Genomic DNA, 72,089 nt, shown 5'->3' on the forward strand with positions numbered 1-72,089 from the left:
CATGTTTTATATGGACAGAGCACACTTTTCTTCCACATACTACAAAGAAGGGTTGTTGATTCCCATTGCAAACACTTTTGGATGGTTTTGGTCAGATGTGTGTGGATAGAGATTTCAGTCTTCAATTTGCGGCCGTACTTCACCTAGTCAACACAAACCTGGATTTCCATTTGGATGAATCATTGTAGAATCTCACTCGTTCCCGGGGCAATAATTCCTAGCTATCGGTTTGAGTCACATACCATGTATCTGTTTAAACACCATTAGCAACATTTTGTTTACGATATGAACATATATGTTGTTGAAGTTTACCTATCACATTTAAAATCTTAGATCAATTATTCCCATATTCTTAGGATATAGCCAAGTGTACGTCCTTACTAGATCTTTAGATGATGTGAAGCTATTTTCAATTATTTCCCAAGGTTCTGGGACAACTTGCCTCTGGTCATTTATCCCTGGTGAAATACCATTGGTTAATTACCCACCCACCCCAGTCAACTACCCCCAAGTCATTTACCCCCTGGACAACTAACATATACTATGGTTATTCTCCTGAATAAATAAAACCAAAATTAAAAACGGCGCATGGATCTAATTAATGTCTATCTTTCATATTATTATTTGAACATGCTCTTTAACTGCGCATGTCTGTTCAATAAGTATGTCGCCAAGTAAGTGTCTTTGGATATCTTTGTAATATCTATAAGTATTTTTTCCCCTGTGTTGTCATACTAAAACAGAGAGAAGAATTGTTTTATTTTTCTATCACTGATCTGAGTTCACGCTTTTATCACATATCTAATCTTACACGCCTGATCAAGAGTTCGATACAGCCATTCAATCATTATTTCCATGTCACACACCCAGATTCGAACCACTTAGGTGTACTTCATTCATGTCCGCGCGTAGATAATTTTAGACGCAGTAAATTGAGCTTTTATAAACCAAAATTTGCAAATAAATATAAAACGCAATTCGTGTTTTTTGTTGCTGAGTCTAGGGAAAGAACTAGTTTTATATGGCTTATGAATAAGTGTCGGCATGAAGACCTGGCGAATTCCTACGCCAAAACAAACTCGTTCTTTCCGCCGACACCGGACGTAACACATGCACAATTTTGTGCATGTATTAAAGCATTAATCAAAATAATATAGTTTAAAGGCTTTTTTGATAATATAAAGTTCTGATTTGTATTTCTATTCTATATTTCAGCTCCCTTCATTAAGTAAAACCTGGACAGCAGTGGCATGAAAGTATCAGAAAAAAGGGCAAAATATTATTTTCTCTTCTTATTAATTTTTTTGTCAGTACATTTTCTTTGTATACGATGGAGAGTGTAACAGTTATTTAGAGCGAGGTAGATAATTCAATATAAATTAATTTAACAAATAGCAATTAAAATTTCAATATGTTTTAGAAGAAAATGTCGCCATTGTATAAAATCTATTGAGAACAACACTAGTTCTTTATAAAATGAAAGCATAGAAATTTAGAAAACCATATTTTATTATAGCAGAATATAAACAAAGTAGTTTGACATGGAGACCAAGGAACCAAACATATATTTGTTGTCGAATATGATATTGGGGACAGGACGAATCTATTTAGAGTTTTACTAATTGGGAAATGTTTAGAATGCTTTGGACACGAATGCTTTATTTTCATGACACGCTTTAGAATATTTTTCAATGTGATTTTATTTTCTTGTCCCCACATCTTTCTCTCAGACAAATTTGTATTTGTCATTTACCTTGGACGGCCAATTACCGTATTTCTTTCTTTCTATCTTTTAAGTTGCATAAGTGAGAGAATGTGGTAATAAATCACATTCAATGAGAAACCGATCGATTTAAGTGGATTAACTTTTATTTCTTTGTTACTGATTTCCGCTCGTTCGATATGTATATCAGGTAGTATGCAAAATCTATATTTTAATTAATTTTGATGCTTCTGCTGAAAATATTAATCTACAGAAAGTTCATTGCGATGATTTCTGTACACACTATTTATCGTAGTTATTCTAACTGACGCGCAGTTTCCAATGCGAGTGGGCGTTGACTATCGTACTTCACTATTTGGCTGATAAAGTTCGTAAAATAAGTTCTTTTGAGTTTTCTAACAGTAATTAGATTTCTCGTGTACTGTTTTAATTATCTGGACTTACCATAATGTTTATATACCGATCTACAACAATCAATATGGTATAAAAAAATTGGTGGACAAAAAAAGGGAGTGTTTATAAGATGTTTCTTCTTTAAGAGAGAGAGAGAGAGAGAGAGAGAGAGAGAGAGAGAGAGAAATAGAGAGAGAGAGAGAGAGAGAGAGAGAGAGAGAGAGAGAGAGAATCTGAAGATGGACGTTATTCAACGAGCTTCACAAATTCATTATTAAATAAGTACTCATTTGATATTATGTTTATCGCATACAGTTTAGACGTATAATGTATTATAAATAACAATTCGAAAGAACAAACGTCTTTAATCAAAAGAGCATTTGTCACGAACATGATCGTTTTTAAAATTGGACTGCCACTGGAAATTTTTTTATGCTACATAGTTCATTGGCGTAGGGCTGATACAAGGAGAAGCTCAAGTGCCATATAGACGAATACATACGTGGCTGTTTAGAACGTTTCCACCTGAAAAGTTTCACCATGGATATTCCTCTTAGATGAAGTATTGGAATTTGCAGAAGAAGTAGCACGCCAGTTGTTGGATATGTCTCTGATGGGATTATTACTGGATGCAGAAACTGTGCCAGATATACAAGTCCTGTTGGGAATTGAAGAGATTCGCCGGTGCTGATTCTGCTTTCATTTGCCTGTGGTTTGGAATCTTTCCGTCAGCTGGGAGACCGGCATTGGTCGACATTCTTTTCAAAACAGGGGTGAGCTTATTTACTAATATAATTGACATTTAAAGCACGCTTCTTACGTACGAGTGTCCACCAACTCTATACCTATTGACATATACGATTAATTAGTTTGTAGCGAGTCCCTGTTGGATCAATTGCCATAACCCGACAGACAGACATAAACTTTCGTTTCTAATGCCTCTTTGGCAGTCTATTAGAAAGATCGATGGCAAGTTATTGCTAGTAATACGAAAATAAAAAAGTTTCCCGATGGTGGGGCAAATAATTGCCACATGGTTGCAGCCAATTAAGAATTAGAATACTGGCAAGAAGTTCATAGGCTTTTCTAGTCTAACTGGACACACATAAAGTGATAAAGTGACAGATTAACATATTGATTATATATATATATATATATATATATATATATATATATATATATATATATATATATATATATATATACAACTTGAATTTGTTGTTAATAAGTGTTGATCTATTTTCTAATCTTGAAATTGTTACAAGGAGAATGTCACCCCATAACTTCATGCAAGTTTATCACACCTTGACATCAGAAAGTTACAGTCGTAATATTAGAAGCGGCTTTATCAAACTGCAGATTTAAAGATCATGCTTGTATTTCATTGTTTTCATTTTTTTAAAAATTAACTTCAAAGCGTTTGTTTTAAGTCAAAAGAAAAAACAATATAAATTGGCACCTAAATAATTAGTTCCACAATGACCTCATGGCGCGTGATAAATATATACAATTAGTAACAGTATCGTGCTACACTGTTATTTCATAAGCCGTATTTTCCGAAATCAAACCTAGGTTTTCCGACATTTTCACATAATTGAATGGAAACCATTGAAAAGTAAATAAACACCATGTTTCTTGCATTGCATGCACGACATAATGGGGCACTTTCTTCGCACGAGTATATAGCGTTTTATTTGTCGTTTGTGGTTTTGTGGGTATCAAGCTATGTTTCAACACATGATAGGCATTACATGGCAGCTAGTATATCTGGCGGAGGAAATACTCTAGAAAGTCCCGGGAAGAACCATCACCCACGGGAAGTTAATGCCAAGCTTACTCACATACCCACATTGGCCGAGCTTGAGACTAGAACACAAAAGTGGATGGAAGTGAAATTAAGGGATCTGTAAAAGTGAGCGCCTTAGTTCATACGGCCACCCGGACCATTGAACCACTCAGCCACCCGGTGCAACTTCCAATTTGTTCACAGACTAATCCTCTCACAAACAGGATATGTATTAAAAAGTTAACTGCTCAAGACTCATGTTAAAATAGTAAATTAAACAAATGTACGATGGTGTCCAGTTGATGTCAAGGCTGTTTATCTTCCAATGGATTAAAACTAAGGAGAGTTAAATCCTGCATTTCCATATACCGCTTTCCATTTTTCATGGCACTACCATCTTCTACATTCCATAACAGATAATTGTGTGGAATATCCATAAAAAAAGATATGAGCACTTTTTATCTAGAGCGAGATGACTTGAATTTGTTGAGTTAGACAAGGCTATGTTTGCAAAATGTATCGCAGTTCATGTCAACGTACTATTTAACGTAATTGTAATTAGCGTCCATCATTGAGGATATTAATAACTTATTCCACCCTTTCACGATTTATTATAAACGTGTGCTTTGGTTATGTGATAAATAGAATCGAATGTTTGTATTCAGTTTATAAGAAATTTCTGAAAAGTGTATATAATTTTTCTCTTTTGGTTACCAATTTTTACAAAAATATAACTTATAAAAAACGTTTAAAACTTTCATCTGCGTTTATTTTCAATTTAGCGATCAGAAACTATACAGTTTTTAAAGCAAAAGTAATAACCCAATGCTTATTTTGAAAAATCTAAAAAATCTATTAATTAGAAGTTTACATAAACTATTAACTAGAAATCTGCATAAATTACTAGCTATATGTTTCTATAAACGTGTTCTACATATACGTGAAGTATTGAACTTACCTATAAATTATTCTAATTTGTTCAAAATTACATTCGAGAAAATATTTTACATGACAAACACAAGGAATAACATATAAACTTGATCTGCTGCTCCCCAATGTTTGTAAGTGAACTGGCATTACGTCACACTTTCATTGTTTTACAAAGGAAATACAAGTCCAACTAAGATAATAATGTATTATTAGTTTGCCCAGTTTTTGTTTCTTAGATGCAAGTATTTTCAACAAAATTCAGATTGTTTTGGGATACTTTGTATTTATTCAGGGAGTGATTAATTCATAATAAAAGTAAACTAAAACTTTATTCTCGATCCTACGAAACATTTCATATTTGTACAGTAATTCCATGAAATCTTGAAGTCCTCCTTTCATGCTCATAAATGTATCTATATTAAGGCTGTTAACCTCGCATTGCTTCAGCATGGCTAATATTTTTTCAAACAATATTTCGGTGCACAACATACTTTTATACTACGAAACATCCAAAATGTATATTGGTGAAATATCCATAGGATTCTTTTGTAACTCTTTGTCGTCATCGTTGAATCCTTTTTGCTGAAATCACTTTATCAGCAATTTAATTTACTGTGTCAGAATACGTCATCGGTATATTCGAACAAGATTTCTTTGTCTGAATAAACGTTATCCTTCCTTCGCTGAAGAAGGCCCTTTATACTGAGTGCTTGCAGTTGCAGTGACATCGTTTTTCATTTCCTCGATATCTCTCTTGAATTTGGCTCTGCGGTTTTGAAACCACGTGATGACTTGCGCACTTGTTAACCCAAGCGCCAAAGATATCTCATCCCTATCCAATGGGGTTATATATTTCTGGTTGTGGAACCGTTTCTCAAGTTCATAAATTTGCTGATTAGAAAAGGCTGTTCGAGTCTTTCGCTTCTTCTTCGATGTTTGTCTTCTGCCGCCTAAGATGGAAGAACTGTCGTCGTTTCCGTTTCCTGGAATGCAGAGTAAGAGAATTTGAAATAGATATGAGTCGTATTTAGTATGACGAAAATTGAGGAAAACATGAAGAAATATCCTAGCGGGTCATGCCAATGATATATTGCTATGATCATTATTTTAATATATTTAAAACAATGGTTGATGCTGTTTAAACCTGGCTATTCCTTTCTTTTAAAAACAAGTACGCTTGCGTAAGGCTCGTCTTGTTATAGCATTCGTTGTTGTTACTTTCTACGCACTTCAATCTTTCAAAAGCAAAATCAAGTCCAGTTTTACTAAAATATGACCCTAAATTATAATAACAGCTGCTGGAACATGTTATCGAAGCGAAATGCAGTAATGTCCGAAGATTGACGTGTAAAACCTGACATATACCTTCTTCCGCAAAAGTGGTGAGTATTGGAGTACACGAAGGTCTGTGTAATTACATTGTTTTAACTTCTTATGGTATATTTTATCTGGGGTTTATAAATTTTGATCGGTAATCACATGGGGTTGGGGGGCTTGTGGGTATTATTATTAGGGTGTAAGCCATTGATATAGATAAAGCTACACATCAAATGACCTGGAAACAGGGAACCAAACGCTTTCCGCAGTATTTATCGATGTTTAAAAGATTCCAGAAAGATATCACGTAAACGTTTACATCCACTCAAATTTTAGAAAACGTGGTCAATTCGTACAAATTGGAATTATTCATAATTCATAAAAAGAAGAAAAAGAAAGAATTTCTCATTTAATTTAATATTTCTGTAAGTGTATAAAGTCTTTTTGCAATTTACGCTGATGTTTCCAAACACTGGAAACGACTACGAGTACGGTGATGTTGATGACCATGTACAATTAAATAAACAAGAAAGTGTAAATTTGTAACCGTTAAGTGTTAAAGAACTTGACATTGTATGTTCCAGTGCGTCGTGTATTACCTATGAAGAAAATGATAACTTCAAATGATGATGCGACAGACAACACGTCAAATGCATGGAAAGGAGTAAGGTTCTCTAACTTGAACGTACGATATATCTTACTGTGTTCTCTATTTTTCACAAGTCTGAACAGAATGTATAGTGCATCATTCTGGGGAGCTCACTAAAATAATGTAGGTCGGTAGGTAGCTTGATTAGAGAGATGCACATCGTCCATTGGTAAATTGCTTAATGGTTATTAAAAAACAAAACCCACACAATAACAACAACATTGAAACAGGATCTGGAATTAAGCTATAGCGAAAAAGCATAGAGACATACTGTTACACCACCACCCTTTTTAGACTAGCTGCCCTTATTTTTCAGAGAGACTCACTCGACCTTGATAATCAATTGCGGGTGTCCAAGATTATGAATGCCAAGCGTGGAACGTTAGCTTGGGCCTCATTGTTTTGGTACATTGTGTCACGTCTTGGTGTCATTTTACGTCAGGAGGGGATTTTATGTCAGCGTTGTTTTGCCGCGGTCACAAAGACATATCATGGTACCATTTTAGTAGGCTGTTAATATAAGCCCTTTAGCCCTGACCAAGGCATTGCTGTGGCCACTTTCCTTCCGCAAAGTAGGGTTGAGAGGAATGTTCTTGTTAAATAAACATGTCTGAAGAGGAAATTTTGTGCTTAATCTTCAAAATAAGCGCAGCTTTCACAGATATATATATATATATATATATATATATATATATATATATATATATATATATATATATATATATATATATATATATATATCCGCCTTTATAAATGTGTAACAAATGACAATGTAAATCCTTAAATATGCTAATAAGACCATATTTACATCCTTAAACTCCTATTCACCCACCCTGATTAACTATTACATTGTACATGTCCTATTGCTGAGTTTGTTTGTTTCAGACCCAGAATATCAACACATCAAATCTAAAATATTGAAGCCGTGACATCTTGAGGTGCCACCTAAAGAGGATAGTTAAACATGGACGTTGATTACAGTAGCAATAGTTCAGTCATGCATTACCTCAGCCATAGTTATCATGCGTCGAATAACTGTTGTGCTAATTTTTGATAAATGTACCACAAATTTACATTATGCTGCATGCCTGCAGCATGATGCCCCAAAATGCTAGACATGACTATAAAGTGCTATACTGAGACGTAGCGATATGACTGATACACTATTAAAGACACACACACACACACACACACACACACACACACACACACCGCATATGTATAAACATACAGTTAGGAAATTAGAAAACAAAATCTCTAAAAACACGAGCCTTTTAAACTTAACATGCATTATTATACTGTCTGAAGTTGACAAAAAAATCTTCGTGTTTATTCTTATCATAGCTCACATGAGATGCCTTTGGTAGTAACTATATTTAGGAAATTAAAGAACATTTTTAAAAAAATTATAATGCGAAAGCAAAGGAAAAAGCAAAAGTTAACTCATTTATACTTATTACTAGGAATAACATGTTGAAAACCTGAACTTCGTATCTTCCTTTTGCGCGAAATATCCGAAAGAGGAAAAGAAATTGTAACTATTTGCTTAGAACCATGCTGAAGGCAGGAAGCCAACCATTTTCTGTCAGAGCGATAATATGTATAGGTTACTGCATTTGTGTGAGAAAATATGAATGAGTCTTTCTGCAAAATACTGCGCGACCTTATGGAGTGCATCTTTTTGCAGACAAAAACGAGTTCATGCATTTCCATACAAATGCAGTAACGCTTTTATTATATGCTCATTTTGTTTAACTACCTAAGTCTTAATAATTAATGTCATTACAATAACAACGTAATTGAATTTATGCTTTATTCCAAAATAAATTCACAACCGTAGATTCATCAACACACAATAACAGTATTCATGCGCACATAGTTCCGCCCATCGACCTTTTAACTTACTCGCGCGCTCCACATCGGTTTAAAAAAGAATCGTAATTTTGGTCTACTTAAAATTGAAATTTATAGTCATATTGGGAATGAATGCGCATGGAGTTTATTTCTATGTTGAACCAAATCAATTCTGCTTTTCTGATTATGAAGGGCTGGATTATTGGGTCAATTCAGTGAAATAAGGTGAATGGATTTCAGCTGGAAATGTTGTCTCCCTAAATTTAGGTACAGCTTCTGTGTGTATCAGGTTTTGTAGGATAAGTCGGTCGGATTTGAAGAACTAAGAAAGTACAATTTGAGGAAGTTCAAGATGCATAAAAGTAAGTATAATTATTACCATTCTTAACAGCTAACACAAACGTGATTATGACCTGTCACTTGCATCTCGCTCTTGGAGGACCCCAGCTATGACCTATCTCATACAGTGTGTCATCTATCGCTAGCCTAAAATTGTATCAAAATAGTTACACAAGGAAAATTGAAAAGCAGCTTTTGTGTGACTCTAAATTTACCCAGCGGAAATAATGCTTTATGTTGTCTTAGATTATTGTTTCAGAGTATCTTAGTTTCCTACCTAAACCTTCTCGAATGTAGTATTTTGACCGACTTGTAAAATTGTACTTCTCTGATAGATATGTTATAGCCCTTTGCCTCAATATGCTTTTCTATTTTATACTTTTTAGACCTAGAGAGCACTCGTCATAGTCTTAACCATTTTGTTTGCGAAAAGATATGAATATTTTCCTACATTACTGCGTCTATCACGTTTGTTGTTCACCTTGCGAATATCACTTTCATTCGTTTGCTTCTTTGAAAGTTTCGTTTTTGACTCAGTGAACTTGTCCACATAGTTAACTTTATCATATATACTTTCAAACGGATGAAACAGTTGCCTTTTTAGTTCATTCACAAACAAATTTAATCAAACTGTTAAAGCTGCATTAAAAAATATAAATCACACACACACACACACACACACACACATTTAATCAACCAAACCCTAAAGTGACTACTACACGAGTGTACACGCTTTGTTTACAGAGTAGTTCCTAATGCACTATACTATCTTAGGCACGTGCTATGCACGTGTGTGGAATATAAAGGTGATCAGTGTCCTAACATACTGCACATTTCTGACAATATAAAGTTAACGGATACAAAAATGCATATAATAAAATTTATTTATTTGTGTGCATTGGTTTGGCTTGGCTGAACCCACTTAAAGTCTTTTGCCTAAAGGAGGACTGTAAAGACCAATGGCATCATTTATACAGTGTGTTGAGCGGATTGCTAATAATACTTCTCTAATGAATGCTGTGTGAATAGTTGAATTTACATAAATACCCACTTTTTAATTGCACCATAAGTGTTAATAATTTGGTAACCTTGGTCATGATTGTTAAACCGAAAAGCAAGCTGTAAGAATGATTAATATTTAACAACAAATTTATGTTAACATCTATTGTCTGAGACAAAGTGTGACAGTCTACAGGCAGTTATATTCGTGACATGTAAACTATTTTACTGCATTTGATTACGTTATCGTAAGTTACCAAACAGCATGACATTCAGCTACCACATCAAAGGAGGCGTGAAGTTACCAAACTCGATGACAGTCAACAACCAAACTAAAGGAGGCCTGAAGTTACCAAACTGGATGACAGTCGACAACCAAATCAAAGGAGGCCTGAAGTTACCAAACTGGATGACAGTCGACAACCAAATCAAAGGAGGCCTGATGATACCAAAATGTAACAATCTACACGCAGTTATATTCGTTACATGTAAACTATTTACTGCATTTGGTTACGTTATCGTAACTTACCAAACTGGATGATAGTCAACAACCAAATTAAAGGAGGCCTGATGTTACCAAACCAGATGACAGTCAACAACAAAATCAAAGGAGGCCTGATTTAGCTTTGGAAGCAGACCCTACCCATACGTATCAGTCCGAAACCGATGTATGAAACTCGTTAAAACCCTTTCTCATTTCTTTTTTTTCTCTTTTATTTTTAATTGTAAGCAAAAAGTAAGACAATCAGCTAAATTGATATTCTCATGTTAAGTCCTGTCAAGACAAAGCGACGGCAATCGGAGTTAGAGTGTCACTTAGAGCGGTGCAAGGCGACACACTTTTCTAACATGTTCTTTAGTTCATCCCCTGCGTTTTGTTACGTTATCTGTGTTAGCTTTATGTCTTTCTTGTTTGCTGACAATATTGTAGTCTATTTATAATATACTGCTCTTCATTTATTTTCGTACGTTTCGTATGTTCTCTGTCGATAGTCAGCCATTCATGCTTCTTTTGGAAATACATCAAATAACATTGTATGATGTGTTATAACCGATGGTGTGAATCTTTCTTTCTCTTTCCATCTTTTTATGTCTTCGTGATTTAGACTATGTTTCTTAAACTATTATGCTGTTCAGCTGCAAAACACTTTGATAAATAAGGGAGCCATTCTAATAATTGTACTCAACAGCATTACGTTTATTTCATTGTATAATGATCATCAAGGAAATGATATCAGATGCTCTACCAGAAATATTTAGAGATGAAAAATACTATGAAGGTGTACAGAACTCGTTGTCCGTGTTTAGCGTAATGGGCTACGTGCCAAAACTGTAAGATACGCAATATTATTTGAGCAGCCAATACCCTCACATCAGTTGCTTCGTTCACACCACTGGCTGTTTATAGTCATTTGTCTTCATGATGACTGTATTTCCTTCTAAATATCTAAATATAATAATGTTTTTTTAACTCTTTATAAAAAAAACCAGTAGCCTTCTAATTTTGTTTAGTTACCATCAATTTCTGACGTTGATCAAATCAAATTTGTACAGGAGTTCACACTTTCATGGTTGTGTGCTTTACGGCATTGCATGTCACTCAGATTGTTCACTGCTGAGGCCACAGGAGGCAAGTGCTTTGACCAAGGACATAGCATGGTAACCAAGACGTCCTGATCCAATGTTAGGAATCGAATCCTTACATTTTCAGTCGTTAGGCCAACACCCTAACAAATGAGCCATCGCTGTCCCTACTCCTAATACCTTGAAATTTGATCATGTGCGATATTTTAGAGCATAGTTACTATATATATATATATATATATATATATATATATATATATATATATATATATATATATATATATATATATATAGTAGATTAAGTTTACATATAATAAAAAGCCGTCAAGACACAAACCATGACAGGATAACTAGCGTACTGTTTTTATGTGTTCCTTGAATACGAAACCGTCATACAGAAGACTGCTCTAGTTAGCAGTATTTAACTATTGTAATGCATATATCTTGTAAAAATGTGTAATAAAAACTGTATCGGACAATTAGGTCCATCATCACGACTCTTTAAAATGCTGTTTTCTTCTTTTTAGTGCCCTGACCACATTACAGGATAGTCCTGTTTTGGGACTTTCGTCGTCTTGTTCTCATAAGAACTCTTATAGTAAATATTTATCACTTTTCCTCTGATAATATTTTATGGGGCTGTTTTGTATCAGAAATTTCTTCCTTTACGGTTAAAAGTATGATATCAAGTCTGGAAATATTGTTAGGCTGTTTTATATTCTTTTTAGTGCTCCCCCCCCCCCATGCCCCGTGACATACTTTGACTTTACATCTGGATACTGTTTAATTAACATAATGAGATCGTTTATGTCACAAACAATCAACACGAATTCTTTTAAGTTTTGTCCAACCATATAGTAAATCCCCATTGGCTTTCAACGATACTTAGGGTGATTTTGTATGGAATATAGCCTTAGTGTAACTACTATAAATTACACGCAAGCATAATTTTTATTACTATTCAAAATTCTTCAAAAAATAAAAAGATGAAAGTGTCCACGTAATCCAAATATGATTATATTGTAATATTGTTTCCTTGACATTGTAGAGAAATGCTTCCTTTTATCCTGTCGTAAAATGATACGAATATGTATAGGCTATTGGTATAAATCTCTCAAGAAACTTCAGAAAGAGTATTTTTCTAGGAAACAGTTATATTGTGTGCGACATTTCAAAATCTCAAATCAATGAAACTTCCATCGTTCATTATATATATGCTGATCAACGAATGCAAATTATTGTTTGGATTGTTCAAAGTAATAATTAATTTTCTTTGCAACGATATAATTGTCTAAGTGAAAACGTCACATGTATAGACCTAGAGGATAACGGATATATTTCATTTCATCTGTAGAAAGGTCGGCAAGCGGCGATGCCACGACTGCAAATACTTCAGTTTTTCACCCATGAGTTGGCTGGTATCAGTTATTTATTCGGAAAAAGCAAAGTTGCTTTCTATTTTATGCTTAAGCGTATCGGCTAGCTACATGTAAAACAGCTCGAAGTTGCTGATTTCTTACGGTAAAACCTGTGTACAATTATGTTCTGCTATATTTTGTGTATATTCGCACGGAAAATATCAGTACTTACACAATTACCTTTCCTAATTCAAGGACAAAATAAACCCCACATCAACAAATTTCAAAAACCCCAATGTAAGCATATTGTTGGTTTCAAACCTGGTACTGTTGCGGGAGAGGTTGCCATGCTTTCTTCTCGATCAAGCAATTAAGAAAATGTAGGTTCAAATTTGTCTATTGTTAACATTGGAAATAATCATATGAACTTCAGTGCCTATAAATGTTTCTCTTGTATTTATATACATCAAAAAAACCGTGTGCGTGTCTGTTGCATACCAATCAACTGCTCTGTGCACGCCTTATTTTTTCCGATGAACGAGGCCAACATCTATAAGATCTAAGAACCTATGAAGGCTTTTTATCATCTGCAATAAACACATGTCAACCGGAGTACTTAAATGCGTGTTTATTCAATAGAGAAATTAGTAACTCAGTCATATGCAAGCGAAATTTGTATATATATATATATATATATATATATATATATATATATATATATATATATAATGACCAAGTTAACGTGAACATTAAATATAGTTAACGTTTGTTACACTCAGTCTGTGTGTAATCAGTATATGTGGAATTACACTCGTTATATGTGCAACTACACTCAGCTTATGTGTCAGTTCTCCAAATATATGTGTAATTAACGATACCTCGCCGCTTTCAGAGACACATTTATTTCTAAGGAAGATGTATGTTTCTTGTAAATATTTTTTTTATCGAAATTGACGTTTGAATGATGTCTGAAATAAATCTGGAACAATGATTTCCTTATGGCTTATTTTATTCTATAATTAGAACCCCTTTTTGGTACCGAAGATCGCAAAGAGTAAGAGGAAAAGCGTTCAAAATGAATTATAATAATCTCTGAAAAAGTATGATGTATTTAAAAATTAAACAGCTTTTATGTTTACCATCTAGAAGGTGTTGCCTTATTGATTCGTTTAATATCAAAACACTGAGATATCGATATCTTACCGCCTCCAGTTTAGTCCTGAAGAAAAACAAATTTTATGAGATTTATTCGTCAGCGAAGAATGTTACATGCATTCAGTGGAAAGCAGCATTGGTGCCTCAAAATAAAATCAAATATTCATTGACTTCAGAATGTCGAACATTGCATAGGAAAACAAAGCATATCGATGTGATTTGGCAGGTTAAGGAAAGGTCACATGCACTCAAATTATCAGGCATTTCATTCATGTGTAACTAAGTCCATAATGTGAAAATAAAAACTGTCCTGAATTTGTATATGCTTTGTTCTAGTTAGTCCTGTATTTGTATTTGTTGTGTTCTAGTGAGTCCTGAATTTGTGTAGATTGTGTTCTAGTGAGTCCTGATTTTTTTATGTTGTGTTCTAGTGAGTCCAGAATTTATATTGTGTTCTAGTGAGCCCTTAATTTGTACATGTTGTGTTCTAGTGAGTACTTAATTTGCATGTAATTTGTTCTGGTGAGTCCTGAATTTGTATATGTTGTGTCCAAGTGAGTCCTGAATTTGTATATGTTGTGTCCTAGTGAGTCCTGAATTTGTATATGTTTTGTTCCAGTGAGTACTTAATTTGCAAATGTTCGGTTCTAGTGAATCCTGAATTTGTATATGTTGTGTTCTAGTGAGTCCTGAATTTGTATATGTTGTGTTCTACTGAGTCCTGAATTTGTATATGTTGTGTTCTAGTGAGTCCTGAATTTGTATATGTTGTGTCCTAGTGAGTCCTAAATTTGTATATGTTTTGTTCCACTGAGTACCTAATTTGCAAATGTTCAGTTCTAGTGAATCCTGAATCTGAATATACCAACAATGTTGCAAACGTTTCCCAAATCTAACGGTGGGAAAAGAAACAGCAGCACCAAAACGCGTCTTGTTCTATCGACAATCTAAACTGAGAGAATAAAAGACGAACATTATTACATTTGTTTTTTGAAAGCATGTTTTGGCTTTAGAATTCAGAGTTAGCCATAGGCAGGGTTATACAGTGAAATGCCACTTGCGTCTTTCTTGAAAAATCCGTGTGATTGTTTCTTTTCTGAAAAACGTTAAATCTAATGTTAGGAATAAAATTCCGTGACATATTGCAGTGCCAAAAGAGGATAAAGTTAAGATGCCTGAATTGTACAAGCTCAAACTTTTATTTCATCCAAAGATTTACTGATGGAAGAAAATACTCGTTCTACAATTTTTTAGAGTGTACTTTGTACATGACAAACGGAACAGTTCGCGTAATTATTGTGACTACTGATCACAATTTTGGAAGGTATCTTCAAACGGGAACATATTCCATTAGGATGTCAATCAAAACTACAATAACGGAGAGAGAGAGAGAGAGAAAGAGAGAGAGAGAGAGTAGGGGGAACATGGATAAATCATTTCTGAATCAGCAATCGAGATGAAACGATCGCACGATTTTTCAGTGAGAGGGAAGAAGAAGGTAAGAGGCAGCATACCACACGAAAAGAAAGGTTCGCTCAAATTGAAGACATAAGGGAACGTCAACCAACACCTTCCACGTCCGCGACCTCTTATTTTACGTGTTTAGACTCGAATAAACAGTAACACAAGAAAGAGTGAAAACAACAAGCTTTCAAAAATAAAATAATTTACTTCTCTGGAAAAATTTTGTAAAAATGAAAAAATATGAAATTACTGGTTTTAAGAATCAAATCCAAAAACAATCCAAGAAATAATCCACGAATAAAATTTCAATAGTCCTAATGATAAAATGATCTAATGATTTCAAGTTAGAGTCACGACGAAGAATCCAAAATGGAAGACGATGACGTATGCTGTAATATATTGTGTTGAAGTCTACAGTTCCTTGTAGAAACAAGAAATCACTCCCGTTTTGGAAATCTGGATAAATTTGTTATAAAAGCTATCTTTGTTCAAGAACATCACAATGAGCACACGTATTTTCCAGGAAAAATAGGATGAATCCTTTTGAATCCAAGCAATTTGAAATAACTCCAAACGATACAATACCTTCCAGTGTAAAGATAAAGCCCAACTGACATTATATATCCAAAACAAAGGTTATATCGTATTTTAAAACGCAAAAGCGGGTCACGTGATCATGTTCCAGAACCTAGTCGAAATGATTTACTTGTTTAAAATTACGTACATTCACTGTGGCCCTGACGAAAACCAATCATTTTACTATAAGAAATAAAATTAAAAAATTGTTTACATCTTAAACCACGTTGTTTCATCATGACCTCGACAACAAACAATCATTTTAAAATAAACATAGAACTTATTTACGTGGTTGCCACTAATTTTGAATCAAGGGCAGGATCTGGGTCAACACCTGGTGTTTACTAATACGAACAGTCAAGGTCAAACTATTTTCTAAAATAAATATTAAGTTCCTAACAAATAGAACTACATTATTTTGACATATAATGAAATTTTAAAAAATTAAAAACTTACAAAAAAAATTGAGATATAATTAAATCAAATATACATAACAGACCAGACCGAGAGAGCATATTCCAAACCAAAGTATACAATAAGTAAACCATGAAAAGTACTACCACAGTCGAGAGAACAGTTCGAAGCCATTACCAGTATCGCCGGATTCCTCGGATACGTTTATTACTGTGAGAAATGTGACTATGGCCATAACAATCGAGAGCATCACAAGCATGGATCGGAATACTCAGCATCTTTGGCCTCTAAACCATGTCTTGACAAAGGACAAGAACGAGTGCACTTTCCAACTTGTCAGCGAACTTCGTTAGCCCTACCTGTTTTCAACAATATCTAAAGATGCAAGGTTCACAGAAGAAAAGTACTTGTCAACTGCTGGGATTGTGCCCTATGTTATGTTACGTGTTTAGGCTCGAATAATCAGTAACACAAGAAAGAGGGAAAACAACAAGCTTTTAAAATAATTAATTCCCTGGAAAAGTTCTGTAAAAATGAAAAAAATATGAACTTACGGTTTTAATAATCAATTTTAGAAATCCTAATAATTAAATGTTCTAATGATTTCAAGTTAGATCCCGACGAAGAATCCAAGATGGAAGACGATGACGTATGCTGTAACCTGTAGTGTTTTGAAGTCTACAGTTCCTTGTAGAAACAAGAAATATCACTCCGATTTTGGAAATCCAAATACATTTTTATAAGACTGTCATTGTTCAAGATTTCATATAAGCACATGTATTTTCCAGGAAAAAAGAATTAATCCTTTTAAATCCAAGTAATTTGAATTACCTCTAAACGTCAGAGCAGACATTTTCCAGTGTAAGAAAGCCCAACTGAGATTTTTTTCTCTGAAAACAAAGGTTATATCGTATTCTAAAACGCAGTTTTGAAAATCCCCAAGTTGCGAAATCAAAAAAAAAAAAGGGGGGGGGGTCTTGTGATCGTGTACGCCTAACATGACCCTGACAAAAACCAATCACTTTACTCTAAGAAATAAAATAAAAGAATTGTTTACTTCTTAATCACGTAGTCCCATCATGATCTCGACAACAACCAATCATTTTAAAATAAAAATAGAACTTATTTACGTGGCTGATACTAATTTTGAATCAGGGTCAGGATATAGGTCAACATTTGTTGTTTACGAAAGAATGATTCAGGTCAAATGATTTTCTGGAAAAATATCATCTAAAGTGAATAAATTTACATTACAATAGCATGTAATGACAAAAATAAAGCTGACAAACAAACGGTTAATTTATAATAAATATATATTAAATCAGATTTAATTAAATAAAATATACATAACACCTATTTGTGGACAAGGCATACGTATCAGCAGTGTCAAGGCACAGGTATGTTCAGCAAAGAAACGATGTCAAATCGTGGACTTGGAACACGAATGCTTCATTTAAAAATACTATTCCAAACATCAAAAGGAAGACGATGATCACCAGAAGAAAGGCAATTTCATCTTTTTCGATTTCGAATGCACGCAAGAGACTGACATTCACATTCCTAATTTCTGCGTGGCTCATCGAGCGTGCGAGAAGTATATCCAAGTGCCTATCTTTAGTCATTGACCTCACTGAAACAAGATTCCCTGAGGTCGTGAAGAAACTTTCAGGGACCTAACACGATGGCTGATTTCACCCAATGGATCTTAGACCCCATCGACGAGACTTGGAGCCAAGAGGACTTCGAACGTTACGGAGATTGTCATCACCATGCCACGGTGATGGCTCACAATTTCTCTGGATACGATGGACAGTTTCTTTTGAGATACTGTATGGAACAAAGTACCGAACGTTCTAAGGTGACTTTGAACGGAGCCAAACTCATCTACGTGCAAATGGAACAAGTACGATTTATAGATTCAATGAGTTACTTGGCCATGCTTTTGAGCACGAATGCCTAAAACGTTTGGAATGACAGATATAGCCAAAGGCTATTTTCCGCACTTTTTCAATACAGAAGCCAATCAACACGCCGTTCTACCCCATTTGCCTGCTACTCACTACCACGACCTCGACAACATGCGCACCATACAACCAGAAGCGTTCTACGCTTAGTACCACACTTATGCCTCGGACCCCTTCGACTTTCAGGAAGAAATGTTAAGGTATTGTCGTTTCGACGTGGACATTTTACGGCGTTTTTGTGGAGGATTTTGAGAACTGTTCGTGGAACACGGGGTGGGTGGGTCGTTCCTTTGAAAGAATGCCTGCACCATTAATAAAGTGTGTTCTTTAGTGTACCGCCAACGATTCATGCCCAAAAACACCCTGGCTGGCATCAGCTCTCAAACGACGAACTTTGTCAAACATCAATACTCGGTCAAAGCACTACGCTGGCTACATTACTTGTGTGATAATGAAGACAAATGCATCCAATTTGCGCGAAACGGAGGAGGCAAAAAGACCATCGGAAGGTACTCTGTGGATTGCTGGGACTTAATAAACCCCAAGATCGTGTACGAGTTTAACGGATGCTTATTTCACGGATGTCCCCTCTGTTACCCTCAACGTGACACTCAAAATAAGATTTTACAAAGTACCATGGAAGACCTGTACAAGGCCACTTGTCAGCGACGCTAGAAGTTAGAACAGCAAGGATACCAAGTGGTGGAATTGTGGGAACATAAGTACAATGACCGTTTCAAAACCGATCACGAGTTAAAACGTATCGTGGAATGTTACAAGTTGGTGGACCCTCTGAACCACGTGGAGAAAATCGAACGAAGAACTGAACTTTGTAGAAGCCGACGAACTTGGCGATGTTATCTCTGCGGCTTACGTGACAGCCCAAGCTAGCTTAAAATTGTACTAAGCTTTATAACTTTTAGGAGAGGATGAGCACCCCGACGACAAGAGTCTAAGTTTTGCTAGTGGCGGTCCTAAAAAAGTACGGTTACAAATACCGTAGCAAGCGAGTAGAAGTGCACAAAGAGTGTAAAGTGAAACGACTGACTCTCAATTATCGCACCAGTTGAGCGGTGAACTTTGGCGTGCCGAAAGAAGCTTTGCAGTCTGGACAGGATTGAAGTTTGAAAGTGACCATATACGAAACGCACAAGATTGTACGTTTACCCACACACCAAATCGTCAGTTGACCTTTCGAAAAAGTGCATCAACTCGTGTACCAGAAGCGAGTGCGGCTTCCGAACCACTTCACTTTGCCGTACGGACACATCGATATTGGTCAGCATGTAAAAAGGGACAGCTGGTATAAATAGGGACGACTTCCAAGAACGACACTTCTTTGCAAGGACAAACTTCGAGAAAGATGAATCACTCTACTCAGATAAAAAAGAGAAATAACAAATATAATTGACCTCTTTCACCACCATACCGTCACAGCAAAGTGATGAATCACTCTACGCAGATAAAAAAAGAGAAGGAACAAATATCATTGACCTCTTTCACCACCATACCGTCACAGCAAAGTGCGCCCAAAAAGAAAAGGTTTCAGTAGACCTAAAGCAGTATTTTAGCATCCAAATGGCTCAGACAGCGACTTCGAGAACATTTAGGACAATTTACACCTACATGGTGAAATTGAAAGACTTTGCACCTGACGTTCCAGCCGAGGAACGAGCAGGTTTCTCATCACGGACTTATTTGACTCACTGTTAAAGGAACCAAAACGTTAGTGTCAAGTCAAAGATTGAGGTCGTTTAAGTCTATCTATATATCAAGACAGTTTGAACTATCCTGTATATCACGGTTTTAGTACACCTGCAGAATTAACTTCTTCCAAACGATTGGGGGCTGTTGAAGACGTGCAGATGACAGAAAATTTGACATCACCGATGGAAAAGTAACAATTCATATTGCATACGTTGTACTTCCATGTGAAGAAGACAATAACCGCCATTGATCTGCTTATCGGTAAGTGCACTTAGCATGATGGATATACCAACATATCTACAGATGAAAGGGAGTACGTGATGGAAAAGGTCTACGTGGGGACACAGATGGTAGCTGACCAGAGTTAAACAACGTGTGTGACTGATAAAAAGAAAAGCACGAACTTTGTCCTGTTTGGTCGTTTGCTTTCTTGTTATCGCTTTTTCTCAAAAAGGACATTAATTGTAGTATGAAAATGTTATTCTTTTATGAAATGCATATACGTTGTATATGGTTTATTTTAAAGGCATGAACTTTAATTTTAAAAGTAGTTTTCCAGAACCATGAATTATATTACTTGTGAATAGGTTTGTTCCATGACCAAATTAGTATGTATTAAATGGATAGTGCTTAGACCAAAGCACAGGACACAGAGCCCATGTATATATTTGAGTAAATGTTTTGTACCCATACAATAGACTTTTCATTCTGGAGCCTCTGTCTGTGAGTCTTTCTTTGGGCGGAGCGCGACATATAACTCTATATAACTCCTGGCGGACATCGTCGCCAATGTCCAGAACTGCGACATCATCATTCATATTGTTCCTATGCAAACCCAAATTTTGTTGTCCATATACAGGCCCAATATTCCCATGTTTAAGTCGCATTATCCCCAAAGTGCCGGTCCTGTATTCCACATGTTAAATTCCGATTGTCGTTAAACAGTCCCAATTCATTGTCTCTTTACACCCCTATGTTCAATTCCACTTGACGTCTAAGTGGTCCATTCAATTTCTTCATGTTCGATTCCCCTTGGCGCTGTAGTGGCCCATGACCTTTCAATAAACCTTGACGCTATAGTGGCTCATGACCTTTTTGACTGGGTTGTCCATTGATGCTTTGTTTGTTTCTGTATGTCTATGTTTGTCCCTATCAATCCTTTGTCCCTACAAGTACATTTCACCCTATACAAAGTTTTGACCCAGTAAACCCCATGATGCCACCCAATGTTCAATTCCAAATGTCACTGTAAATCCCAATGTTCGATTCCCCTTGTCCCTATACAAACTCAATCCATTCCCTTGTCCGTATACAGGCCCAATATTCTCCATGTTAAATTCCCATTCACCTATCAACCTATCAGAAACCCTTGAGGCTAGAATTGCCTACGACCTTTCAGAAACCCGTGAGGCTCGAATTGCTTACGACCTTTCAAAACCCCTTGAGGCTAGAGTTGTCCACGACCTTTTCGACTGGGATTTTCATTGAGGCTAAGGTGCCTCCATATTCTAATTGCGTCATTTGTTTCACATCTGAACTGATCGATAGATTAGGACTTAGAATTATTACGACAAATTGGACATTTTAAAAGATATTTGAATTTTACAGAATGTTCCCTCAATTTTTTTTAAATATATGGAGGTGCGCATACCCCTTTAATTTGCAATCATTAGACCCTTTTCACTTTTTGGCTTTACCCTTCCTCCTTTAAGTCGGTAACTGGTTTCCTGTCATATCCAACTAAACTCGTTCGTGTATCTTCCTATTTTAGTCGTTCCAGGACTATATTATTCATTTCGTTCCTGGAATATCCTGCTCAACTCTTCAGTCTTTGTACCTTTGATAAATGTTTTCTGCAAAACCTAAACGTATCAAGTATTAAACATTTGTTAACACTATAAATTAAAACTATACCATCCAGATAAACTCAAAACCATCAATTCTTTGCAAAAATTAATATCAGATGAACTAACAAGGGCGTGCTCATTCTGTTCAGAAATTAATCTAACATCTAAAGTGTGCCTTGATAATTAGCTGACTAATTCCTACAACATTTACCTCACCAGAGAAAGCTATTGTCGAAATCAAGTCGCCTAATGTTTTTATATAACATCCATGAATGTGGATGGGAAGGTGAGAGATGGGGAGAAATTGATGTCTTCAAAGGAAAAACACGACTACATCTCACTGTGTGTAAAAATATAATCACAAAATCTAGTATCAATCAGGCACAACTAAAATATGCTTCACTAGTTAAAATTAAAATATGATTTAAAGCAATCATTTAACATTACTGCAATGGACATAAATACTCCTAGGTACACAGACACAATACTACCATCCATCAATCTTAATCTCTCGAAACATGGTCATATTCAGAAATAAACCGAAACAGTATCAGCAGGTAATATAGAACGACATTTCTTTTACCGAAATTTAATGTAACAAAGATTTTTACGATAAAAAAATTCAGTCTATCTTTCTTACGATAAGAACCTACGGTTCAAGCAAAGTAAATGTCAAAGTGTCATCTTCGCATTGGACTGTTTATTAAAATACGCCATTCTCGCCACAATTCCTGATTCTATGAATTTAGTATTATTATTATTATCATTATTATTATTATTATTATTATTATTAGTAGTAGTAGTAGTAGTAGTAGTATTGGTAGTAGTAGTAGTAGTTGTTGTTGTAGTAGTAATAGTAATTGTTGTTGTTGTTATAGAAGTAGTAATGATAGTAGTAGTAGTAGTAATGGTGGTGGTGGTGGTGGTGGTTATGGTGGTAATAAAATAAAGAAATCGTGCAGAAACTATAGTTTTGGTACCAGCTACATTATCTTTCTTTTCAACTGTGTAAAGTATGATTTACAGAGTACAAGCCAGTTTTCGGATTATGTCTTAAACTTTACAACTTTTCTTTCCTGACTTCTTCAAATAAAAATATAAGCATATATTTGATCGTATCGAATCATCGAAAACGATTTTTCCATCAATTCAGACATAGATCAGAAATAGGGCTTATAAACTTAATATGTAAAATTATGAAACGGAATGAAACGAGAGGGAAAGGGATGAAGAAATTTGTAAGCTAGTCCATTTTTCGCTGAATACCTAAAGATAATTCCTGCTTCATTTTTCTTTCCGGGCCAATAATGTCGAATACGTGAATAATAAACACAAACATAAGTAGGGAGAAGTTTTAAATGTCAGTGAAGTGTATTTCCTGATTCTTAAGTACTCGATTTGATCAAAAGTGCATTGTAACAATCTTTCATATTCTGTTAACCGTAACTTTAATGTACTTTTAATTTGACACATGAAACACATGCAGTAATTAATTTCTTCTATTCGTCGTATATTATGATACAGTTTCTATCAAACAAATGCCAACTTTCATATTCTAAAAATTAATTCCCTTATCAAAGAATTATAAGTTTTGTTTTGTCCGGGTTTCCAGATGATGCAATATTCTTATTTCATTTAGAATTCTTTGAAGTTGAGTAGCAGTTTCGGCAAAGGTAACTAAGTCAACTTCAGAAAACAATGCAAATAACTTAGCAAATTCTAATATTAGGCATTTATTTTGCTCCGAAGTGTGTGTGCCTTTAAATCATTTGCAAATAATGAAAGTAAAATATGTGATAAAACATAACCTTCCCACCATTTTATCAAAGAACGCAACCACCAAAATAATTACATACGCTGACCGATAGTTGCCAGAAGCATGCCAAAACTTTTTACAAGCACGCTTATTTGATTCAATGGTCAGTAGTTACATGGATCAGATCTGACGATTTTGTGATGGAAATATATTAACGTGGAATCTGTTGATTTGTGATAAAGAATATATAACATCGATAATTTAAAAAAGTTAAACACTAAGCTTATTCAGTTTCATAATGTATTTATTTTGTATTCTGATACAAAGAGCTAATTCAGGTGACACTCTTTATCAGTAGGACCACCGGAAAAGCGCACAGAAAAAATTAATTTTATCAACAGTCAGAATATCGACGTCTTTTTCCTGGCAGAAACATCAGGCGATGAAACCAAGTGAGCGAATCCAACACCCACCGGTTACTCCATCAAGTCGTTCCCCCGTAACTCTCGCGGAGGTGGAATAGCTGTCATCACAAAGAAATCGATGATCAAACGTCTTAACCACACCACAACTTTCAATTTCTACCACACATCGTTTGAACTCGTCTAAAACTACACTTACATTGGAACAAAGGTCAGTCCATTTTTTCTGCCAATAGCAGAAAAAACAAGTTAACAGATTCTTGCTTTTTGGAGCAGATTCCGAATCTCCTGGAGTGTGGAAGTTCGATAGGTGGCAACCTGATTATTCTTGGAGATTTCAACTTTCACTGTCCAGGAAACCCAAACACATAAAAACACCTAGATTCCATTAATTTTTTTTAACCTCAAACAGTCAGTTAACGAACCCATCTATAAACATGGTCATATTTTAGACTGGATTCGGCATTGACCTAATGATAATATTATACGTTCCTCCCTGGTATCCCACAAACCTGCATCAAATCACCTCTGCATTATATGCCATCTTGACGTACCAGTCCCTAACCCTACAACTTTATTTGCTACTAAGAGAAACCTCCGCATGATAAATAGAACAAAACTAATACATGCCATCCAAGCAAACCTAACAACTTGCTTACTTCCTACAGCAGAACAACTCGATAACTGCCTGCGTTCATTGCTCGTCAAACATGCCCCAGTCACCAAGTGCAGAGTATGAATTCAAAAGTGTTCTCCATGGTATAGCAGTGTTAGGGACCAGTTTCGCACTGCTAAAAGAGACCGTCGTAAAGCTGAGAGGCTTTGGCTTTCCACCAGACTCACTATTCATAAGCAAATCTATGATGCCGCTAAGAAGAATGTCACAAACATAGTCCATGCAGCGAAAATCAGCCCACGACAGTATTAAGATCATAGAAATTTCCAGCTGCAAAGGGTTCTTTGAGATTACTAACAAGCTAAAATCAAGGAACAAATCTACACCACTTCCAACTACCTTCTCTCCAGTCGACCTTCAGGACATGTTTGCAAATTTCTTTCGTGACAAAGTACAAACCGTTTGAGATAAGCTTGACAACACATTTAAATTGACTCGTCGTCACCATACAGTTGGGATACAGAATTTTACCGGCAACCATTAACAGCATCTGAATATGTCTCTATGGATTTAGTACGTACAATCGTGATGAAGAGTACACCAAAGTCATATGAAATTGATCCGATTCTGACATGACTGCTGCTTGAGTGCTTAGATCCAGTATGTCATTCACTAACTGATGTTATTAATACCTCTCTCTCATCCGGAGAATTCCCATCAGTTTTCAAAACTGCCATTGTAAAGCATCTGCTGAAGAAACCAACACTCGATCATAACGATTTAAAGAACTACCGCCCAGTTTCTAATCTCCTTTCATATAACAAAATCTTAGAAATGGTTGTTCTATCCCAGCTTGTATCTCATCTGAATTCACGCAGTCTGTTTTTTAGCACTGTACAATCTGCATAACGCCCTTGCCACAGTACTGAAACTACTCTTCTAAAAGTAGTTAATGAAAATTTTCTCTGCTTTGGATAGCGGAAAGATTACAGTTCTCACCCTCCTTGATTTGTCTGCAGCATTTGACACAATAAACTATGATATATTACTTCACCGTCTCCAGCATGCATTTAGCATTCATGATACAGCCTTATTGTGGTTCAAGTCCTACTTGGTCAATATGACACAAATTGTGTCTGCAAATGGAATAAACTGCAGCCCAGTTAATCTATGTTGTGATGTTTCACAAGGGTCTGATATTGGACCTGTTCTCTTCATTATATACACACAGCCGCTCTCAAGTTTCATATACCATCATCCAGTGTCTCACCAGTTGTACGCCGACGACACCCAAATATACAAATCGAGCCACCCAACTGAAGTTGATGCTACCATCCAGGTATTGAGAGGTGCATTTCTGATCTGAAATCATTTATGACATGAAACAAGCTACAGATGAATGATGATAAAACTGAGGCCATTCTGATCACAACACAAAGACCTTCTCAGTCACATCCTTTACCTCAAACAATAAATATCAGTAAACCAACATTAAATTCGCACAGTCAGTACGAAACCTAGGTGTTACTCTGGACAGTACTCTCACATTGCAACAACATGAGATGAACATATGCAAGGCTGCATAACTTGAGCCGAGACAAACGAGCTCCATTCGCAAATATCTTCAGTTGATGCAACTAAAACACTTGTGTGTTCATTAATACTTTCAAGACTGGACTATTGTAACTCAATTATGTCTGGTTCATCTCAAAGTCTACTTCAGAAACTTCAAAATGTTCAAAACACAGCTGATCGGATCATACTTTGAGTACCAAGATCATAGCACACCTCCCAGCTGCTCTGTACCCTACACTGGATATCCATTCGATCCAGAATCAGACACAAATTTTGTTCTCTGTGCTACGTTTCACTGACGGACTCCAGTCCAACATACCTATCCGACCTTACCCATGTGTACACACCAGCAAGATACTTGCGCTCCTCTTCTGACAATCGTATAATCATTATTCCCACTATGAAAACGAAGTCATATGGACAACGTTCTTTTGCATACCAGGGCTCAGCAACTTGGAATGAATTGCCTACTGAACTTAGACACAAAGACACTGTGATCCCATTCAAGAGTGCTCTTAAAGCTCACTTATTTCGACTGCAAGAACAAACTTAAAGACCTAATAATGTTAACTTCCTTAAATATTTTCAGCATGTTTTTTATGTTTTCCAATTTATAGGTGTTTGTTTTTGTAATAATATCATTATATATGTTTTTATGTTATAGGTGTTGTTTAATGTTGTAAAACGATTAGAGCTCATAAAGATTAGACGATATACAAAGTCATTATTATTATTATTATTATTATTATCTATATTTACCACTTTCCACATGGCAAAGAAAATGGCATTTGAAAATTATTTTAAATATACATTATACTAATTGTGTGCATCATTGTAATATTGGAAATTTCCAATATCATTACACAGACTTTTTTTAAAAAAAAAACATTTTGTATACAATGCATGATTGTGATGATGGAGAGAAAAAGATGTGTGTGTGTGTGTGTGTGTGTGTGTTACGTCCCACGAGTCAATTTATCCTGACCTAGCCTGACCGGTCCTGACACTAAACTATTAATGCTGAGCGCCAAGCAAGGCAGCTGCTAGTACCATTTTTATAACATTTTTGGTATGCCTTGGCCGAGGTTCGACCCCGCTACTCCTGCATCCGAGACGGACACTGAAAACGGTCGAAAAGCAAGATGACAAGAAGAAGAATATATAGCGAGAATATAAGGATTATATATTGTCAAGCTAAATAGAACTTCATTATACTAAATAGAACGTTTACTTCATCAGGCTAAATATAACGTTTACTTCATCAGGCTTAATATTACGTTTACTTCATCAGGCTTAATAGAACGTTAACTTCATCAGGCTTAATAGAACGTTAACTTCATCAGGCTTAATATAACGTTTACTTCATCAGGCTAAATAGAACGTTTACTTCATCAGGCTTAATAGAACGTTAACTTCATCGGACTTAATATAACGTTTACTTCATCAGGCTAAATAGAACGTTTACTTCATCAGACTTAATATAACGTTTACTTCATCAGGCTAAATAGAACGTTTACTTCATCAGGCTAAATAGAACGTTTACTTCATCAGGCTAAATAGAACGTTAACTTCATCAGGCTTAATATAACGTTTACTTCATCAGGCTAAATAGAACGTTTACTTCATCAGGCTAAATAGAACGTTTACTTCATCAGGCTTAATAGAACGTTAACTTCATCAGACTTAATATAACGTTTACTTCATCAGGCTAAATAGAACGTTTACTTCATCAGGCTAAATAGAACGTTTACTTCATCAGGCTAAATAGAAGTGTACTTCATCAGGCTAAATAGAACGTTTACTTCATCAGGCTTAATAGAACGTTGACTTCATCAGACTTAATATAACGTTTACTTCATCAGGCTAAATAGAACGTTTACTTCATCAAGCTAAATAGAACGTTTACTTCATCAGGCTAAATAGAAGTGTACTTCATCAGGCTAAATAGAACGTTTACTTCATCAGGCTAAATAGAACGTTTACTTCATCAGGCTAAATGGAATGTGTATTTCATCAGGCTTAATATAACGTTTACTTCATCAGGCTAAATAGAACGTTTACTTCATCAGGCCAAATAGAACGTTTACTTCATCAGGCTTAATAGAACGTTAACTTCATCAGACTTAATATAACGTTTACTTCATCAGGCTAAATAGAACGTTTACTTCATCAGGCTTAATAGAACGTTAACTTCATCAGACTTAATATAACGTTTACTTCATCAGGCTAAATAGAACGTTTACTTCATCAAGCTAAATAGAAGTGTACTTCATCAGGCTAAATAGAACGTTTACTTCATCAGGCTTAATAGTACGTTAACTTCATCAGGCTTAATATAAGTTTACTTCATCAGGCTAAATAGAACGTTTGCTTCATCAGGCTTAATAGAACGTTTACTTCATCAGACTTAATATAACGTTTACTTCGTCAGGCTAAATAGAACGTTTACTTCGTCAGGCTTAAAGGTATGTGTACTTCATCAGGCGTAATAGAACGTTTACTTCGTCAGGGTTAATAGAACGTTTATTTTATCAAGCTAAATAGAACGTTTACTTCATCAGTCTAAATAGAACGTTTACTTCATCAGGTTTAATAAAACGTTTACTTCATCAGGCTAAATAGAACGTTTATTTCATCAAGCTAAAAAGAACGTTTACTTCATCAGTCTTAATAGAACGTTTACTTCAGGCTAAATAGAAAGTTTATTTCATCAGACTAAATCGAACTTTTAATTCATCAGGCTTAATGGAATGTATACTTCATCAGGGTAAAGAGAACGTTTATTTCCTCAGGCTAAATATAACTTTTACTTCATCAGGCTTATTAGAACGTTTACTTCGTCAGGTTTAATAGAACGTTTTCTTCATCAGGCTTAATAGAACGTTTTCTTCATCAGGCTAAATAGAACGTTTGCTTCATCAGGCTTAATGGAATGTTTACTTCATCGGCCTTAATAGATCTTTTACTTCATCGGGCTTAATAGAACGTTTATTTCATCAGGCTAAATAGAACTTTTACTTCATCAGGCTAAATAGAACTTTTTCTTCATCAGGCTTAATAGAACATTTACTTCGTCAGTCTTAATAGAAAGTTTGCTTCATCAGGCTTAATAGAACGTTTACTTCATCAGGCTAAATAGAACGTTTACTTCATCATTCTAAATAGAAAGTTTACTTCATCAGGCTTAATAGAACGTTTATTTCATTAGGCTTAATACAACGTTTACTTCATCAGGCTAAATAGAACTTTTCCTTGATCAGGATTAATAGAACGTTTACTTCGTCAGGCTTAATATAACGTTTACTTCATCAGGCTAAATAGAACGTTTACTTCATCAGGCTTAATAGAACGTTTTCTTCATCAGGCTAAATAGAACGTTTGCTTCATCAGGCTTAATGGAATGTTTACTTCATCGGGCTTAATAGATCTTTTACTTCATCGGGCTTAATAGAACGTTTATTTCATCAGGCTAAATAGAACTTTTCCTTGATCAGGATTAATAGAACGTTTACTTCGCCAGGCTTAATATAACGTTTACTTCATCAGGCTAAATAGAACGTTTACTTCATCGGTTTAATAGAACGTTTACTTCGTCAGGCTTAATAAAACGTTTACTTCATCAGGCTTAATAGAAAGTTTACTTCATCAGGCTTAATATAACGTTTACTTCATCAGGCTAAATAGAACGTTTACTTCATCAGGCTTAATAAAACGTTTACTTCATCAGGCTTAATAGAAAGTTTACTTCATCAGGCTTAATAAAACGTTTACTTCATCATGTTTAATAGAACGTTTACTTCATCAGCTTAATATAACGTTTACTTCATCAGGCTTAATGGAATGTGTATTTCATCAGGTTTAATAGAACGTTTACTTCATCAGGCTAATTAGAACGTTTATTTCATCAAGCTAAATAGAACGTTTACTTCATCAGGCTAAATAGAACGTTTGCTTCATCAGGCTTAGACCGCTCCGGTGGCCTAGTGGTTAGAGCGTCCTCCTTGGATGCGGGAGGTCGTGGGTTCGATCCCCGGCCGAGTCATACCAGAGACTTAAATATGGTACTAACAGCTGCCTCGCTTGGCGTTCAGCATTAAGAGGTTAGTGTTAGGACTGGTCGGCCTGGTGTCAGGATAATGTGAGTGGGTGGGACATCATGCTACATGTCTGCGGCATGATGCCCCAGTGCTAGACATCACTATAAACTGCCACATTGCAGACATCGTAGCGATATGACTGAAAAATTGTTAAAGCTACGTTAAAAATCAATATCACATCACACATCACATCATCAGGCTTAATAGAAAGTTTACTTCATCAGGCTAAATAGAACGTTTATTTCAACAAGCTAAATATAACGTTTATTTCATTAGTGTAAATAGAACGTTTACTTCATCAGGCTTAATGCTCTTTAGAGGTGCCCCTACATTACTGCAAAGAACATATTTTATGTCAGTTCCTACACCCCCATAAGTTTGTGAAGAATGCATTAGGGTACAATAAAGTTCCTAAGGCGCCTCCATTGCATGGTGCCAGGGTGCAATTGCGCCCTCTCAACACACCACTCCACTCCCATCGGGCCGCCCCTAGTCATTTTACTGGCATGAAATACAGAACATCATGTCCTTTGTTTTTATCGAATACTATTGATGACATTTAGAATAGTACACAAACCAATCTGTGAAAAATCGAATCTGTAAATCAAATGATAATTTATTAATATTCCGAAACATTAAGTATTATCTTTGTTGGATTAGAACAAAAATATTCAAAAGGTAAAGAACAAAAGAGAAACAAAAGACAGATAAAGGAAATAAAAAGTCCTGGATGGAGTCAGAAAAAGATAAGAGAGACACTTTTTCGGGGTAGGAGTTAGGGCGGGTGTTATGATGTTATCCAATGTTATGTTACATCAGAAAGTAATCATTTAGGTTGCAGTTGCTTAATATTCATATATTTTCTGGGACGGTGAGTATACAGCAAAGTTGTTATATGTAAACTAATTATCTATCTAAAAAGCCCACCAAGAGTATTTTAATGGTGTAACAGGACTAATTTATATGAATGGAGTTGGAAGCAGTTCAAGAAAGTGTTTTATTGCGCTATATATAAATTGTTTTTATGAGGGTTTGCTTTTATCATCACTATGATACATTAAGTTCTATATCATGCCGAGGAAACGGATGTCACATGTCTTTCCCCAGAACACATCAAAGCAGCAAACCCGGGTTTGACTGGACCGTTATCGACCCAGTCGCGACCCTCAGATTACGTGTGTTACTGTACCGCTGCTCCCTCCCTGCACTAGGGTCAATCAGCACATCAGTGGCTATTTTCTTCCACATACGCATGATTGAACATCATTAAAATGATCTTTGGGATGGCAGCAATGTTGCTTTCTTTGTTACGTAGTTGACAGTGGATATTATTATAGTCAATATTTCTATGATAATATACCGAGGTTTACCTATAACCTTTATGATAATATACCGAGGTTTACCTATAACCTTTATGATAATATACCGAGGTTTACCTATAACCTTTATGATAATATACCGAGGTTTACCTATAACCTTTATGATAATATACCGAGGTTTACCTATAACCTTTTTATGGGATGGGTAGAGTACAGTAACGTTTGATGGAACAAATCCTCATTCTGATTATTCCATAGATTAGTTATTGAGAGAAGACAACAATCGTTAAACAAAGCTGTTTTAGAAGTTAAGTTAGTACTGCATAAAGCTTACTTATTATGCTGTTGATCATAGGAACCAATTATATTAGCTACAAAATAAACTTTTCTTCTCCATTTAAAATTTTCTTGAAGAAATTTTTGATCAGTAAATGATTACCATCTTAATTTTTCAATCAAGACTGTGTGGGATACCTTTTCTAAGATTAGTTATACTTCTAGCTGCATCAACTTGTTTATACAAGACTGTGTGGGATACCTTTCCTAAGATTAGTTATACTTCTGGTTGCATCATGTTGTTTATACATGACTGTGTGGGATACCTTTCCTAAGATTAGTTACACTTCTGGTTGCATCAGGTTGTTTAAACGTGAGTGTGTAAGGTACCTTTCGTAAGATTAGTTATACTTCTGGTTGCATCAGGTTGTTTATACATGACTGTGTGGGATACCTTTCCTAAGATTAGTTACACTTCTGGTTGCATCAGGTTGTTTATACATGACTGTGTGGAATACCTTTCCTAAGATTAGTTATACTTCTGGTTGCATCATGTTGTTTATACATGACTGTGTGGGATACCTTTCCTAAGATTAGTTACACTTCTGGTTGCATCAGGTTGTTTAAACGTGAGTGTGTAAGGTACCTTTCCTAAGACTAGTTATACTTCTGGTTGCATCAGGTTGTTTATACATGACTGTGTGGGGTACATTTCCTAAGATTAGTTACACTTCTGGTTGCATCAGGTTGTTTATACAAGACCGTGTTGGATACTTTTCCTAAGACTAGTTACACTTCTGGTTGCATCAGGTTGTTTAAACGTGAGTGTGTAAGGTACCTTTCGTAAGATTAGTTATACTTCTGGTTGCATCATGTTGTTTATACAAGACCGTGTTGGATACTTTTCCTAAGACTAGTTACACTTCTGGTTGCATCAGGTTGTTTAAACGTGAGTGTGTAAGGTACCTTTCGTAAGATTAGTTATACTTCTGGTTGCATCATGTTGTTTATACAAGACCGTGTTGGATACTTTTCCTAAGACTAGTTACACTTCTGGTTGCATCAGGTTGTTTAAACGTGAGTGTGTAAGGTACCTTTCGTAAGATTAGTTATACTTCTGGTTGCATCATGTTGTTTATACAAGACTGTGTGGGATACCTTTCCTAAGATTAGTTATACTTCTGGTTACATCAGGTTGTTTATACATGACTATGTGGGGTACATTTCCTAAAATTAGTTATGATTATGGTTGCATCAGGTTGCTCACTTTCCATACATCAAAATAACCTCGAATGCAGTTACACCACACATTTCTTTCATATGATAAAGATGGAAAAATAAAATGTATATAAATTGTCTTCTAAAGGTTTTCTTTCTGGGTTTAAGATTTAATCCTGTGAGGCAGTTTTATGTTTTGTTGACCTAATGCCTTATAGACGACATTGTCACTGTGGAGACCCGTTATATATCTGAACTAAATGTGAGGCAATTTTATTTTTTCTTGCCCTAATGCCTTATAGACGACTTTGTCACTGTGGAGACCCGTTATGTATCTGAACTAAGTGTGAGGCAGAGATAAGCACTACAACAAAATCTGGATATGGCATACAAAACTGGTCAATATTTATCCGACTTTTGAGTAAAAAGTACCCTTTAAATCTTTCATGGGTTCATTTTCACACACACACAGAAGTTTTGCCCCACTATTTTGCTTTGGTAATTATTATACCTTTATTACACAGTTTGTCTAGTGTACCTCTAATTTGGTTGTAGTTGATGGATTTGACCTTGTCTAATTTTATTGTTTCAATGCTACGTTCCGTCATAACAAAATATCAATTGGAACATGGTGTAGTATGCTTACTGGCAGTTCGAAAGAAGCCGGCCCTGAGATATCAGTTTTTACCCTTACAAACAGAATAAGTAGCGAATACGCGAATGTAAAAAAATGTACCAAGCAACGTTTTTAAATTAATCACTTAAATTGTATTTGCTATGTATGAATAAATCGAAAAAGCGATTGCAATATTCTAAAAATATTTAGCCAAACAAAATGCTCATTTAAGTGTACCATTTACAACTGATATATAAACAGAGACAAGAACGGTAGGCAAAAAATATACCCACCACACCCAAACAAACAACAACAACAAAAAAACTGTGATCGTATGTATAAATAGATGTTGCAACGCTTAGTGGTCCGTTGGGTTGGTCACCCGTCTGATCGTAGATGTCCAGATTCTCGTACCAAGCAATGTGTATAAATGTAAGCGTCTTGGGGACAAAACTATATCACCCATCTGCCTCACTTCATTTACCTCAGTTGTTCAAACAGAAAACGCCCCTGGTGTACAACTGCTAAACTGTATCCATTTAACTGACTTCACTAGCCAGGTTGTAATAAACAACAAAAAGACACACAAAAAACCCAACCATCTACGCATCGTATATGCACATTCAGACAAAATTGCAATTATTTCAGTTGGTATTATATCAACATCCAACACAATAAGGAGATGAGTAAGTTGATATGAGATCTCTAACATGACAGACATCTGCCACAAAGCCAAATGCAGAGCAGTTGGCAAAGAAATCTGGTTCATAATGATGTTTTTTTTTTACATACCTTCCGATCATGTTGATTGCATCGCTGCCGAAAACAACTGCTTCATCGTGTGTTTGTTTTGAAGTATCTCCATCCATATTTGATGGCGTACTAGTATACAAATTAGGCAAATATATAAAGTCGTCCTTGCCCGGGTGTTATCAGTTTGATCAAATTACATTGATAATTTGTATTTTATTTTTAAACGAGTCGTTGATATGCTTTGTTCCTGAATTTGTAATGGTTGTCACACTTATTAGTGGATCTGCAGATTTATTGTCTAAAGTTTTGAAACGGTCTTCAACCTTGGAGGATTTCTGTCAAAACCTGGTCTGATTTGGCTTAACTAGTTATTAAAAGTTTCCCTTTCTTCTATTTTTAGTAAAAGAACGATACTGGATGGTGGATCAGCATAAGTCTTAAAAGCCGTTCATATTAAGGTGGATCAGCATAAGTCTTAAAAGGCGTTCATATTAAGGTGGATCAGCATAAGTCTTAAAAGGCGTTCATATTAAGGTGCTTTCAAAAAGATTTGGTCGAATTCTGTTCGATAGTTTAAAGGATTTTCTATTCTTAGTAATTGTGGCCATTTTTTGTGTCGTTTTCAAGGACTAGTAAAAACGCAATAGCTTCAAAGAGCGCTCAGTTTTTCTTTTTGTTCGTCTCCATGATCCACCCACCCCCATTCCCTCGAAACACCCTTTATAATCATCTGTATTTACCAACAAAGTGTATGCTAATTTAATGTAAACAACGTACAGCTAGAGTGATGTAATACCTACCTAAACGAACTGGCTGATGTCTTGCATGTATGGTCACTTGACTGTTCAGAGGTGAATATCGTATGACAGCAAATTTACAGGTCTTATGAGAACACGTGCAAAATAGTGCCAATTTTCATCACATTTTTGCATAACGAGCACACTTGTTAAATCAACAAGAGAAATTATTTGTCGTGTAATACACTTTTCATTGTCACAGCATTTCAACATGGTATTTACAAGGTTGGTGATGGTTCTACTCCGTGTAAGGTCGCAGAGCGAACTAATATCGGGAGTTTATGTTACTGTACCCGAAATCCAAATGATCAAGCACGCCAATTTGATCAGTAGTAGCAAAGGAGATACCTGTGCAATACTATATTAATGTCTCATATCGGTTTAGAGGGCGACATGGCTGTCTTTTGTAACAACATTATCAACTAACGAAGATGGTGTCACTCGCAGAAAGAAATTAGTATATGTAACATTTGGCTACATATATAGGTATGGTTTATCTGGGTAGCATTCATAAATTTATCAACCAGACTTGTGCATGATTTTTCAGATTCAAAGGATGAACGTGCATCAAAGGAATTATTATTTTGCAGTAACTTGAATCGCGAGACATCATCCACAGAATTAACTACACTCTGATAAACATATACGTTTAATAAATATGCAAGGGATGCAACGTGCGACGGAAATAATTTGTCGTAACCAACATAAAAATGAGTCTGAATTTTGTTTTACCTATGATCACAGGAGCACAAAAATAAAGTCACTTTCTCTTTTATCTGACAGTACTTAGTACAAGTGTAAAAGTAACATCTCACTCGCACTCAGCAGTTACAAGAATAGTAGAGCCTTCAATAGATTACCAAGGTGCCCGGCATCGCTACCACTGGTGCAACACTGTCATAGAAATATATATGTTGTTTGAAAGGTACATCCGAAGTCTCGCATCAAAATCTTTTCTTTTTAGGAACATGAAACTAACTAATTTATTGAAGGGCAACAGTGATGCACAACATTTCCGATTTTGGGGTTAAACCCACTTTATAATTGTTGCGCCCAATGACTTTACTTGGATTTTTGGCCAATAAGAATAACGGATCTTGCGTAAAAACACAGCCCGGCAAACTAGCCGGCCTGATTGAATAGCGAACCTGACATTCCTGCATAGGAATCCAGCATGGTAAATAATAAGCTATTGCAAATCTTTTACTCAAGCCATCTCGCACGTCTAACTCCAGTCCATGGCGAAATACCAAAATGCAAAAATGACATAACTTCAAACTGGTCACAAACAACCGAACACCTTGACATCAAGTGTTTAAGCCCAAACTGAGAAAAAAATCTCTATAAACAAAGGTTATACAGTAACTCGAGACGCAAAACAAATTCCCGGCTGAGAGTCACGTGACCACGTTCTAGAATGATTTAGAAGGTATCTACAAGTCTAACGGCACGTATCAGTACAATCTCAATTTCACCATTATCATTTACACATTAAAAATGAATTAAAATAAAGAAGTTGTTTACTTGATCCTCAATCAAGGCCAGGAACTAAATTAAAAATAGAAACAGTGTTTCTATTTTTAGGCGTCTAAGAAGAGTCATGTCAAACTGAATTTTCTGGAAAATATCAACATCCTAGTAAACAGAATTACAATAAATTTACATGCAATGAAAAAATATATATAAAAATTCCAAATTACATAAAATTAAATTAAATAAAATATAAATTAAATCAAATATACATAAGAGACAAAATCTAAGGTAAATATCTTCATTTTAAAAGTTTCAAAACAATAACCTTTTACGTATCCTTCACTTTGTGGATGCTTCTTAAAAAGAAAAAAAATATCTTGAAATCATGCTTTCTCCCCATGCAACTTTGTTTGCCGGACTAGTACTTAATTCTGTTAGTTTGTAGCTCATTTGCTCCAAGCAATCTGGATTCTTCCGAATGCGAAATTTATAACAATTTTTAGAAACTTTGCGAAACATAAATTAATCTTCTCAGCTGCTAGTGCGAAAACGAGCTTCATCCTATAAAGATTCCTCTTTTTAATTCATTTTTACTGGTGGATTATAAGAAAGAGAAAAGTAAAGAAATAAACATGATTTTCCTCGTTTCTCATATATGGTTTCAATTAAATCTGTCCAGTAATGTGATATACTGATGACAAGCTGTAATCTAGTACAGCATTCTCACAACCACATTTCTTCAAAAAAAAATATGCTGACATTTGACCCAAAATTAGAATTGTAAAGAAGAGTTAGTTATACCTTACTACGCATGTACCATAACTTTATCAAGCACCTAAAGTTTCCATCAAATCATACAATTAGTGTGGTGAGATAAGCAACAACACGCTTATTTCTGAAACATGACTCTTAAAATACCCTCTTTATCATTCAGCTTTCAATAAAAACCGAAACAGACAAATGACTTTACTGCAAGTTTACTTTAACCACTCGTTAAACATACAAAATTAGAATTATATATTTCAAGCGGTTTAAGAGAAGTAGCGATGGCAAATTTCCCCCTGACACCTGAGTTTTAAAATACTTGAATATTTTCATAAATGTCGGCAAAACGTATAGGAAAATGTGCCAAAATAAAACCGAACCGCACAGCTTCATCGAGCCGTCAACAAGCCTAAAAAAATTAGAGGTAATTCATTCAAACTGCGGATGAATACAAAGCCGTCATTAAGCCTAGAATAATCAGAAATAGTTCATTCAAATTACATTTTTACACAAAACATGTCATTAACCCTTGAAAATTCGAAGCAATTCGTTCAAACTTTACAGAAAAACCGTAATTAAGCTTAAAAATTAGAAATAAATCATTCAGTGTAGGGACAGAACTGATAAAGAGCATCTCAAGTCTAGAGGTTTGTTCTTTTCATTTCCTCTCTCTTAAAATTTCCAAAATACATACTGAATAAAATAAATGATAATATTTTTAGTTCGCAACACAATTATAGATAAGAAACATCTGTAAAATGTATTATTCCCATACAGACAAAAGCAGAGTACTTTGTACATGTTTTCACACCATTATTTTCCTTTTTCATAGCTGTGATTATTGAAGGTGTTTCAACTTTATTACATGATTTATACACGGCATTTCCACTTATTACATGCGATTACTGACGGCATTTCAACTTTATTGCAAGTGAAAATTTGAGGGTACTTCCTCCTAATGAAATGTGGTTATTGAAAGTATTTCCCCTTTTTATTACACGTGATTATTGACCACATTATAATTTTATTACACGTGATTATTGACCACATTATAATTTTATTACACGTGATTATTGACCACATTATAATTTTATTACACGTGATTATTGACCACATTATAATTTTATTACACGTGATTATTGACCACATTATAATTTTATTACACGTGATTATTGACCACATTTCCACTTTATTACAAGTGATTATTCACCGCATTTCTACTTTATTACATGTGATTCTTGAATGTAGAAAAGGAATTACTTTAAACCAATCCTCATGAAATGCGATGCTCGGAAGTCTTTAAAAAACTTACCTACAAGGGCCCGGAAACTGATAATAATAATAATAATAATAATAATAATAATAATGGCCATGTAGTTTTAGAACAAATTAAAATCACTAAGAAGTTTATCAGCAACTTTATCGAAAAGAAAAAGTAATATTTTACCTCGAAATAAATTTTCTGCCAAGATTGAATCCTTCCATTAGGACTTGACTCAATACAAAAATTCAGTGTTATTTATTATATTACCATATTTCAGAAACCTATTTTAATTAACCTTCACAAATATATGAAAACCAACAAAACTTTACAGTAAGAGTTTCTTCGTGTAATAACACATAGGTTTATCTCACGAAAAGTGGCGAATCTTTTTTTTCTTCACATGTTCCATTAAATGTGCTTAGCTGAAATTTGTTTAACAATGTCGATCCTAAATATCAATAAACTAGGCAAATACATTATTTTCCTTTTTCTTATTTGTGCTTGCTTTGGCGGGTTTTCATTAGTCTACTTGTTCTCGACAAGAAGACTGCGTATCTTATACAGAGATCATAGCCATACAATCTTTGGGGAATATACATGTATGTACATTTGGAAAGAGATCATTGTCATACCTTTGATGGATACACATGTATAAACATGTGTATAGATATCATAGTCATAGCTTTGAGAGATATACATGTGTGCACTTTTTTGCAGAAATCATAGTCATATATTCGAGGCATACATGTATGTACATTTTTGCAGAGATCGTAGCCATATAATCGTTGGGGAAAATACATGAATACAAATTTTTCAGAAATCATAGTCATATCTTTGAGGAATATACATATAGGTACACTGGTAAAGAGATCAGAGTCATACCTTTTAGAGATATACATGTATGTGCATTTGTACAAAAACCGAAATCATCGTGATATCTTTGTTAATATATATGTATGCACATTTGGACAGAGATCAGAACCAGATCTTTAGAATATATATATATATATATATATATATATATATATATATATATATATATATATATATATATATATATATATATATATATATATATATATATATAGAAATCATAGTCATATCTTTGAGGATGTACATAGAGATCATATCCATATACTTGAGTGAAATACATGCATATACATTTGCAGAATGCGGTAGTATCATTGTAGTTACTGATGTGAAGTTTATCTTTATCAACCTAAGCATAATTTGCGTCATCGTCATCATATATTATTATTATTATTATTATTATTATTATTAACTGCAGTTTCCAAATCATTTGTTTGCTTGTTTTGTTTTATTATTTAAATATTTATTTTTTGTAACCTTTATAAAAATATTTTGTTAAATACTATATTCCCATGTTTGCAATCCTCCCAAAGAGCAGTCTTTAATGCTTTACCATCATTTCATCAATCACAATGACCTTTATTATATGCAATTCAAATATTTCCCTAACTTTATCGACATGGAACACATTTAGATAGGGGAATATGCCATTAACACTTTAGGAATGTTTCTAGATTCTCAGAATTCCATATGTTTATATTTGTTCGCCAAAATTAAATCGGATCTCCAGATACCTTTAGCATCTGCTTTGTATATTTCTACACCAAACTATCACATGCATAGTTTTATATAGTTCCACTCTAAATTATCACATGCATACCTTGGATATTTCTACATGAAAATATCACATGCATACTTTATATATTTCTATAACAAATATCACGTGTATACTTTGTATATTTCTACACTTAATGTCGTATGCATACTTTATATATTTCAACACAAAATATCACATGTATATCTTGTATACTTCTACACCACATATCGCATATATACTTTCTCTGAGCCACACATCATGCCATTAAAAAATCTCAAACTAGAGAAGGAAAAAAATCAGACCTTTTCCAGAGTAGAAATAATAACTAGTTCATCTTCAACGATTCTTTTCATTTTTAGATTTTCTGTATTCACAGGTATTTCAATGTATGAGCATCATTAAAGAGGGCTTGTTTCAGTTTGCTGAAACATTTGGTCTAATATTTAGTCATGGCTAGTAGATAGTTGCTGTTATTCAATGAGTTTTATTAGCTTCATTTGAACTCCGTACAAATTAAGATAATATTCATCACATGCAAACTTAGTACTGATTTTCTTCAATTAATACTGCTTAACAGTGCAATGAGATAACGCTGAAGTACATTTGAATACCTTGGTCATTACGACTTGGAATTATATGGCGTCATGGCGTTGTTTGCCACGTCATTAAGCGTGACTGTTTGACGTTATATCTCATACTATGTTTTTTTTTTTTTTTTTAAATTATGATTGTAAATAGACGATGTTACTCGTGTATTCGTTTCAAATTAAACTTACTGAAGGAGTCGAATAACTTGGCAAGCAAAAAATTGTAATTATTCGACGAGTTTCATAATTAGTTAACAAATATGTAAGATTATTTTTATCACAATACAAAATATGCTTAATTTTGTTTTACTTAACTGCATATTTTGTGTTGTGTAATGTAGTATAATTCGGATGCCTCTGTCGTTACGCCTTCTCCTTTGCATAACGTTCTGACGTTATTTTTGACATCGTTAGGTGTTAATACCGTGTGACATATATGAAAATTATAATATGGGTATATTAACATAAATAACACAAAATTGTCATGTGAAGATTTTTTATATATAACAAAAACATTAATAAGAGTTTATTTCACCGACTATTATTTTATGATGATGATACGAACAACGACAACAACAACAATAATAATAATAATGATGATAATAATAATAATAATAACGTAAATTCGTCCTTGTGTATCGTTTTTGGGAACAATTTTCTCTATTATTCATTATTTTATACTCCCCTTACCTCAATGCACATTGTCTTTAGATTTCAGCACAAGTCAATATATATATACATGAACATAAATCTTCCATCCATCTTCAGAGGCATCAAATACTGGTAAAAGTCTCTAATATCGGTTTGCTATAACTTGTCAAACGGGATATTGTCAGAAGTTCATTTTCTCTATTAATTTTTATCAAATTTGTCAACATTTTGTCCGCCAACTCCAAATACAGGTACAGTTTTAATATTTAATATTTCATTTGTTTCAGTAAAAGGGACAATTCATAGAATGAATGTTCCTGCAATAGCAATCTACGGATCCATACATGAGAAATAATTTTATGATACATCTTTCTGATACCTCTGAAGGAATAGCTATTATTGACACATCTGACATCGCTAAACCAATAATAATGTTAAAGAGCAAGACGTATGCTATATTAACTTTCACGTGTCACCTGGCGATCCTGTCATTTAAATCTAACTAACAACATAAATCAATCTTGAAGAAAGTCGAGTGTGTAGTCCACAATGATAATTAAATGAATTAATGAAGAACCGTGTGTAAACCGTAAGATTTATTAACATTTCATGTCCGCCTTTACCTACAGAAAGGCTCTAAGTTAATGTCATGTTCCAGAAAATCTTTCAGTATCATTTTCTTTCCTACAATTTCATTTATATGCAGGTTATTTTCAGGAGTTGAAAATAAGTTCCGTGATGCGATTTAAGGCTAAATTACGAAATGTAATAGAAACTGTGATGAATTAATTTCTTTTTCAATTCAAATAGTAAACTGTGTTTAAGAATAAATATTAAAAGCAATATTCCAGGTAATAATTTCTTCGTCTGGTTGTTTTTGTTGACTTTTATATGTAATTGTTAATTGTGGGACCAATTATATAGTACTTGTACATTCCTATAACTTGTGTTATAATATAAAAACATTTGTAACAAAAAATTCTGAGCTAAGTACAAAAATATCCGTTTCAAATTATTCCTATTGTAATTGTAATTTTCATGAAAATTGCAAACATATTCTAAACAAAACCATTTTTGGAAATGTTGTAATGGTCTTTTATTTTTTAAGTATCGAAGTTTCCGTATTTAAATGCATTTTAGAAGCTAACGTTGTTGGTGAGATCCTTAATAAATCTTTCCAATAATAAAGACACCATGCAATAAGTTACCTACATTCAAATATTTTCTTGTCACAGTGCTACATTGCAGTCAGTTCCACTAATGATGCAAGGATATATTTATAAATAACCGGTATACAAAAAGATAAATTTGTAAAAACAAAATAAATGCAGCCAGTATCAATAATGACTGTGGTGTTATGGCATTACAACGGAAGTATGAATATCTATAAATGTATACACTGACAGGAATACTTTACCTCCAGCTCGAGATCCAAGGAAGCCACCAAAGGTCTTTGTTGACATGTCAGCGAGAGCGTCCAAAGGAGACATGGGTACGACGGGATTATCGTCCTCCACATCAATGATTTCATCATTTGATTCATTGTCCACACATTTACCTGAACTTAGAAAGGGGCTTTGAAACTCAAAGTGATCTAATCTCTCTACCTGATGTCTTTCCCATGGACGAATTAGAGAAGATATATTCCGCTTGTTATGTCCATATATGTCTTTTGAATTTTTGGTGAAGATATTTTCCATGCATCTTTGGTTCCAGTGGCTGTTTGACTCAATATCACAATCATGGCGGTGCTCTGGTTCTTTACGGTGGTCTGTATCAGGTTCTCCGAGTATGTCACATATTCTGAAAGATTTGACCCTTCTCCTGGTAATGTAGTGTTCAGGTCGTATGTTTGGACGAAATACTTTGCACGACCCAACTTCCCCCAACCTTTTATAAATATTAAGTGCGTATTTGTCAAGAAGAGGGCAAACTTCCACACGATGGAGCTCTGCTACCATCCTGTGATATCCATTTAATTCATACGCCATCTTGAATATGTCAGGAATTTATATCGAGCTTGTATTTTCATTAAGCCGAAAAAGAGACCGATTAAAATCTAACTTAACAAATCATATTAGTTTCTTATTTGAATTAACATTCTACCTTTCCTTCATGCACGATTACTTTAATGTTTAGAATACAGAACATTTCCAGCAAAGATATAGAGTCCTCCGGGAAATATTGTATATCTATAATTTCCTCTCCTGTAGTTTGGTGATGATGAATCTTAGCATCTGACCCCGGGAATAGCTATTCCACCTAAATCGGACCCACCATCGTATAACTGGGATAGGACGTTGACAAGGGTCTCCTATTAGGCGAGGCAACACGACTAACTTCACTGACTTGTAAACAGCAGCTAAAATTAGAAAGTCCTTCCAGATAATTAATGTTGATAATAAATTATCTTACTTCAGTTTGAGGACGCCTCAATGTATGACTTGTTCAATGTTAGAGGTGTGAACCTGAGTTTATGAATTTATTGACAATGGCAACACGAATCGTGTTGAAGGTATAACCACGGTCAACTCACAATGGTTGAATCTTACTTCACAAATAGGACGATGACAGGAAGGTGTGGCTTTGTAAAATTTATTAGCATAATTTAACCAATTAATCAAAGTCTGTCAGTTTGCGCATATGGGAGGCTAAGAGCCATATTGTGAAGTCTTCGTCTTGGTCATTTGATTTTAAAATATGTTCTTCAGATGTTATGTGTTGAATAACACACTAACTATTCAAAATATCCGCAACAGATTTCAAACAGGATACTGAGTGAGATCTCTTTACGATGTCGCCTGTTTGCTACTTTCCTCCGGGTTAGGAAGCACAACATTTAATTGTCATCTTTAATTTAATGAATACCAATACGGATAAAACTTAGAAAATGGGCGCATCAGTGAAATTTCAGGTCTTTGAGAGGACGAATATCTAATTATTATAATGTATAAGGAAACCATTTTTCCAAATGTATTTCAGCATAATTCAGAGGTCGATTTAAAAAATAAAAAGACAAGAAACATACATCTTCCAGAGAAAAACATTCTCCTAAATGGAGCAAGGTATTGTTAACAGCATATATTTTGAGTTTAATGGCACGTATACTGTGTAATTACACATATTCTGAGTGTAATAAACTTTAACTATTATATATATATATATATATATATATATATATATATATATATATATATATATATATATATATATATATATATATATATATATATAATAAATGAGAGTGTACAATAGACATATACAATAGCTTTTCTGTATGTGAAATAAAAATAGAATCACTTCAGCACTTGACAATGACTACCAGATGCACGACGTTTTATGAAAATATGGCAGTTCTTTTCGTTTTGTAAACATCCTGTCATTCTGTTAACCAGTTTTCTCTAGCAGGCGCAAGGCCACTGCGCAAAACATGCATTCTGTATTAGTTGAAAATATTTGTTAATTTATTGTATTCAACTGCTTGCATAATAGTTTCTTTAGAGAAATTCTGTACACACACAACAAAAGTGTGTCTTAGGGGTCTGAAACTATTTACACCTGGTCCGCTAGTTATTTCTTGTTTATTTCAAGTAACCAGTACTTTAATTTTCTCTAAAAATTATCGAAAACCATTTGAGATAGGATAATCCCGCAATTGCATGTTACTATAGAAAATATGTATTTGTCAAGATTGTATGCCGGTATAAAATACAACATTTGTATCCTTTAATAACCATATTAGATTAATTAATCGACGCACTGACATCTCCACTCTGATCCTTGAAGAGTGTAAGAACGTTCACAAGACAACTAAGTGACGGTAGATTCTACCAAAAACTAGACGCTGATCCAACACTGGAATATGCAAAAACCATCACTAATATTATTGACGAGGCGTACCAAATCGGGCACATAGACCAGCAAACGAGAAACTACTTAAGCTGAGAAAACCCAAGGGCAGGTAGATTTTACCTTCTACCTAAAATCCACAAACAAGGAAACCCGGACACACCCATAATCTCCGGTAACGGGCATCCCACAGAAAGGATATCATAATATTTGGATCATTTTATGAGACCACATGTCCACAAATTACCATCATATCTTCAGGACACGACATATTACCTCATAAAAAGCAAAGCAAGCGAACCATTACTGCCAGATACATTGTTTGTTTCCTTAGACGTCACCTCTTTCTGTACTAACATAACGCACAACGAAGAGATACAAGCGTGTAGAGAAGCATGGAAAACTAAAAATGTAGACAATACACACACACACTTCCTAGTCCAACTCCTACAGCTTGTCCTACAACTTAATAACCTTGAATTTAATGAAGAAAACTCCTCCAAATTAATGGAACCGCAATGTGTAGAGAAATGGCCTCTTTGTATGCTAATGATTTTTGGGGAATACTGGAGAGTCAACTTTTAGCATCGGTTGAACTTACACTATACCAGTGGGTACGCTTTATCGATGATATAGAAAATGAAGTGGCAACATGGAAGATAAAGTCTGGATGATTTCATATCAAAGGCAAACAACTTCCATCCCTCAATACAATTCACTGCAGAAGTCTCCAACTCAAGCCACGTCTTCCTGGACACAACAACCAGACTGGTAGAAAACAAAATTCCATACAGACATCTACTCCAAATCAACCGCCAAACACCAATATCTCTTCCCAAGGAGGTGTCATCCAAAACACTGCATTAGGAACATCCCATATAGCCAGGCACTGCGGATGCGCATAATTTGCTCTGACGATGAAACATTCCTAAAAAGGTCGAAAGAGCTATCTAAATATTTAATTTACCGAGGCTACGACAAAGACCTGGTTACGGAGGCAACCCAAAGAGCTAAACAAACAAACCACGACGACCTACTAAAATATGGAAAGAAGGAAATGGCTGATAGGATACCATTTATCCTGACCTACCATCCAGACAACCACAAAATAGGCAAAATCATCAGATAACACGGACCCATCGTGGTATTGTCGGACGCACTAAAGTTAATCCTCCCTAATAAACCTGTAGTCGCCTACCGGAGACCTAAATACCTCAAGAACACCCTAGTCAATCTGGCTCCTGTGGCGATAAAAGGTGCAAAACCTGTCAACATATTATAGAGACCAGGACATTTTCTAGCACAGTGACTAGAGAAAAATTAAACATACATTATCCAAACAAAACGTGCAAAACAGAGAATGACATTTATCTCATCACATGTAAGATCTGAAGCCTTCATAATGTCGGAGAAACTGAAAAACTACACAAAAGGATCAGCCTTCATAGATCTGATTGGATGACAAAGAAACTGTACAGAAGCCCGGTCGCAGCACACTTCTCCGCTGGCCACACTTTCAGTGATAGAACACTAATTGTAATTGCTCACAACTCCAATTGGATTCCCCAAACCAGGAAAAATGGAATCTTACTGGATATGCCGCCTTAGAACATTGAAACCGGAAGAATATAAAAAGACAACCATGCAAAACTAAAATTATCTTTTGCAGGCGAAACATTTTCTTTTAAATAATTCTCTAAATTTGATTAATAGCCTATGACTACTATAACAATGAAATATCCGGGATATAATTTGCGCTTACATAAATTAACATAAAATAACAGATGTCGTTTTGGCTCATCAATTTCTAGGTCAATACAAATATTTTCCAGTATCAGCAACAATCTGAAATAAATTATTTAAAACATAATAAAGTTAAAAAAGTTGGATTCCTGTAGAGACAGCCATGTAAAGTTTTGCAAACATAACCATTTTTCTGTTTTATTTGTTTATCTTGTCTATTTTTTGTATGTCTTTTTACATGTGTGTGTGTGACTAGCTATAAGTATAGAAGGAAATAAACATGTAATAATACAATATAAACTTCAAATTTTGTGAGGCAGAAATAAATTGTAGGTATTTTTAGTGATCGACGCGGATGAAGGTATAAGGCATTAAATAACACTTTTCTAAACGGAATTAATCAGCGATCGACAAGGATGAAGGTACAATGTAAGCAAAGATCCTAAACCAGTTCTAGGAAATTGAAGATATTACACAATTTCTGACTTCCAAATGGGTACGGAAGACATATTTCATGTTACGACTCCATGATCATAAACTAAGTAACAGAAAGGAGCAAAATCATCAACTTTTGTAAATTTTAACAAATAATTTAATTATCAAAGTTATAAAGTTAAAATAAAGAGGAATGTAGAATAATATGAATTGAATCCAAAATAATCCTTAAAAAATGTTCTATTCAAACCCAAAAGAATCGCATGTTTCATATGAGCTTCAAATCCTTGAGTGTACTGGTCTGCCAACAGCCATGATAGCATTGTCCAGAACTCATTTGAATATTTCACAATAGTCCCATAATAATATTTTAGTCATATGAGAACTTTAATTCCAATGAACACTCCAAACCCCCAAATCATTTTTAAACACAAAATTAAATATGCCCGAAGACTGATGTTACAACAAGTGCATAAGAAATAAGAATGGCTAAATTGTTCAGCTCCGGCAACTTTTATTCTGTACAAGTAAAAGGGGAGAAAACTAATTTTTCTACTACTATCCCATATCGTAAAAGACAGTGCCGGATTACCAGATAGGTAGAGCAGGTATCGGCCTAGGAGCGCCGCGACAACGGATCAAAATAATATTGATAAAAAGTATTAGGTGACAAGTTGCGAGGGGCCCTCACGATTTCAACCACATAAGGGCCTAAGGGCCTCCACAGGGTTCAATCCGGCACTGGTAAAAGAACCCACCTAAACTGACCAATTCAAAGGAACATAACTTAATTCTTATAAGAAACGATCTGACCCAAGCAGCCAATGAGAAATTACCCCGAAGTTGTAAACAGGTTTTATTGTTGTTATCATTATTATTAATTATCTTAAACACTTACATTAACAACTATTTATAGATCCTACGCAATCTACACTCAACATCTTAAAACAGAATTGTATACCGTGAACATAAACTAACAATCTAAATTGTATACCGTGAACATAAACTAACAATCTAATATTATAATAATAGACGACCTCTACAATTTACAGTCATGAACATAAATTACACATAATACAAATACAGTCATTTACTAAGAGTTACCAAAACAGTATAGATATACATAACAATGGTTTGAATGAATATAATGTTCTTTAAGTATAATGATACAAAGCTACGATAATTAATAGCTTTTTAGTGAGAGTAAATGGATACATGCAACAGTGTTCAACACAAGAAAATATATTCAATTTCTTCAATTTGTGAGTGTTGTGACGTTTATTTGGTCTATAAAGTTGTATAGTACATGATTCATTGTGTGAGCATGTTATTGCATTATTAAATAAATACATGTTTCCATTCTTTACGAGTTGTATGTGGAATTAATTGTACATTTTGCAAGTGTACCCCGATATCGGACAAGTCCCATGAAGGGGCAGTCTGATATCAGCAGAAAACAGAAAAAAGTACAAATATTTTTCATTCATACATCTAGGAAAATATGGATTAATCTGATTGATTCCACATTACATTTTTAAATTTGCAAGAGTGCATTGTTTCGCTTTGCTAAGTGAACATTAGCGTTTATAATTAAATATCATTCCTAACATTCCCTATTGTTCTTCCTCGTTAGCATTGACACCACTGTTGCACTGTTAATGGTTGATGTGATCACATAACATATTGTACATGACAAAGAGCTCTAATGTTTAAAATAAAGTTAAAGAAGACATTTGACTGCCTTTAATAGTGAATGCATCTCCACATTGTCCATTCCGACAGGTACACGTAAAAGTAATGGATATAATTTATCGAGATTCATAAAGCTTTTGGAAGGCATGGAACTCTTTAAAGACCTGGCCAATGAAACATTTACGGATACGGGGATGGAGAGAACAATGGACTGAGAATGAAGAAAAGACATTCTTCTTTATATTTTATTAACATAAATGATATTTGAATGAACAATGGAATGAGGAGGACGAAAATACATTCCTCTTGAGATTTCATTAACGTAAATGATATGTACAACTCAGCGTTCTCCAGGCTGTAATATAAAAATGGTTATGGATATATTTAATCGAGATTCAATAATCAGATGGAATTCGTGAAACATCATTTGTAGGAAATATATGTTGATTCTACATTGGATACAAGTTTATGGGATAAAACTGCTACCGTAAATAAATGTAGGTGGTACTGCATGAAGCAGTTGACACAGAGTGAACAGCTACACGTGTCTCACTCTGGAAAATTCTTTTTACTGGATCATTCTGATGGCAAGAGCTGCGTGGATAGCGCAGGGCATCCGCTTAGGTACAACAGGAACTGATGGCCATCCACTCTATCTGGGCTCGTCTTCAGGAACTTATCGTGATACTGCATTCAGACATTTGTGGATGAGAAAGTAAGTGTGATCGTTATTCCCCACCCCGCACCAAATAACTTGAATTCATGTTAGTGATGGGCAAGCCGCAAAGTATGTTTGGATACATTATAAACATTAACTACAGACCAGCAACTCTGAGTGGAACTTGCCTAGCCATGGCAGGACAACTCGCCGAAGCATTAGTCTGCTGCGTCTTCTTCTTGAGTGACCAAAACATTGCAAGCATCTTACTGACTACGTCATCGTCAGGAGAAGAGCCAGGCAGGATGACTGTACGCTGAAGACGCATAGAAGAGGGAATTGTCGGACTTTCTCCAGGCTCATAGTCTCCAAGCCCAATATCCATATCTAGCCTAGCAGACAACACAAGACCAAACTCTGGCAACAAAAAAACAAAACAACTTAATGTCTTCAAATTGAAGCAGGTAAACATGGGACAGGTATATGCCAAAGAAACAAACAATCAATGGAGCTGCGAAAATCTCTAGAAAAACTGGGCATCGTTTAGAGACTACGTGCACTCAACTGCATCCAAAACCTCTCGGTCCTACAAGATTAGCTTAATAAGAGCGCAACTTCTGAATGAGACACATTGGCTACGGAAGGCCTCTTTAAAGGACGGCACTTGATTATATAAAAAGGAACCATTCAACAACATTAAGAGGAATATCCAATGCATACGTTGAATTCCAATACTTATGGATGACAAATAAGGCAGATGATATAGAGTCCTATGCTGACAGTGACAAACTGAAGAACTTTTATGAAGCTTTGAAGACAGCCAACCATCCCTATTCATCAATACCATGAAAAAATGTTTGCTGAAAAAAATAAGTCGTAATAAAGCGAAGCTATCTGCTACTTGAGCTAACGCATCCGTTTTGTAGTTCTGTTTGATTTTAGTGATTATGTGTTTATCATGGGAATTCGGTGTTAAGAATATATTTTTTAACTCGAGTAATTAACCGATTTTTAGGAGCAGATATAGTAATGTACAGTATTCACAAGACTTCATAACAGCATGGATTGGTTTTGTCAAATGGATTCTCCCTAATTTCTAAACATACGAAATTCTCTGAATATTTAATGTATACTTATTTAGTAGTCCGGGATAGGAATAATTCTTTGTATAGAGTGATTGGGTTGTATTTTGTATTGTACGGCTTGTAAAGGCTTACTAATAACTCATTAAAATGTGAAACAGGAAATAAAGCATACAAGTGTAGAGTTTCGTGATGCATGGCCATTAGGTTGTTGCAGTGTTTAAGCTTTTAAGACCCCTTTAGCTGACAACGAATATTGTCATGATGTCCTTGGAACTAGTGGAAACAGGTGAGACCCTTTGCATGTAACAATACTTCAATGATGGGAATAACACTTGTGAAACGTAATGACATGTTATAGAAGTATATTCTGGCATATTTCCTTAGAAGGCTTAGACATTAATTTGTATCAAAACAACGTTAGATTTTAAAATACCGGTGACATGCAGTAACTGGAACAGTGCCTGATCAGATGAAGAATCACACACATTTTGATATTTTCTGTGTCTTACCTTTTAGAAGGTTTGACTCATAACGAAACGAGATAGTTTATTGGAAAGTTATATTTGTCCACAACGCAATGACGCATAAACTGTTGAAACATGTCACTATAAATGCAAACAACAACGAGGACTATGTGTGAAACTGCAGCATAATAAATTCATAACATTTACTCATTTTAGTATCGGGTTTACAACAGGGACATGTGTCATTTGCAACACGTTTTACGCTGACATCCAATAGGCAAAATGTATTTATCACTGACGCACGGCAACTGTCAATCGCATTCACCTTCGACGCTTGTTAAGAGTAGAAAATTCAATTTATTCTCAGTGCGTTATTCGACATCTAAACGGGACATGGACGGGTACGTAGTAATGTTTTGCAATTTTTACCCGGCCAGGACGAGTGGATGAGAGCTTTCCCTGTGTCGTGCCTTATTGTCAATAGCAGGCAAAATCATAGCCAGAATTATCCTGAATCGCCTTTTGCATCACATCGATCTATGGCTCCTGTCTGAGAGTCAGCGTGACTTCAGGAAAGGTTAAAGAATCATATACCTGGTGTTTGCAGCTCTTCAGTTCCTATAGAAATGTATAAGAATTCCATCATGATCACAACATTTGTCGACATGACCAAAGCCTTTCAAGCAGTCATTTGCCTGTGGAAGATCATATCCAAATGTGCTTGCCCAGAGAAATTCATCGATATGGTTTAGCAGTTCCATAATGGTTTGCCCGCCCGTGTTGTGACGGTGAGTCGTTTTAACCAAAGCAAAGTCAACGAATGTTGTGTGTTGGTCACAACCCTCTTCAGTAAGCGAAGACAAAGTCACAGTAAGTGACTATTCGTGATCTCCTATTTGCTGACGACTGTTCCTTGAATGCCGGTTCTGAGTGTGACATGCAACAGAGTATGGATCATTTCTCTTCCGCTTGTGACAATTACGGTCTCGCAATCAGTACCAAGACGATAGAGGTAACACACCAACCTGCACCAGGAAAACCGTATGGAGAGCCTACATTCACATGGTTAAACAATCTTGGCAGTGTATTAGTTCACCTATATTTGCAACACACTGTCACGTGCATCGATGATGAAACCAACGCCAGAATTGTTCAATCAAGTCTGACCTTTTGACAGAATACTCGTAAATATACGGGAGCGCACAGGCATCGGTCTGCAAACATAACTGAAGGTCTTTAAACCCACTGTATTCCTGCTGTATGCATGCGAAGCCTGGAAGATGTACAGATGACATGTAAAAAAGCTGAAACATTTCCACGTGGGTTGGCTGAAGAAACTGATGAGAATAAGATGACCAGATATTGAATCAGACATTGAGGTTCTCACCCGGGTAGTCATTTCAATCAACATCGCCCAGCTGATGAAATCAAAGATGATATAGGCAGGTCACGTTTCCATTATGTCATAAGATCAGCTTCCACAGACGATCTTCGTCGGAGAAAGATACATCAGGGTGGTCAGAAGAAACGTTTCAATGGTTCCCTCCTTGATGGCATTCAATTTTAGAAGACCTGAGACATTTTCAAAGAGTTGCGGGTTATAAATATAAAAAGATCTACCTCTGGGATTCAAGGAGTGTACCGTTATGCCTTTATTTTTTACTTGTATGCATTTTTGGGAGGTAAATAAACGTACTAGTTGCTATATATGTATATCTGTGCTAATGTGCCTTTAAATCATACATACATACATACATACATACATACATACATACATACATACATACATACATACATACATACATACATACGTACGTACATACATACATACATACATATATACATACATACCTACATACACAAGAACGAGAAATAAAGCGCATATGTAACGTAATAATTCGAAATATGAGATTCCCGAGTTAATTAAATAATTCGAAATGTGACAATGATAGCCGTAAATGTTCGTTTTAGACGTGAGGGAAATTACTCTTTCGAAATACGACAGTTAGAGCAACGAATCTTGCTCTACCACTGAGGCCATGTACTAATTCCAAATATGACGGTAAGTCCAGAGAAAATTTATTTTCTTAAAATACATTTAATAATTACAAATTCACTCTGTGTTACTTATTCAGAAAGCATTCGATTGTCATGAAAAAGGGTAAATGTAAGTTGCTTTTTAGAAGATTAAATATACACCGAAATCAATGGATCTCAAAGGTTAATCTTCAGATCGTACAGAAAGTTATGCTATCCATTGTTTCCTTGCTTGGATCATTGGTTAATTATCCAGAGTACTTTAAGAAAATTTTTTTAAAAAAAATCGGCGAGCAAATATGAAACTGTTTATTTCTTTGTTTTAAAAATGCTATCAGATAATAGCAGTAAACATGTGTGTGGGTGGATTGCAATGATTCTAAAAATCGACCGGTGCTATCGCATTTGAAAAATAGCTCGAATGATTTCACTGAAAAGTTTGGAAGATATGTGACCTAATTACGATTTGTGTGATACCAAATGGATGTATGTATTTATATTTTTCTACAATTAAGCTAAAGAATGCCATGAATCCAAATATCTTCTGGACAGATTGTTTCCAAATATTAGTAATATGATAAGAATCTATATTTGAAACAATAAAAAAGCATTGATACCAGTCAGCCTGAGAAAGGCAGACGAATAAATGTTTGATTCTTGAGCACCAATACATTTTTGACATTGGATCACAAAATGAGTGACACAGAATTTCTTGTTGAGTGTATATCAACAGTATACTTATTCCCTTTCTATATAGTTAGAAGCAAATGTATGCATATGATAAAAATACTATAGGATTAAATTATTATGGTTATGTATTTATCGATGTGTAAATTTTACCCATCGATAAATACCCAACCATGATCATATAATCCTTATAATTTCAATTTCGTCCTTTCTTTCGTCAAATCAACTTATTCCATCAACAATGCATTCCAATTTAAGTAGCGTGTATTTTCTTTTCATTCGCCGCTTCACATCGCCCCATAATACATAATCTGTACAGAATCACACGAACATATTGACTACTGTCACAGTTACGTTTATTCAGAAACTTCATACTTTACATCTTAGCCAATGGCTACCGATGGTTTCAACACATTTAGTTCATGTACAACATTCTTGTTCAGTTTTAGTCAGTCCCATCTGCTACGTCAGATGACCATGACCATACATAATAACAGCTGATACGGAATGAACAAGCGTGCTAGATTAAATTTCCAATCAAACCTTAAATCATATTGGATTGTGTCAATGAACAACATGGAAATATGAACAAGATGATACTATCCCTTACTAACATAAAGGTAACAATTAAATAAATTGTATACAGGAAAAAACTTTTATATCATCCTCAACCGATAGTGTTAAACTTGCATAAATTTAAGATTTTTTAAAATTTCTCATGGACATTTTTTTCTCTATAACTTCATTTGCACCAGAGAAAGAAAATAATATGAAGATAGAGATACTGTAATAAATTTGGACCATGCGTATTTGGCTATAACCCCCGTTTTAAGGAATTCTTCGATTTTTGTGATTACCTGTCTGATTATTGGAATTCCGTGCAATGGAAATATCCTTTAGCCCGAAATAATTAGCCAATTACTAGGAGCAAACGTCACGGAGTGAAATGTTAGTGAGTTTCCATGATGTTATGGTTAACAAGTAGTGAATTCAGGTCAAAACCGAATGATTGTCCCTGAATACCAAAGTCCCTATTAAAATCTAGTGGTGTACATTGGTGGTGTGACTGCAGTGGCAGTATTTACGGAAGGAAACCGGTAAATTACACAAAGGAATAAATAAGAAGGGACTTGGCAGATACCGTTTATGTCGCCATGGTGGCAAATGTGATGCAGTTGTACAGGCGAAATGTGCCTTGAAACCATGAAATTGACTGGCCTAAGGTGGCGTAGTTAAAATAGTTCCCAGTGTTAGGGGATAGTTGTATAGTTTCTACGCCATGAACTTCTGACGGTACGGAAAGTTTATGAAGAGAAACCACACAGATGTGCGGTTGATGTATATTTGGCAAGTTGTGAGATTTGTGCTGTTGCATTGATTAGAGTAAAATTTCTGTATAGAATGGACATGTCGGGCTTTCTAATTTACAAATGAAGTTGTATGGAAGTCTTTGGAAATTTGGATTTTACTTGTGAATCGAGCCAGGTTTGTCACATCTTGGTCAAGCAAATACCCCTGGCTTGTAACAATACAAAATATCCACACATCAAATAATGAGTTTGTAATTAGCTAATAATACGTCAACCATGTGCTATAAATAATATTGCAAAAAAGACTTAACTTGCGCAATTTTTTCTTCCCAAAAACAGATATCCCACATGAGTAGATTTGCATGTGGTAAGAGTGAGGGCACTATTAATAATACCGTCGATACTCGCTTAAAAGTCGAGTAAAACTGCAAACAACAAAGATCGTGATACACAGGCCAAGATCTCCCGGGGCATTCCCAGACACCATCTCTGAGTCTGCAGGATTTAGTTGGATACGACGTATAAGCTAGTACATACGGTGCAGTTTTATACATAATATGTTATTGCTTACTGCGTCTGATATTATTTAGACACTCGTAATAATCAATCGAATAATTTCCGCTTATTAGACACTCGTCATAATCAATCGAACACGTTCCGGTTAGTCTAACACTCGTCATTATTAGTCGAATCATTTCCGCTTATTTAGACTCGTCATAATCGATCGAATAATTTATGGTTATTTAGACACTCTTCATAATTAATCCAATAATTTCCTGTGATTATTATCGTCATAATAGAGTTTTTAGTTGTTATGCTAATGACCTAATTGTTAGTTGTTAAAGTTAAGATACATCTCTCTTTTGAAATTATCATCGTCATCTTTCATGCCATTTAATGCCTAAATCCCTTCAGTTGTCAATCCTACAGACATCTGCAGGTAGCAATAAAAATGACATGGACTTATGCAGATGGAGCACAGAAGTAATGGCAATAGCTGTGTGGTCTTTTCCTATGATTCAAATTCTGTTTTGAAAGCTAGTGTGCGACTGAATGAAACTGATATAAAATATATAAATATGGTCATACCCACATTGGTTTAATGTTTGGTAGAGAGTCCTGTCACCAGATTCGTCGCAAAACAAAGACAAGAAGAAATGAAACCACATTGGTCAGCTTGTATCTAAATATGCAGATAAAGTAGTTGGTAAATTTTCATGGCATTATACCCCGAAAAGAAGTTTTAGTAATTAGAAAACTGCTAAATGTCTTAGGGTGTAGAGTGTTTACAAATCACATATGATGATTTGTAATCTTGTTTCCTAACATGTTACCATTCCTTACTGGTGTGTGTGTGTGTGTGTGTGTGTGTGTGTGTGTGATTGGGATTTTTAACGTAGCTTTAACAATGTTTCAGTCATATTGCTATGATGTCTGTAGTGTGACAATTTTATAGTGATGTCTAGCACTGGGGCATCATGCCGCAGACATGTAGCATGATATCCCACCCAGTCACATTATACTGACACAAGGCCGACCAGTCCTAACACTAACCTCTTAATGCTGAGCGCCAAGGTATTGGTATGACTCGGCCGGGGATCGAACCCACGACTTTCCGCTTCTGAGGCGGACGCTCTAACCACTAGGCCACCGGAGCGGTCCTTCCTTACTGGACTTTGCAGCGAGAAAGTACATTATTAAAGAGTTATTATTATTATTATTATTATTATTATTATTATTATAATGTACTATATTACGTTAAATTAAATTGCACTATAATACACTGCACTACACTGCACTACACTGAATCGTACCATACTATACCATACCATACCATAATACTGTACCATACCACACCATGCAACACCACACCACACTATATCATACAATTTATTCTATTCTAATTATATTATATTCTGTTATATTATATTATATTATATTATATTATATTATATTATATTATATTATATTATATTATATTATATTATATTATTGGTATTATGCAGTATATTATATATTTATATAGTAGATATTATATTATTATAATAGAACGACTCCTGAGAACAGATTTCAAGATATGGTTGGTATATGAAACGAAAATCATGTATGAAATGCAGACGATCCTTTTTGTGAGCTTTTCCATTCTGTAGATTGATCTATAGCCCTAAACATTGTGCATATGACCACAGCGTCACCTACCATGAAGAAACATTTTCTGACATTTGAAACTACCATATAAATAATACAAATGTTTTGTTTATTATTTTATTAAGGCATTTAGTAATTTCTGTCTTGACATACCTATATTACATTTATTTCCATTTTTAATACATTTGTAGTGTTTATCAAACGGAACACCAGCAGCATAGCGGAAACATAGTCCACAACAGTATGAAAAGTGATATGACGGCCATAAAAAATCGCCTCAAGGTAACAGCCTGAAATGCTTGTCAATTTCATATACACGTTAGTAGGCTTGTCATCGTACAAAGTAATTATTTGTACATTAATATACCTTTTCGTTTAAATTTGCATGGTTCATATTTCACTTTGTACTCAGTATACCCTTTAGTAATTGTCTTTGTTTTCGCTTCTGATTTTACTAGTTACATATCTGATGATTATTATAACAATAAATCAACAATTATACAAAATATGTGTGTGTGTGTGTGTGTGTGTGTGTGTGTGTGTGTGATTAGGATTTTTTACGTAGCATTAACATATTTTCAGCCATATCGCTACGATGTCTTCAGTGCGGCAGTTTATAGTGATGTCTAGCACTAGGACATCATGCCGCAGACATGTAGCATGATGTCCCACCGAGTTACATTATCCTGACACCAGGCCGACCAGTCCTAACACTAGCCTCTTAATGCTGAGCGCGAAGCGAGGCAGCTGTTAGTACCATTTTTCGAACCCACGACCGCTCGCATCCGAGGAGGACGCTCTTACCACTAGGCCACCGGAACGGTCCAATATAAAATGTATAAAATGTATAAAATGCATTGACCCCTTCAGTACAGTGTATATACTGTCGCTTTAACAGTTCAAAAGCTTATAAATTTTAGGTGGGGGCGCATATATCCTAGAGGGGTTTCATGATCTTAAGTTCGAGCATGAACGTTAGCAATGTGTTTAGACTAAGCATTTTTGAAACATTAAGTTCGACATGCACCTCAGATACAATAGCAATTACGATAAAAATGAGCTAAATTTGGTACACATAGTCCACCAATCCAGTAGGAGAACATTAAAACAATTTATTTTACTTTTCTTATTCAACTTGAAAATTTATCGTACGTTCAGTTTACCTTTATAAATAACTCTAAAGCCGCATATATTATGGAATAAGCCTTAATTTGTATGTAGATGTTACTGACCTGCATAGTATTTCGTAAAGCATTTTCAGGGAAAATTTAATTTTGCTGTTATGTTTTTGTTTACCAATCCATCTTTCTCTTGCCGAATAGAACACTCGTGACATGAACATATTGCGAACGTTTCGGGTGACTTGTTCATTGAACTGACAAAAGATAATACAACGTCAAGTCACAAGATCGAACGTCATAGAGATCTACATTTCCTTTCTTTCTTGTTTCTTTTACATTCTTGTTTACATGCTTTCGATTTTACTTACTACCGTCTTTCTTCCTTTGTAATTTGTTTACTAATGTCTTATTTCCTTTGTAATTTGTTTACTAATGTCTTCCTTCCTTTGTAATTTGTTTACTAATGTCTTACTTTCTTACATAGTGTAAAGATGACAACAGTCAAGCTACGCTGAAACAAACTCGACCTTTTTCATAATTATTTCTCTTTAAATGGTAACTGATATGACCCTGTTCCCATCATTCTTTAAAAGAACTAACACTCTCTCTCTCCCTCCTTCGTTCTCTCTCTCTCTCTCTCTCTCTTTCTTCTATGTCAGTATGTGTGTCCGTATTTGATAATCAGAAGCAAAGTACCAGTAGACTACAAATGCAACATATTAAAAAAATTCAACGAACCAGGTTTTGATACGAGATGAAAAACAAAAAAAAAGAATAAATAGATGAAGGTGTTAAATTCTGCATGAGATGACGAAAATATACATTTTTATTAGAGACTTAAAAATTTAATTTTACAGTAGAGAGCGGTTAGATTCTTGCAACCACAAATGAACAAATGCTGAAGGCATTAACAAAATGAAAGACCATACAATGAAAGATTGTCTTTAAGCGATTGTAACAAACCAAAAACAAAAAAAAAAACCATCAAATATATGTTACAGTTATTTCTGAGTAAGCTAAGTCATGTTTTTTCCCTTCATGTACACACCTAAATCAACATTTTAAAAGTAACAAGTACTAAAACAGTAAACCTTGCTTCCTTGTGAGCAAATACAAGCAAACTCATCCCCTTTGTTACAACTTTATATGGTATACTGCGATCACGTAATTTCAGTTCCAAAGACCTAACAATCAGACCTTCAAGTATACGCTACAAAGTTTCTTTGTTGCTATTTATGATATAATTACATGTAGTTAATTTGCACTTGATATGACTCCTGACATGTTTCGTCATAAGTATTTTTCAGAATTTTCCCAAAACAGCGTTTGCATTTCAAAATTAATAATCTCGAAATTAGACTATATTCTCCTCCGTATTTTGCAGAAGAAACATCTGGTAAATTTCATTTATGAGCGTCATTGATTCGTACAATGTACATTTTCCAATTTAATCTCGTAGTTATTTCTTTATAACACTGATAAAGAACATATCAGTATTTAACATACACTTTTAGCACCTAACCCATGCTTTCTTCTCCCACCCACCCCGACTTGACTGTAAAAGGTACATACTATTTCCGATAACGATTCATGCCCTGCAGTTGAAAGGAATTGTCTATGGCAGGAAGCAAACTATAATTTGCGCATGATATTTTGGTCCATTCATGTACCATAGGCATTGGTATTTTCAATGTCCTCAAAACTGACGAGCATTGATGGAATTCCATATGCTGAAAATTGATTCCCAGAGCATATAATATTTCTCCATTGTTAAAGCATCACATGTTTAAAAATACAGAATACAAATTGTTTGAGTTATTGAAATCTGAATATATAATTTCTTTAAGGCTAAAATGTAAACTTAAGATATTCCATGTTAATATGTGGGACTCCGCAATACTTCCTGCTATTTTAGCTTTTAAAGGATAATTCTTGTCAACGTTGTATGTTTTGTCTAAAGACGTATTCTGTTAAAACAGTGTTTTTAAAGTTCAAAATAATTTCTGAAAACTGGTTACTAGTATGAAGTACAAGAAAGAAACACCCTTCTTGTAGGAAACTGAAATCCCACCTGAGGGTCAGAACTTATACGTATAATTCAGCAAAGATTCGCTCTTGTCTACAAATGTTGAATCACGTGCGGGATTATTAGCAGCAGTGCATATGATGGATTTGTCGTCATTAAGCCCAATATCAAGGAATATATTGTCGTATTCACTCAAACAAATCTTATCTTTATATTCAATATTTTCTCTTTGGTTTGGCATATTTACAGAATGTGGACTTTATTCATAATCCATCTGCATTAATAAAGTCATTTTGACGGATTTGACCATGTATTTATGTTCATTTAGTTTGCATTTAGTTCTGATTGCAGAAAGTTTTACAGGTCTACCAAAAGGACTCTTCTTATGTGACGTGTTTAGGCTCGAATAAACAACACTATAAAGAGTGAAAACAACAAGCTTTGAAAAATACAATAATAATTTATTTTCCTGGAAAAATTCTGTAAAAATGGAAAAATATGAACATACGGATTTATATAATCAAATCCAAAAATAATCAAGAATTATCACTCCGGTTTCGGATATTTGAATAAATTTTCATATTAAAAAAAACTTTCCTTATTCAACAATTTTACAGAAGCCCACATATTTTCCAGAAAAATAACATAATTTATCCTTTTGAATCCAAGTAATTTGAAATAACTCCAAACAGCACAACATACAACTTCCAGTGTATTGGAACGCCCAGATGCAACTGATAATAACTCTCCAAAACAGAGGTTATATCGTCTTCTAAAATGTAAACAGGGGTGGCGTGATCATGTTCTAGAAACTTGTTAAAGATCACATCTACCCAGCCTTGCCCTGACGAAAATCAATCATTTTACTCTAAGAAAGAAAACAAAATTTGTTTACATCTTAAACACATCTTATGACCTCAACAACAACCAATCATTTTAAAATAAAAATAGCACTTGTTTACGTGGTTGCTACATATTTTGAATCAAGGTCAGTATCTAGATCAACACCTGGTGTTTATAAAACAAACAGTCATGGTCAAACTATTTTCTGAAAAAATATCATCTCTAGTGAATAAATTTACATTACAATATCATGTAATGAAAAATAAAATATTTTAAAACTGACAAACAATTAAACTGAAATAAATATATATTAAATCAGATATAATTAAATCAAATATACATAACACTCTAAACAAGAAAACCTACCTAGCTGAAATTTGACCTTTCAGTATGTTTTGCTCAGGTGCGGATCATAAATAAGACCGTGGACTATCTTTAGAATCTAAAAATCGTCAACCCATGGCCGTATTTTAAATGTATGCCAGTAGGATCATATTATTTTCACAGTAGCGACATCGTTAAATAGCCTTTCTGGAGAAAGAAAGATAGATTCTAGTTTAAAATATTTTTAAAACGAAATTATATCATTTATCTCAAGCTTTTGTAAGTACTGCAGCTACTGGCACTCGCAAAATGGGATAAACTTAGAAATCATTTGCTAAAGATGTGAAATTCTATAATGTGTAGCACTCGAAAAACCCGTTTCTTGTGAAAATTTACTGGTACAGTCAGATTTACCTGTTTATCTAAAATGAGTGATGACACCGGAATATATCGAATGATGTTCATATCCTATAAACACAAACAGCTTCGTTATAATAAAGGCGTCGCCGGCTTAATTTTTTTTATACTTATGACGCCTTTAATTAATTTAAACTAATGAATCTTTGGCTTTTTTATCGCCAATTTATTTTTGAGCGGATGCATACTTAGCAATATATGTATCGCTATACTTCAACAATAAACGTATCCATACTAATCAATTAAGTTCGCAGTAACTGATCATCTTGAAACACGATTTGTCATCAGTTTGATACTTCATTCAAATTAATGTAGCACTGATTGATATATATATCCGAACATAAACCTTAACACCTGTTTCCAGCTTGACAATGAAAGGTTCGCAATGATGTCATTGGAGAAAGTGGGAAATAAAACACAAGTAGATCCTGACTCTACTCAGAAGAAATACAAAGCACACACACACACCAAAAACAACAGCTTGGAAGACTTTGGAACACCGTATTGTCAACAAAAGTCAAATGTAAACGGAGTTAGCGATTGTTATCTTTCCTTATAAATGCTAAAATTGTTTATATATGAACAAATCTGTTGGAGCAATGATGTTGAGGCCTGCACAAATTTTAGAAACTGTAATATATAGATATATACGCATACATACATACATACATACATACATACAATACATATATTTTATTTATATCACATACAAATACACATATTTTGCACTTTGAATGGATTTACGACATACTCCTAGTAGTTGTGTATTGACCGAGTGAATGAACTCACATCCCTGCAGTGTGCCCGCTACAAAATATAGTTTTACCACTGATTCAAAACGATAGGTTGATTGTTGTTTTTTATGTGTTGAGTTTCTATTTTTATTCACATGTATTAAATCAATGTAAGACACACTCATAACTTAAACATGAAATATGTTTTTTATGAAGAAAGTATTGCACTACAAACACGGTAAGCCGCTTGTACACTGAACCTGTAATGTCAGGCATTCACGTACTGGCGTATGGAAATTAGCGTGGAATAGAAACTAAGTGAAATGACGAACCAACAAGTGGTAATTAAGATATTTTAATATACTGACAGTTCATCTCAGTCATTATTCTGCTTTAATTAATATACAATTCTCTCTCTCTCTCTCTCTCTCTCTCTCTCTTCTTGGGACGGTTTGACTCCAGCTGACCATCATTCATAGATTCAGAGGCATCGTTGTATTACATAAACGAAAATCCCCAACGCTTGTATTTTCATGAAGTTTCGCCCGTATCAAGTTACGATAATCCAGAGGGGGGCATTTTTATATTTAATAATTAATAATCAAATTTTAGAACGACGAACCAGATTACTGTAGGTTACTTGGTACAAGTTCAGTTTTAATGTTTTCGTCCAGCGCCATATGTTTGTCTCTCTCACTTCAGAATTTTGCTTTTTTGTCCCTTGTACACGAGAGGGGATTGGAAAACAAAAGGATTCCAGTGAAATTGTGCACTATTTGAATTTCATTTAGAAAACAGGGACTATTGCATCTTGTCTGCCGTTTTTTTTTCTTCATATGTCATGTATGAGTAGAAATTCATCATTGATCTATACTTCTGGCGTTGAAAGAATGTTTATATATTCATGATACTGCGCCAATGGGCGGATCACAATTTGATACATCAACAGTATTGTTAATATTGGTATATCAATTAGCTTTATACCAACACTTTAAATGCCATGTTATTTTTAATGTATATGATATATATATATATATATATATATATATATATATATATATATATATATATATATATATATATATATATATATATATATATATATATATATATATATATATTTCTCACCCATGCAAGAGATAAATCTAGCTGTTTTACTAACCTTACTTTTCTTATCTCAGTCTAGTCATCTCAGACCAGTCGTCTCAGTCAAGGTGTTCACGTGCTCAGAACTACTTTTAAAAAAAACAACCTTGTTGTCTTCTGCTCTGCCTGACGTAGTTGTACTAAAATCAAACAACAACAACAGCATGAAATCTATAACAAAACATAGTAACTTAAGGTAAATTCATCTTTGAGAACACACCATATAAAACATTTCGAGAGAGACAAAGGTACATACGCATACGATGTCGAACTTCTTGGTATTATGCTATTTCGTTCCACACAGCATGGTCAATTTTACCTATATGCAGGCCTAGCTCAGTACATTGTTCAGGTCAGCGTCATTAAATGTAGCTAAAGCTACCTGACTAGTTTTAAATACTTTGTGTGAAACAAATTATATACTGTTAGTTACATTTAATGACGCTGACCTGACAAATGACTGTGCTACTGATAGGATAAAATTCTCAATGCTGTGTGAAATGAACTGTAACAGAAAACACTGATCCATGTACATAGACTATAGACTTATACACTTCATAGCCTCCCAACTCTCTTAATAACTACAGCAAACTTAGTAACAGCCATAAAAGTGTTATATAAAACATGCTTTATTCTAATTTTATTAAGCATCACCATTTTCCCCAGTTGAATCAAAAATATACCTCACTATTTAATGACAAATAATGCCCTTACCACCCAGAAGGAATCATTTATCCGTCAACACATTAATCCATAAGCAAATTTCACTGTAGCACTTGTCATATTTCCAGGACAAAAAAATAAATGTTCAAAGAATCGGTGAACTTGAAAGTTTAGACTATGGTAATCCGCTGGGGTCCGTTTTTGGAGGGTCTATTATACACGGGTTGGGGTAATTTTACAATCAACATTAAGGACAGCACAAGTATGTCACACACAGCTTCACCTCCTCCAAAGAAAAGAATAGTTATATTACGCTAGTGACACCCATGAATAATCTAAAGAAAGATGTTACTCTTCGTTACAGCTTGTACTAAATATAATTACAGTAGAAGTGAGTAGCCAATATCGTTTTATTATTTACAATATAACTTTTCGAAATTGGAACTGATGAAAATAAAACAGTTTCTTGTAATCAATATTAATTATTTATTGTCAGTTTCATATAACTTCCATATATTAAATGTGATAATACCTCATTATTATGCGACGTTAGCATATTTATATTCATGCGCCGCATGTAAACATTGGACGTGAAAACCAGCGAAGAATTCTTTTTTTGCTTTAAAGGAAAATATTGGGTGAGAAAAATAATCTACGTTGGGGTTTGGCTCAAGACAAGGAAATCCCAGTAGCGGGTTTATATTATATGTCTCCCCACTCGGGCAAGCCTCGTGGGGAGACAAATAATATAAACCCTTGACTGGGATTTCCTTGTCTCGGTCCAAACCCCAACATAGATTATATATATATATATATATATATATATATATATATATATATATATATATATATATATATATATATATATATATATATATATATATATATAATGAGTGGAAATTACAAATTCCTCCTAGAAAGTCAAGTAACACCAATTTCAGCTGAATAAGGTACACACATCTTGTCAATTTTAGGAGAAGACAAAGAAAAAAATAAAACTCTGGTTTACACGAAAATGGCATCATCGTAATGGTATTATTATTATTTCATTCTTCTTTTCTTTTTAACAGTATTCAAAGTGACGTAATTTCAATCTCAGCCTCCGTCCAAACGGATCTGCACTGAATGCCATCAGTTATCACAATAATACACATGTAAGGTCACATTTGTTATAGCGGCTTTCAATGAAGAGCTACTATGGTTGCCAAGGTAACATTCACCTAACCCTTTATCTTAAGTTACAATGTATCATTTACATACCTTATTAAGCAAAACTTTATATTGGAAAACATAAAGCAGAGATTTCAAAACGGGTAGATCCAAGAATCGATACTCAAATCAAACAACATATCATTTTGAAAACTTCTGGATGTGGTTCTTGTAGATTAGTTCATTATTCTGGATACTAATGCCGAAGTTGACATCAAAAAGCCAAAAGCCCTCTAAAGGACGGCAGACGACCAAGAAGAGTGGTGATAGTAGCAAGTTCATATTCTCATAGAAAGCGAACAAACAGTTCAAAGAAAAAGAATAGAAAGGTTTCCTGCCGAAAGAACTCATTTACCTCCCATTCATAATCTCACTAATATATCACAGTTACAACAAGAATTGTAATCATCAGTTGATAGAACCGAGTTCTGAGAAACAGTTCAATCGCAACGTTTGGGAGAAGTATTATATATATTATATTATAATATTCAGCTATATAATACCAGACACTTGATACGAAACAGCCAAACCTGTTCTTAGAGATTTCAAAACCATAATGAAAAGATAATAAAACGCCACCTACCCAGACACAGCAACGGAGATCGAATAACACAATTGAAGAAGACACACGAGAAGTAGTTTCGATTTATTTGCTCCAAGACAGAGTAAGATGTTAGCTTCCTTGTTAACATCGTCCCCTACTCCCAGACGAGAACAAATTAAATCTTCGGTCAAAACGTTTACGCCAACGTCATCGACAGCACCATGTACAAAGAAAGAAGGGAAGATAAAAGTGAAATAAGAAATTTAAAAACATTTATCCATCAACCAATGAAAACTCCTACTCCTATGGCTCGTCGACCACTTCATGCTTCATCGCAATCCTTAAAATTACTACACGAACATCAATGTTTTGGAGAGAAACAACAACGGAAACAATTAAATGCCTATATACAAACACTATTATCCAGAATTTCCTTCAATTATGATCATACTGCTTGTTAGAAAGAAGTTCAAAAATGTATCTTCCTGATAATACCACACTTAAAAGTGTACGTTTGCAAGATATGTTCCAGTGGCTACAAGAACAATCAGCGAATATGTTACACAAACCCCAATCGACAAATGTTTTTCAGAAATCAAACCAAAGTCGCTGTAATCCATCATCGATGGCAAGAAGATTTGTCTGATAGCAGTGCACAGTCGTGGTTGCAAATATTTGATTATGTCATCAACGTGTTTCAAGATCGGCTTAGCTAGTAACTTTCACTTCAGAGACAAGTTCAGAGCCAGTGCAACTTTTGAAACTGTTTTCGAAACTATGTGGTCGTCACCGATGGCATGCAGACAAAGGCATGGAGTTTCTGAACTAAGTTTGACTACACATATAGAGAAAAAAACATCCAAAGGCAAAAACATTTTGAAAGAACATATGGAAAAAATATTTTATACATCCATACTCTCACAAGTACATTCACGTCTCAGCACGTTTATTCAAAGCTTACAATCACTCATACCCTTGAAACGTCGGAATCAGAGACCCCTGAGAAGAAATGATGTTGTTTGATAGATTGTTAGAAACTTCGACTATAAACAAAAGGACAAAATTGGCGTTAAAAACTGGACACGAATTCGCATTGGAGAAAACCAATGCATTTTGACAAAGGTCATTTGCCGACTGGACAACCGAGCTGGTTCGTCTCGATGGACATGTACGTGGACGTGATCTTCCTTTTGTCTCCAAATAGGGAGGAATGAACCGAGAAGTATCAGATGGAATCTTTGACTTACTTGGGTTATAACATGTGGCATAGAATGAAGACAACTTGTACGATATTTGGAAAGCATTCTCGATTAAAGGACACGTAAAGTGGGCAAATGTTTGTCCTCAAGAAGCGTAGTGCGCTAAAGAGATAATTGAATTGCGGATTTATAGGTAATCGACTATACAAAGAACATGTGACCATCATGCCGTTAAGCACAGCAGTAACTTCTAGTTAGAGTTTCTTTCTTTAAGAACTACAAAAAAACCTTTGTGAGTGTGGTATAACAAACATGTTCCAAAAAATCAAAGCGTCTTATTCTGCCAAACATGTGTGGTGCGTTGTGTTATTAAAGCAGCGATTTCAAATCTGAGTTTGCAACAACAAGAAAAACAGTTGTAACAATTGTAATGGTTAGTCTCTTCTCAGCCCTTCTATGATCTATATTAGTACAGGAACAGTAGCGATAGCCATGCGGACGATGCCAGTCACCACAACAATTCACTGGAACGTAGTTTTGGTAGAAAACATTCATCCTATGGAAGCCCCCAATATCAACGAAGTACAAAACACACTAATTGTAAATATCCTGAAAGAACAAACTGGAGAACAGTTGGTTAAAAGTGCCTTTGGTTTTTACGAGTGCCATGTTGAACTGAATGAATGGCTTAATGTATTGTTTGTGTGCTAAAGTGTGCTCATATTCACCATGGTTGGAAACAGCTACACCATTGCCAAGCGTAATTCCTTTCAAAGCGGATTGTTATGTTTGCTTGTAAGGAATATAGAAGCACATATCACCTTGAATTTGTTTATCCTCGATATATTCCAGTTATTAAATCATCTTTTGATTGCGTCAATATATATAAAACAAAATAAGAAGAAACTATATGTATCCATGTAACAAGGAATCGCTTGGCAACGAGAACATGGTTTTTCGCACAGTTCCGCCCATCTTAAAACCAATGGCAACTCGATCATTGGTTGCTTATAATGTAACAAAAATAACTTCCATAAGAAGCCTTCATTATAACATAAATAAATGTGTTGTTTCAAACTGGAAAAGAAACATTCGCCTAAACCCCTTCAAACTTCATAAACACGTGCAGAAAATATTATTAAATGAAAAAGAACAGGAGCGGACCGAAAATTTAACGATTCTGGTTACTAGCTGAAACAATGGAAAAAATATTATGCACCTTGATCCTTGTGAATGTTCCAAGTCATAACTTCATTTGTTTGTAATTTCACTAACAACGATGACGCTGCAGAATCCTAATGCATAGATTTTTATTCTGTATTGCCTTCGAATATCTCAACAGATATCTAATTTTGAAATCAAAGACAACACGAAGATCACAACAATCTGAATAACAGTCTCTTGTAACTGAAAATCACAGTTCTCAAAGTGGACAATAGCAATCCACGGGATGATGCCAGAGTAGTTCCCGTCCACAGTTTCACGTATTTGCTGTTTAGTGCATTTGTAATTGAATAACACTTACTCTGTAGCAGCATGGGTAATTATCCTTACCAAGCGTACCAGGAAAATATCTTGATATATGGAAACGAAGCAGAGAACCCACATCTGGATGATTCCTGAGTATGGAAACCTGACACCATAGATACCTTCAAGGACACATAATTTAATGATCCTGACAATCTTCACGATGTTTATGTTTAACAACCGTCGAAGAAAACAAAACGTGGAGTGGAAACCTGAGTTGAAATCGACGTAGTAGCTTTTTATTTGATGGGTAAAACTAAGGAGCACAAAACGAACATCAAGGAAGACAGGCTTTTGCGAGGTGTGGAAGTGGTAAACGACATCAGTCAAACTCTAAGCAGCACGACAACTATGACGGGTGGAAATGAAAACGTTCAACATTGCGTCGGACTCCGATTCAAGATGGAGTATCATGTTTTGGAAGGATAGGTAGTAAAACGCTCGTCTTTGGCATTCTCGGCAATGTGGCCGTTATCCATTGATCAAATCCTTTCAAATGCTACACTTCAACGTGTCCAAGATCTAAGTCAGACATGTGTACCAGACCTCTTAATCCTATCTTTGCCAGACAAATTACTTGAGATCATACTTGTCATGATTGAAGACACACGACAGTACACGACAGTTACACGAAAGTTAGGTACCAAGAGTAGCCACGGTGTTTCGTACGACGATTATGCAAGATATGCTTTGCGGGTATCTGATTTCAGTCCAGACTAAGGTAGCGAGAATGTACTTTCATACCCTATACAAATTAATCCAACGTCGTGCTGAAATACAGTTTGCACTAGCTCCTGCTAACAAAGTGAACACAATCTACAGATTTATATTCTGGAAATCAACAGTTGAAGAGAAGTGATGCTAGACTATTTAAAAAAGGTGGAACACAAAAACCCTATGAAGTGGACGATTAATTGTGCCCGGAGAAAGTTGACAAAAATAAACTTATGACGTTAAGATGGCCAGAACAAGAACCACATTAAATGTCCTGTTTTGCTGGTGCCTTGCCGTAAGAAGTAACAAAATGTCACAACCATGACCAGAGAATATTTTTATGGATGTCAAATACATCATCCTCGCCAAAAACAGGAGTATTGTATGATAATGAGTCAAGAAGAAAATTTTGAAGATTATCTGCAACAAGTTTGAACTTTCATGTAGGAAGAGTAGACTTTCGGAAGATGGTATAAAGCCTGGAGTGAGCATTTCACACCTCATTGACTTCTCTGGAGTCCAAGCACATCGAAGTTCCATTGCATCAAAGTATAGAGAATACACGTTTTCGTTGACTTACTTAACATATATTTTCAAGGACAAAGGGCAGATGTAAATCAATGACATGTGAGCGAAAGACAAAGAATTTATACTTGGGAACTTCATTACCTTCTGATTCACATTTCATACACAGCTTCGCAAAGCTTGTTTCCCACTGGAGACTTATTGATGTTCAAGCCTATGTCATCAACGCGGACTACAGTCTTCTTCCAGGAACACATTTGGGTAGCCGTGTATGTTCCCATTAATCATATTGTATAATACTTTGATTCTTTTATATTACCTCTTTTTGGAAGAAGATAATCATTAGCATCATGATAAGTAATGTTGTATCGACGATGTTCATGTGATATTACAAGGAATAGAGTTTTTGGTGCTTCAACATATTGTGTGTATTTTACTCATCAACGAAGTCCTGGATTTCCCCTACTTGCTTTGATTGTGAGCACTCAAGAAATGATGCTAATAAAAGAAAGAATGTTTGTGAATTTTCATGACAATGTGTTTTCGTTAGCTCCTAAAGAGCATTGTTTGCGAAATGGCAATGCCTTAAATCATTTACGTCTGACTCCACAATATTGTCAACACTGTAAATATGTTCATAATTAAAACTTTGTTAGCTTGTATTCCTTTTTTGAGTTAGAGAAACGTCCTTTCTTTATTATTAAACATGCTGATTTTTAAAAGGATGGTGTTATCTTGTTTTGTTATTTGTTGAAAACACGTTGTATTGCCATGCTCTTTCACATTTCTCTCTATCGAGTTGTATCATTTATTTCACGTCATGTAAGGAATTGTATGGATATTTTCGTCTTATATCCGCACATTCTTGCCTTCCTCTTCGATTGAGAAGCATGGATCTTTTCAATCGAAGAGGAAGGCAAGAATGTGCGGATATAGGACCGGAAGACTTTAGCCAGGTCTTGGTATACCTGGAATATGTTTGTAGCCTCCTCCTACTGGGTCAGCAAAAGGAGCACCATGCAGACAGTCGATTGTTCAAGCGGAGAATGATGCAACTGAAATTGTCCAAAACATTTGTCCTTTTAAACTACAGGGAAAAGGAGAAACTATAAAGGGGG

The 72,089-nt window shown here is 34.9% G+C and overlaps 1 protein-coding gene across 1 annotated transcript; it reads right to left on the bottom strand.

The window, feature by feature from the left end:
- Positions 1-5,095: 5,095 nt before the first annotated feature.
- Positions 5,096-44,391, bottom strand: LOC149794668 (uncharacterized). The gene is made up of 2 exons (XM_089964274.1): positions 43,289-44,391; positions 5,096-5,815 (listed from the first exon to the last, which is right to left on the bottom strand). Exons 1-2 carry the CDS (start codon positions 43,860-43,862, stop codon positions 5,502-5,504), a joined length of 888 nt encoding a protein of 295 aa, XP_089820400.1. The 5' UTR covers positions 43,863-44,391; the 3' UTR covers positions 5,096-5,501.
- Between the last annotated feature and the right edge of the window lie 27,698 nt (positions 44,392-72,089).

This window comes from Sinohyriopsis cumingii, chromosome 7 (assembly GCF_028554795.1).
Source record: "Sinohyriopsis cumingii isolate HCF-2022 chromosome 7, ASM2855479v2, whole genome shotgun sequence".
Taxonomy (NCBI): Eukaryota; Metazoa; Mollusca; class Bivalvia; order Unionida; family Unionidae; genus Sinohyriopsis; species Sinohyriopsis cumingii.

Coding starts and splice junctions, on each gene's coding strand:
- LOC149794668 (XM_089964274.1), bottom strand. CDS start 43,862: ATGGCGTATGAATTAAATGGATATCACAGGATGGTAGCAGAGCTCCAT. Junction 5,816..43,288: donor CCTTGGATCTCGAGCTGGAG/GTAAAGTATTCC, acceptor TCTGCATTCCAG/GAAACGGAAACGACGACAGT.